Source organism: Typha latifolia, chromosome 4 (assembly GCF_019914945.1).
Source record: "Typha latifolia isolate L0001 chromosome 4, TyphaL0001v2, whole genome shotgun sequence".
Lineage (NCBI taxonomy): Eukaryota > Viridiplantae > Streptophyta > Magnoliopsida > Poales > Typhaceae > Typha > Typha latifolia.
In genome coordinates, this window is record NC_133089.1 from 11,456,920 (window position 1) to 11,528,074 (window position 71,155).

Sequence of the window (71,155 nt, forward strand, 5' to 3'; positions counted from 1 at the left end):
TTATTATTTTCTTCTTAAACCTTGTGTTCTTTGCGTAAGACAGTGAATCACTTAATCCACAATATATATCATATTATGTTGATAGTATGTCATAATTTATATAACGTATTCAGTTCATACTTTTCGTAGATGAGAGAGTTTTGTGTAATAGCGGTATTGATATTGAATAAGCCAAGGAATTCTAGGAAAATTTTCTTTTGTAGGCTCTTAAAAAATAGGGGGGATGAATAAGAAATGGGGGAGAAGAAAGGAGAATGATGGAGGAGGCTAACCAATTAAGCAAGACATAGAAAGAGAGAGAGAGAGAGAGAGAGAATAGAAAGAGGAAGGAAGAAGAAGATGCTAAGTAAGAATAGAGTTTTTGGGTGGAGTCCACATCATGAAAATGTGACCTACTCTAATTTGGAATGCGTATAGCCATCATGGCTATTGAATTGAATAGATTGGATTTGGACACCCGGAGAACAGATGCTTGTATTTTGTATGAGATTTGCAATTCAAGATTTGATCATTTATTTGTAAAAGATTTTCTTTCTTCTTTTTATTTTATTTTATTTTTTTATGACACCGACTGTAGTATAGTAGCTCTTTTAGGGTTCGGTCATCCCCTTCCTCTTTTACCTAAGACAGTTTCATTATTGCCGGCATCTTTATCTCCTCCATTCTCCTAACCTAGTGGGGGTTAGGGGAGGAGGGCAGGATTTCCCCTCCCCTCTCCTCTCCTCTCTCCTTTTATCTCTCTCATCTTCATCTCTTTTCCCGCTTTCCCTTGCTCTCTAATTATAGCCTGAGCTTACCGTGGTGGTCCGCGACTCATTGTATGTATAGTTCTCTTAGTATTCCACTTCCTTTAGGCCTTTGCTCATCCTCTTTCTCTTGCACCGTTGCCTTCTCCATTTAGCTCTTACTCTTTTCTTCTGATGGTTCACCTCGTTGTTCTGTTGTCTATCGTCACTTCGCCACGCTCTGCATCGCTCTACCTCCTCCCGCATCACCTGTCTGTCATGTTGTCCCGCTCTAAGCCATCACCTACTACACCGTTGCCCTACGCCACTCCTCTGCCCTCTCAGCTCCAGCCATTGTAATCTCTTCATGGTTGTGTTGCTAGATTTTTGTGCAGTGGTTTTTAGCTTCATTTGCTGTGCCACCTGTGTGCTTTGATCCGATGCCTCTCCACTTAGATCCTAGGCATTGTGCATTAGTGTGCCATTTTGTCATTTTTTGTTTTCTTTTTTAGCCTTATTATAGCGTAGGGCTAGTGTGTCTGTGGGTTTCTTTGCCCTTTTCGTTGGAGTTTGTGTCTTGGATTGTTGACTTGATAAAACCTACATGATGATTAAGACTATCTTCTTGTATTTCTTTCTTTATATGCCAGTAGTAGGCTTGACACTTTGTCTCATCTATAATGCTGCCTAATATAGTCTAAGTGAAAGACGCTTGTGTCAAAAAGCTATCACTCTGGCCCCCTCTCTTCTATATATCAGACTACGTTACCGCTTTATTAAAGTTAATGAAGTATTCTAACTTAGCGACTTTTCCTAAAAAGCCAGTTTTTTGTGTGAATATATATATATATATATATATATTTGAAGAAATTTGGTGAGAAGTTATTCAGGTACTATTCTTTAATCCATATCCTTGCCGAGCTAACTCAATTACAGATCAATTTCGAATGCCAAAATGGATAGGAATCTCAACTTGTATCCCACTAACCTCGGATATGAAACCAATCCAATCCAACTCGGTTCCACCCCTAATCTCAATCTTTAGTTCTTGGAGGTTCTTTGCTGTCACTTGATCTCTTCGCTATATTGGAGAGGAACAATTATTTGGGTTATAAAATTATGTGCTACGTGTATATCTTATATGCGTGACTAGAAAAACACTATCTGCATGGTTGTCTTAATAAAAGGATAACTTAATTATCATGGACATATTTCAACAACACAACTTTAATTCTGATATAAACCCCAATATATATATATATATATATCTCTCGAAGGGAAATTAAAGGCATTCGCATGAGACTGCATGAGACTGTCTACATAAAGGTCACATGCAGCAAACAAATATGCAGTAGAATTGGCAACTAAAGTATGATCAAATAATTACGTTACTGCAATGCACATTAGGAAGGTTCTCCTGCACACTAACCAGCAAAAGCTGTGAAAGATTTGAAACTCAGAATGTAGCCTATTGATACAATCAAGAGAAACAAGTATGAAACAATCTACGGGCATATCTTAACCCACGACCATGGGCAAGAAAACTCCTAAATATTTTGCCTCTGATAAGTTACAGTACATGCTTGCCTGATAGTATAAACCAATTTCAGCTCTCGCAAAGGAATGGGCTCCATGATCGACTCGCTTTCTCCAATCAGTATTCCTCTCAGGATGATATATCATGACCATTAGAAGCTGTTGGAACAGGGTGCTGCTCGACCAGGTCTCCAGCATTTCCATTCTGCAGGAAAAATGAAATGCTGATAGTATTAGATAAAGAAGTGTAAAAATTAATATGGAGTCAAGAATACACGTCTGCGAAATGAAAGAAATGTCAATAATAACACACTGTTCTCAGAACCAATTTTCCATCACATAGGTCTCTGTGGTTTTCTACTTTGTAGAATTATGCAATTAGAGCCTACAGTGTTATTTTATTCTTATACAAATAGATCCTAGATCCCAGTAGTTTCCAACTTTATAAGAAGGGTCCTTGTGGTTTTATTTCTCTTCAAGGGGTCCCATGTGTTTCCATACGATTTAAAACAAGGCCTGGTTTACAATCTTCTCAAAATTACTCCCTATGACTCTAAGCTATAGGGAGTAATCTTGTGATGAAGTAGGATACATGAACTAACGAACAGATTTCTTTCGTAAACCTAAAACCAGAACGACAAAATATATAAAGTTGAAAATCACACAATCTATTATATTAAATTAAAACAATGTAAAAAGGATGTAAAGCATAAATGGACAGATTTAGTACTTCTTTTCCCCCAAATATTACTCAGCCAATGTTGCTCAATGGTTGTCAATTTCACAAGCAGCTATAGTATGACCCAAAGAATCAAAGTGGTAGTGCAAAATTCGATGAACTAATTAATGTACAGCAAGACATCTAAAAGAGAACAGCTTTTCAGGCTGACGGGTTGAAAACTTACTCCATCCTTTGGTTCCGAAGGAGCAATCTGAATGGGCACTGGTGGAGTTTTTGAAAGGTCCCTCAATGTACCCTGCAGAACCATATGGGTAAGGAGAAACATACATAAAATTACGTTCCAATTCAGTTAAGACAATAAAATGCAACTTCATTTTCCGAAACATTTAACAAGAATACCACCATAAACTAAACAACAAATTTATGATATCATTTGAGTTTAGTTAGCTGACCAATTAGATGGCTGGAGACTTTCCAAAAATGCCAATGACTGAGAGAGCAAGTACTGGTGGGCCTACCTAAGCTTGAGCCTAGGCCCACCATAGAAGGTTTTGACCAAGCCAAGCAAAAGTAAATTGAAGTCCTACAGATAAACCCAAGAACAAAAGCCCAAATACCTCAATTTTTTTCATCCTCTATGTCGCCTTCCTTTATGCAAAATAGCTCATCAACTGGAAAGATAGCTAATAGGTATGATAGTTGGGACATGCTTAAAGCAATCATAGCTATAACAACAAGACAGCAGCAGCTACTCACGGAGTGCTGATCAGTGGAGGGAATTGACGGTGTGGCAGGAGAATGCCAGAGTGATCAGAAGTAATGGAGCTAGTGCTGGAGAGAAAGGATCAGCAATGCATGTTCTTGAAGCAGTCAGGCAGTGGACAGGTCTGGTGGTAAGGAAAAGGACAAGCAATGAAAGTTCAAGCCTAGCTTCCAAGTGCTGTTTCTCTTGAGATGCTGCTAACCTACTAAACACGTCAAAAAGAAGGGCAGGATGATGGTCTTCAGAGAAAAGAGCTAGATCAAATGCTTTATAGAATAAGATAACTTGAAGAGATTTCGATATTCTTCCAATTATACAAGATTACAAAGTTTCCTCCAAGTTGAGAGGAGTGATGTCTAAAGAGGCAGATGGGTGGATCCGGAAGCTAGATCAGATGATGTGAGGAGACAATTTTGGTGTCTGGGTGTTGAAATCTCTAGTCGTGCATTTATTTGGATTGATGGTTAAGATATCAAAGTATGCATTGTTATTAAAGCCTTCATCTGTTCACGTTCTGACTTCTTAACCAGGAACCAGGATCAGGCTATGGCATTGAAGCACAATCCTGGCCCAAAACTTATTCAGTCTTGATTTTCTAAATACAGGCCCTACCATATGTTTGAAAATTAATCTTCCCCAAGCCAGATCAAGATGTGACCCAACCAGAGAAGATTTGGCTTCCCATCCTCACTAAAAGGTGTATAAAGTCAATAACATAAATTGGCAACCAATTTTTACTACTATACATGATATATAACATGTGGTATATTTCTATGGGCTTAAAATAGAGTAAGAAGAAGATTAAAAGAAAGGATAGAAGATGAAAGAGAGAAGATAACCGCTGGAAACTAATCTTTACTACACTAGTAGCTCTAACTACACTAGTAGCCAAATTAATGTAGGCCCACCAAGTCACTCCGCTAGTCATCTTTGGTTTGTACTCGAGCCCAAAGTCATACTCATGGGTCCAAAAAGTCACACGAGGTGATCGAACCGATTTGAGAAAATTTAACCTGTCTTGAAATTTGTGCACATCATCTCTTTTATCCATTTGCCCATAACCCTAACCCTATAGACATCTATGAGGGCACCGTCACAAGCTGCTGTAAGTTTTCAAGTTTTTACCCTCTATCTCTCACACACACTCTTCTCCAACTTCACCGAACTCATCCGATGGCCGATCCGATGAGTCCTGGCGACTCTGCACGCATTTTTTAGCTTTTCTTTTCTTATTGCTATAGAACAACAATGAAGAGAACTCTTTCTTTACTATTGTTCTGTAGTAATAATTTACAAGTATAAATTTGACAAATTTAAATCAAAATTTTTTAGTAAGATTTTTCTTTAGATTTTAGATTTCATCTGTGACTAATTTTTATTTTCTTATTTTTTTTCATTATTTTTTCTACATTTTAGAACTTTTCTAAATTTTTCAAATTTTTTATGTATTTTTAAATAAAATTTAGAATTTTTGGTAATTAAAAGTAGTCCGATCCAATACGGACGGTCAATACGACTGCTACAGCCGTTACTAACAGCCAATCCCAATCCATATATCGAGTTTTGAAACCTTGTAGTGATACAGTGAATATGGCTCAATTATGCTTTCGAGAGATCTACCATCTCATAGGTTGCCTCTCTCCATCATATCTAACAGAGATAGTCATTTTCTCAGCCACTTCTGGAGAAACTTATAGAGACTATCTAATATTAAGCTTGATTTTAACAGCGGTTGTCTCGGACAAATAGGCAAACAGAGTTCATTAATTATTCTTTGGGTGATCTTCTTAGAAGCATGGTGAGTGATCATTTAAAGACTTGGGACCAGAAGTTATATCAAGCTGAGTTCGCATTCAATCACTTTGTCAAACGTAGCACTAACTTTAGTCTTTTTCACATTGTGTATGGTTTGATGTTGTCACCCTCGGACTGATAGGCAAAGAAAGTTCATTAATCATTCTTTGGGTGATCTTAGAAGCATGGTGAGTGATCATTTAAAGACTTGGGACCAAAAGTTATATCAAGCCAAGTTTGCCTTCTATTGCTTTGTCAATCGTAGCACTAACTTTAGTCTTTTTCACATTGTGTATGGTTTGATGTTGCGTAATCCACGTGACTTAGCACCCCTACTTGATATTTGGCATACTCATAGCAAGGTCAAGGATTTTGTCGTGCAACTTCACAATGTTCATAAGATGATAGAATCTCCTAGTAGCGATGACCAGATACAAGCAAGCTGCTGATAACAAGTGTCGACATGTGGAATTTGATGTTGCAATTTGGTGTGGGTTGTGTTAAATAATGCTTGATTATTTGTTGGGGAGTACAATAGACTCGTTGCACATATAATTGGTCCACTGGAGGCCCTTGAGAAAATTAATCCTAATGCCTATAGACTGAAGCTTCCCAGTCATATTCGCATGTCAGATGTCTTCAATGTCAAACATCTTATACCCTTTCATGGGTGAATTTTCTACAACCTAGGGAAGATGATGCAGCAGCATAAGGAGGGGTGTATGATGATTTAGGATTGTCATCCAAGCTGAATCAAAGGGTCTCTGGATAACATCACCAAATTGGGCAAAATTATAGATTATTTTCAGTGGAAACGCTGTTCTGAGCAAAACTTGAGACCACACTTTAAGCGCAATCATATTTTGGTCAATTCCATCATTTAGGCCTCCAAAATCACATTTTTACTAGTTTAGAAGATATTTGTTTGTTTAATATCTTTTTCTAGAAACCCTGAATTTGACTGATTCTTTCAAATTTTGGACATTTAGAATTAGCTCTATCTGTATTTATCTCGTTTTTACTATTTTTAGCAAAATTATGATTTTGCTTTTTAGGTCATTTATTTCCTATATGTTGTTGAAGATTCAAATAAAAAGGGGATATTTGGTCGATGGAATAAAATTAGTAGAGTTTTCCAATGTTCTTGGTGTTTTCTAGAATCAACAAGGCTTTGATGCCCTAGTTCATGGTATTTTCTTAGGAAAATCAACAAGACCAAGGAAGGTGCTATCGCTCAAACTCATCGGCATTCATTTTCTTACATGAGGTGCATCAAGATTGCTAAGGTTTTATGGTTACTCAGCCTTTTGGAACCCCGCGAATCAGTGGAGACCCAGTGTGCCACTTTTAGGCATGCCAGAGATGCCCACAGCCTGCTATGATGAGCTTATAGCCTTTCACCCTTGAGGAAAGTCGACTGACTCTTTTGGTCTACACTGCTCAGCAAAGTGCTTGACTCGGATGGTTTTCAAGTGGAGTTCTACTAGAAGTGCTGGGATACCCTAGGACCATTTGGCTAGGTGTTCTGTCATTTTCAAGTGAGTGGCACCCTTCTGGTCCGTTGGAGCTAAACCTACATTATTTTAATTCGCAAGGTGGCTCATCCATCGCGAGTAGGTAACTACCATGATGAAGGCACTATTGCTAGCCCTAGTTAGCACTGAGCAAACAACCTTCATGGTTGGGCAGCATATCTCTCATAATACTTTAGTTGCTCAAGAAATGGCTCATTCTTTAGAGCATTCTAAAATAGGTCATCTTGACATGATTAAATTAGACATGGCAAAGACCTACGATCGGCTTAGCTAGAAGGCTATTGAGTTTATTTGACTTGCATAATTTTCCCCTGATTTGGATGTGTTGGTTTTGTGCTTGTGTTAAAACTTTGAGCCATGCTTCTCTCATTAATGGCTCTCCTACTTGGGTACTGCTTGTGGATTGGCCTTCCGTGACCTTAGAATCAATTAGGCTGCTCTTATGAGAACTCGAGCATTTAGCCTTATTTCTCATGCTAGCCCATTTGGTATTAAGATCATGCGTTGCGAATATGGGCAATTGCACTCGTGGAAGGATCATATGCATCCTAAGAAAGCCTTGCCTATCCTTCAAACATATTTGCCCTGCCTTTCAGTGTTGAAATGGTGCTTTGCCAAATCCATAGGGAATGGCAAAGATACTTCCATTATGTTTGATCCCTGGACTTCTAACCTTCCTCTACCTAAGTGCCCACATTTGTTAACATAGAGATCTCTTTTTGGGCAAAATCTATGGTTGTCTGATAAATCATAGAGAGTGGAACCTTGGCCTCGTAAATTTTTGGTCCAGTCATATTCTTGCTCAACAAATACAATCTATTTCATTGCCTCATTTCCCTTTACGGATGACTAGATCTGCAAATATGTTTGGTCTAATCTCCCCTAAGTTTGCCTATGATTTTATGGTCGGCCAAACTCCGCATGAGCCTGAAATCTGGGATGGCTTTGAGTGGGCTTGGAATTTAGGATGTCTAGTGGATGTCTAGTGGTCATCTGTACCCTTCCGGTCACTCCCCACATTAATTTTTTTTTTTTTGTATAAGGTGGCGTGGGGTTGGTTGCCTTCCAAGGCCTGGTTTTGTGCTTTAAATCTCACTATCTCTCCTCTTTGCCCATGGTGTAATGCAGATAAGGATCTTGATCATATCTTTCTAATATGTTCTTTTTGCCTAAGGCATTTTGGGATGTTTGCATGACCTCTTTCGAGGCGGCATTCACTTTCTCTAAAGACCGGCTCCGCTCCTCATGGATTAGTGGAAGGCAAGGCAAGTCCAAGGACCAACATCTTTTTCTCTCTTTTTCAAAGGTCACAATGCTAGATATTTGGCTAATGAAAATGCCTTCTACTTCCTCTCTCTTCTCCACAAGGTTGTCCACAAAAACTAACTATTTCTTTGATTCCTACTCAGTGAGCATGGACCAATTGAGGATATTGGAATTTGTGGTTTCTCCCAAGGTTCAAAAAATTGGGGACGAGATCAATCTCCCGAAAAAAAGGATATGTATCGGGCATATCGATCAGATTAGCCGTATCGACTACTAAGATCAAATCATATCAAACTATTTTTTAATTACATAAAATTCTAAATTTTATTTAAAAATGCTACAAAATTTCTAAAATTTAAATAAATGACAAAAATAAAAAATAATAATTACTCACATATGAAGCCTAGAAAACTAAAGAAATACTTACTTAAAATTGTTGCAACAAAAGAGAGTGCGAAAGAAATGAAAAGAAAAAACAAGAAAAAAATTCCACCACAATAAAGGAGAAGAAAAAAACCGTAATAAAGAAATAAGAGAAGAGAGAAATAAATAAATAAAATTAAAAAAATCACATACACAAGGTCACTGGAGTTAGATCTGCATCGCTGGAGTTTACCATAGCTGAATTTCTACATCGGAGAAACAATACCTATGGTAGGGAAAGAGAAATAAAGAGAGAAACAACGTGAGAGGAGAAATCTTGATCAGGATCGGCCGATCTTTCGAACCATGGTCTCTCCCTCCAATTGGATATTTAAACTTACCTTTAATAGATCTTTTTAACCTACCTCAGATCGTGGCATTGGAGTATATATTGTCGATAACTTTAAGGAGCTTGGTGTAGGTGCTATTGTGAATCTGCTTAAGTGTGGGGGCCCTCTACATGTGGAGGTTTGGGCATTAATGGAGGACCTCACTTGTGCAAACCGCCTTCACCTTTGGCCCCTGCATGTGAGGTTGACTAACTCCCCTTGCTGCAGCTGGTTCGCAATAGCAAGCATGCTCCATTAACCATACGACACCTTATTAAAGAAATTTGTCATGTGCTTCGCACCTATCCACCTCAATCCTTTCGCCACATTAACCGTGAAGGAAATCGGGAGGCTAATTGGCTCGTTGTTGTTGGTCAGGATAGCGCTATTGTTTTGTTTTGGACTTCAAATGTGCCGAGTCCTTTATTGTGCATTCTAATAGAGCGCCTCCTCCCTTTGCTTATTGCATAGAAGAGTCCACAATGATGTAAATTCTGAGGCTTAGGCGTGGTTAATATAAATTACTATTTTTACTCTAATAGAAGAGTTCACAATAATCATACACAAAATACAAACCTTATAATTGAAATCCTTATATTGTGTTAGCACCCGTTAGTAATAGATATTTGCTTCATATAAGCCCTAGGCTCAATTCTCACATCCCTAATATTATTTCTGATTTTTCTTGCATTATAAGCTGTAGTCCAATGCTTTAAAAATATAACAGCAAAAAGGAGAAGTTGTTATATATCCTATTGTTTGGTGTCATGAAAGTCAAAGCTATAAGCTGAGGTCCTCCAAATCATTTATAAGTGTAATAGAAAAAATTGGTTTTCTAGAACCGAGCCAAGCTCGAGCCAACTCTACATTAGCTCCTTGCATGAGCTCAAAATTGGTTACCAATCATTTTGATTTTTTAGCAATTAGTACTCTAACCATAATAAAGGAATCCATTTTAGGGACAATTTTGGGCTCACCAATACCCATTTGATGAAAATCTAGTATCAATGCTATTTTTAGAACTTTTACTCTTAGGTTCAAGCTTGCTTGAGCTCAGCTCCATTACCCATTTACACTGCTATATATGAATGTCATCACTCTATCCTTTGGCTATTGAAATCTAGAGGACTCTAGTCCAAAAAATAAATCTATATGGCTAGATCTATCAGAAATACATACTTGGAGAAGAGGACAAATCACATCATTAAATATCTTTTGGCCCTTCATCCTAAACATATAACTCTGACCTTATAGAATTTACTAAAGCATCCAATATACATAATTCAATCTTACTTTGCGTGCTTCCAAGTTCCAAGGATCCAAGAACTCCCCATCAACAAATCTAAGCTAGACTCAGGGTTTTTTTTTCCCAACCAACATAGAGATCAAAGATACCGTCATAGAATCATGAAAATCTAAAAAAAAGACTAAATAAAAGCAATGTAAAGTCACCATGAAATAAATAAGGTACAAATATAATATGGCTAACCTTATTTGCCCACATTAATCCACAAGCATTGCACAAAGTCCTCGGTCCATCAGGTCCACGACGCATCATTGGTGTAGACTTTGCACTAATGCCACAATGATGGCACCTAAATCATATTCATAGAGAAATGACACATCAAACATTGGAAAGAGACACCCTATTATGCATTTAAGGTTGACGCTATAGTAAAACATTCACCAATGAAAAAAACTAAAATATTAAATGAAAGTGTTAGCAATTTCAAACATCTACGGTCACATAAAAAGGAAGAAATTATATGCACTCAAAATAATAGTGGATATGATATTCCAACATTCTAATGCCTTATTAGTTGGTTGACCTAACTTACTCAGATGCAGATGAGGGCCGACCTTCCACTGAACCCCATTTTTGTGTACCATCCCAACTTAATACATCTGATGTTGCATCTTCGGGTTTTGATTTTGACGATGTGAATTGACCTCTATTACGTTGCATCCTGAGGAGAAACAATATTAATATCTTGTATGTCAAGAACCACCAAATGTTTATGAAATGGTTGATAATTTGAGGAACAAGAAAGAATAAACAAAATGAACAGAAATTCTATCAGCATGGAATCAAATAGCCTATTATGCAAACAGAAGACAAGTAACAACAAGGCAACCTATCAAAAAGTTATAAGCAGATGAATAGTACAAGTTATTGAATAGAAAATAGAACATACGAAGCACCATTTCCTAATGAACAATATCAAATCAAACATTAGCCATCAGCATTCAGACTAGCGGTAACTTCACATATTCCAAAAAATAAATAATAAAGCATAAAAGTACATTTTTAAAACCATATCACGAGAGGTTACCTATCAAAGAATGGGTTATTGATTGAAACTCCAGAGTAAAAGCATAAAACTACAATGCTAAATTTGAATTGTTGGAGAAGAGAGTATTATTCAAGACAATGACTTTCTATTGATAGAAGCCATGAGAAAATATTTTCTCTAAATATTTCTTTCATTCACAATCTAAACTATGCTTCACATACAGGCTCCCACGCCCAACATGAAACAGCTTGAACATTTCAAAGCATCCACTTCTCACCTGAGTGCAACCTCCTTCCGAACAGTGTATCTTATCTTCTTGTCAAAGTTCCTCTCTTTTCTCTTCTCCCGAAACCTCATCAAAGAAGCCACTCTATGGGGAAAATTCACTCTCTGTAGAACATCAAAAGTAGTATCATTTCAAGCCCAACAGCTCCCATTTCTATCATTACCAACAAACAAAAACAAAGGTAGACAGTACTCTATTGTACGAGCTGGAAGAAGACGGAAGTGAACCCATAGCAGGAGTAATCTCCCGCCCTCCCAGCAACAGGAGCACTGCTTGAACCTACAACAACATAATCCAAATGACTCCATGACCATTCTAAAGCCAGTATTAAAAAAAATATAAAAATAAAAAGTTCTCACCTTTTCGGGGGAAACGGAATCGAACACGTAGACCTCCCCCTGGAACGAGAGAGTGAGCTGATTGCCCCCGATCGGAGCTGCGACGATCCCGTGCGGATCCGACGGCCCATCTCCGTCCATCCCATCGCCTTCCACGGCCACGTCGTGGTCCTCCTCCATCCGATCCCCGCCGCCACCATTGTTCGCCTCGTACCTCTGCATCGCCTCCGCCGCAGCGACCATTTGCGCTTCTCCGCCGCCTCCGGCGGCCTGGTGAGCGAGATGGCTAGGATTTTCGCTCATCTCCGAATCAAGAGATCAGCCGAAATTCCTCGACGAGAAATCGAGATAGGAGATCAAACTGTCGGGGCCAGGGGAGGATACGTAGGAGACATTCGGTCGAAGAATCCTAGGATTTCGATCGAGAAGAAATGAAGTGAGAAGGAGAGGAAACCCTAGAGAAATTGGGGGAACGAAGACGAGGACAGGGGAGAGCAGGCAGGAGCTGAAGAGAGCAAAGTGGGTCTGGTCTGTTGGCGAACAAATACGAACCGTCGGATGGGATTTGCGGGAATCACGAGGCATGGAGCGTAAAGCATGAGCGTCCACCGCGACGATCACGGGATCGCCGTACTGTACGTCTGCGGTTACCGCGGGCTCTGGGCTGTCAAAATGGGCCAAACGGTAGGTTTGGTACCTTCACGACGGGTGGAAAAAGAAAACTACCATTTCCATCTTCATGCAAATAAAAACTATGTATGTAAAATAATAATAATAATAAATATCACATATTATTATTATATGATTTACTTTTAATATATATATTTTAATCCTACTATATTATTATTATTATTATTATTATTATTATTATTATTATTATTATTATTATTATTATGTGCGTCAAATTTAAATGACTAAGAAAAATTATTAGATCTTTGATTAAAATTTTAATACTGACAAGCGTCGTACCATCGTACCTCATGAATTATTACGTATGCTAGGAAAGGCCCGTGAGACTAACAAAGTCTTCATTCAATAATGAGGTTATCTCGTATTAGAGTTATTTTGAACTATTTTAAATTTTGATAGCCTCTAAATATATAGAAGGTGGCTATACAAGAATATTAAAATTTCTATCTTCTACCTCATCTTTCTCAACCATCTCCTTCGATCCAAGACTGGTGTTATCAAGTCGACTTCATCCACTTCCTTCTCGACTATCACCCTCTTAGTTCAGTAAAGCCAACCATCTTCTTCCACCATCAATCTCTAGCCGCCAGCTAGCTCCTCCATTTTTATTCGTCGATTCTCCTTCTTATTTAGGGCCGACCATCTTCTCTCCCTTCTTCCTTTTTAAATCACAAATCTACATCATGCTATCATCATCTCTATCATCCATTTTATTCTTATCCTAGACATCTCACAATCTCTGTTAATTCCATCACTAAATCATCCCCACCATCACATCAAATAAGCCACCTTAGTTTGTTTGTAGCCGTTCAAATGCCAAAACCTGAGAGCATTTATTCTTTAATGAGGTTATGGCATTCGAACGCTGATTTATGACCGTTCGAGCACAGAATCCGATTGTTTTTTTGATAGGATTTTGACGTTCGAATGTCATCTAGTATCGTTCAAACGCCATAGCCCGAGAAATCTTGATGATAACCTGAATCGTCCTAGCAAACCCAATATCTCTTATAAAATAACGTGATCGAGTCTCAATCACATCATGCAAATCCTAAATTATTTCATCAATAAAATATAGGTTAATACATTCACTCAAAATTTATAATCCTTCTAAAAAATTTTACTTATCAATTATCATTCAGATTAATCAAATTCTCCTAAGACTACTTCAATTTGTTTTTATTTTGAATTAGGTGTCACAAGTCTTACCTGTGGATAACTATCTATGTCCCTATAGATGTTGCACCTACAAACATCCAAGCAGAAATATAATTATGAATCATATATAGCCATGCCCGTTCATCTATATAGATTTGAAGAATATTTTTATCCTAGCTTTCGAGTGCAGTAATTAAATCCATCCGAAGAGTGATGGTCTAATGATCGATTTTCCTTCTTTTAGGCATGTCCATAGCTAATGATTTCACTAAAATAAAAGAAACCCACTATACCAATTAAATATAGTTCTAAGATGATGACTTAATAACTCCTATAGGCCCTCTATACATAGAATAATGCAAGTAATCATAAAGGCTAGTGGTTTTTAATTTATGTGAAAAATTTGTTCTCTACGAAAAAATAAATAAATTATGAATCTAATTACATTTGGATCAACATATTCCACTATAAATATAGTTACTTACATAATTTTACACCACTAGATGCCAACAACTAAGGTTGAGATATTATTGCTCACCAAATCTCGCGATGCACTATTTTTATGCAAATAGACTAACTCTAGTTGACGTCCTCCAACTTGTACCGCCCACATCTCACTAAGATTTAGTGATGATGATCTCCTCAGTCTATATGTAATAGGTACTAGCTAGGGTTTCTTCACGTTATGAAGATCTAAAATAATACTCGTCAAACTCTTAAATAATTGGAAAAACCTAATTTCAATCCGGACCAAACATTCAAATTTGGAATTTCTATTTGAAACTAAATTATACTTATATAAAAGATTAATTTTTCGATGTTTTAATAGTACTCTTCAAACACTTATATACCACCTTCTAGAAAATCTATTCAAAGTGCATTTAAACGATCTTCAAGCACTACTCTACGGTGAAAAGAACAAACAATAAAAATAACACTTAAATTCTACTTTATTATCAATTAATCTAGTCATATAAGTAAAAAATCTTATAGATCCTTTACTTTGTTAATAGATAAAAAATAATTTTAATAACTAATTGATTAGAAATGGAACCATTGCTATGGAAGTATATGTCCTTAATGCAGTGCAACTGTGCAGCATCTTGTGATACCATTCCAACTTCCCAAGTCCACACTCCAAAATATTCTCAGCTTTGTAGAGTCAATTCGCCTTCCAAGTCATTGTCTAAAAGAAGTGGAGTTCACTGGCATTTCATCTTTTTGAATACCAAACATTAAGTAGACAGCAAATGGAAGGATATTAAGATGCTGCAGACCTCAGCATGCATATGTCAGCATTAATGCATCATCTTTGTTGTCGTAAGCAATGCCGACCTCTCTCTCTTTCTCTTGTATTCTTTCTTGGGCATCAGCAGTTTTGACTGAAGACTCCAATGGAGGTCTCAAAGGTACTTTATCGTCGAATTTAATTCAGCCAAATGTGCAGAATAATTCACTTTTTATCAGTTTATTGGTAAAGGATGCCTTTATGATCGATCATCTCGCCGTAATTAATTTGTCGCCAGAAATAACTTTTCACGTACAATAAATGGCATCATGACTTTGTCTTGCTGTAAGTCAGGAAGAGAGACAAAAAGGGAGAGTTTTTGAACAAACTAAAACTCCTTTTTATTGAAATAATTATCTCTTAAATTTATTATTAAATGAGCTCTAATTTATTATAGTCGTAATGTTAAATTAATTAATATTTTTAAAAATATTAATCAGTTTAATATTTTTATTATTGGGTAATTTTTTTAACCGTTGAAAGATTAAGTTATAGAGATTTATATATATATATATATATATAACGCTAAACTAATCAGTATTTTAGAACTAAATAAAAAATGCTAAACTAATTAGTATTTTTACTTAGAGATAAAACGTAGTAAATCGTACTCTATTTGGTAATAAGTTTGAGGAGTAATTTATTTTGATAAAAATAAATTAAAATATGGCTAGTTTGGTTAAAAACTCGACAAAAGAATACCCTAGCAACGAGGAAGGAAGGTTAATTAGGGAGGTAGGAGAAAATTATCCTTAAAATTTAAGAATAAATAAAGAAGAAGTCAGATAACTTTCTTGAGATTCACACACACACACACACACTTGCTTGGAATTTCTCATGACTGACTTAATTATACTTTGATGTTATGAACTGTTGCTCATCATTTATTTTTATAGTGACGTAGTGACCTCTTAAGAATATTTCTTTCCTTAGTTATCGATTATTTTTTTATGTTTAAAAAAAAAGTGTTGTTGTTCATGAGCAACTCAAGATATATCTCAGGGGAAAAAAAACCTATCAAGCTTAAGATTAGGCTTGAGACAAGCTTAAACATCCAAAGAGGGTTAATGTTTAAATCTTGACCACTGTATCTAAGTAAAGACTCTTAACCTAATTGACTAAGAAAGTCGACCAACGCACTAAGAAAAGTAACTGCTTTAAGGGTACTTTAATTATTCGATAATTTTGTGAAATACCCAGAAATATATTGAGTTTTAGAATCATTAGGGGGCATCTGGCAGCCAAAGTCAAGTAATTTCCCATCACAATTAGCAAAGAATGGCATATATAAGGGGGACAGAACCTATTATTAATCTTTATAACATATAAATTGATTGACCACCAGAGCCTATTATACATTCTCTTCATAAATATAAGAAAAAAAAAAAAAAAAACTAGAGGCATACACATTAAGCTTCTTTGGATCCTCCAAACTGCTAATAGCTTATGGAACTAACTGGACTTCTTGATCCACCAAGCTCAGCAATGGCAGTCTCAATCTTTTCCTTCATTTGAGAACTACTCATTTCCTCAGCCTGAAAGGAAATAAATTAATTCATCAAGCCATGGCAAAAGAAGTATCTTTCAAGTCAATTTGGCATTAATTTTCAATGCTATATATATAGTTTTTTTTTTTTTCCTGTCAGTTAGAACATCTTATCACGTCGCATTAAGGACAAAAACAAAAGAAAAAAGAAAAGTCGATTTCAATCATGTGAATTCTGTGGGTTCTGAAGCACAACGTGGTTACGGTCAGTTTTGGCAATCTTTAAACAATTCTTTTATCCAATTCTACATGTGCAAGTGCTTGAAAATGTTTTAAAGACTGTGTGGAATCGAAGGGTATTAGCATTAATTTACTTGATTTCCTTGCATTTGCCATGCCAAAGCCGTGCGTTTTGTGAAGAAAGTACAAGAAAAGGTTAAGGTTAAATCACCTCAACAAACAGAGTGTGCGAGAGACTCCCAGAAACAGAGGTGATGTTTGCTGTGATGATTTTGATGTCCAGAGATTCAAAAACTTGACAAATCGTGACCATGGCGTCCCTCTTCTTGTTGCAAGTGATGCTGACCACCAGTACCTTGTCATCAACCTCAGACACCTTCAGCTGCACAAAGGTTAAGATCCCAACACCATTAATTTCAAACTAATAATTCCTTACCGCCATTAATTTCAAAGAAAGAAAGAAAGAAAGAATGAGAGGATTACGTCTATGACTTCGATTGATGGCGGGGTGGGAGAACCCATCGACCTCCTCCTCTTGTTCCTCTGCGGGAAGCAGCTCAGATCATCCAATTGCTCCAAATCGCCAAACGATCCCTTCTCCTCTTTCAGCGACTCGACCTCCGAGACCTCAGCTAGGATTCGCCTCTCTTGATCTTGGAGTTGTTGAATGTAGTCGATCGCGTCCTTGAGTATCGACGCCTTGTCCATCTACAACAACGAATCGAGCGTCCATCAATTAGTCTACAATACTAGACCGTGGATTAGATTTTGGGTAAGACGAACAGAGACTTCAATTACCTTGGTTATGTTAGGGACTACGCTCCGCAGAGTGTACAGCTTCTCATTGAGCTTCTTTCTCCGGTTCCTCTCCATGGCGATGTTCTTCGCGGCGGGGGTGCAGGAGTTGGAACCGGAGCCGTCCGGGGAGCTCGAGTCGTAGTAGTTTGACACGGCCTCCTCGAACATCAACAAGCTGCAGAGAGGAAATTAAGGAGACATCCAAAAGTTTCAGCAAACTCGGACAAGAACAAATCTCAATCCAAATTAAGGGTAAGAAGAAGAAGAAGAAGAAGAACCTGCCAAGCTCTTCGCTTTCCAGGAATTGCCTCGTCTCCCAGTAGCAGCGGTACTCCGCCTCCATAGCATCCATGTTTGCTCGTTTTTTGATTTGGTTGTGGGAGATGGAGAATTCAAGGATAATGCCCAGATTGGAGTCCACTCCTTCCTCTTTCTCTATGTATATATATATATATATAGTGGTGTGTGTGTGTGTGTGTGTGTGTGTGTGTGTGTGTGTGTGTGTGTGTGAACTGTGAAAGGTTGGGGGGGAGAGTGGAATAGTCTACAAGTCCGCCGCGTTGGAGAGCAGAAAACACGTGGGGAAAAAAGGGAGAAGAGACCACTTCTTCGAAGGAGACAGCAGCGTGAAATGTCGCATAAATAGATTGGGAGTTGGGAGCCCTGCCAGATAGATTAACCCTAATATTCTGTCATTCTATATTTAAATCAAGTGGATTTAAATATATACTAATTTTCATAAATAAAAGTGTTCTTGGTCCAAAGTACAAGCAATAAAGTATATTAATAACTGTAACATATATGTGAATTAAACTAATATTTGACTTTAAATAACAGGATTGTACTACCATATACCAATTCGGCCCCATCCAAATTGCAGATGGAAGCCAACAGAACATGTCTCGGATAAAGCTAAAGTTTCTGGATTCCGAATTAGTTTAAGCCTTAATTATATCTTGATAATCCAGTATATTTTTATTTAATATTATTTTACCCCCTTAACAATAAAAGTGTATAAATTGTTGTTTAGATTTTTGGAAACCTATAATCCTTCGTTAAAGGATAGAGTAATTAATGAATAGTATTATGTTTAGTTTTTCTTTGTGTTTACTTGCGATATTAGAGTAAAGGGTGTCATGGATAAAGAGGTAATTAATTGTTAAAGTATAAAATGAGGAGGAGGATTAAGGACTAATATCAAAAATATCTCTGACGCTTTTAAAATAGTATAGATTTTTTTTTTGTTTATAGGAGTATTTTGATAAATACTAATATTAATTTTTAAATATAGTTAAGTCTCCTCTCTCATTCCGATTTTAAATTAGAATAAAAAAAGAGATAAGTGGTTCGGTATTTATGATCTTAGTAATATTATGGGAATGTCTACTATAATATTAATCATACTAGATTTAGGTGGTGTTTAGGTATAAATTATGAGCAAGAGATTCTTAATTCTTGGATTATTCTTCAACTAGATGGGCACTTAGATTTTTAATGTTTTTAAACGTATATATATTATTCAAAAAGTGTTAGGAAATTGTGATTAATATATCTAAATACTGTATGTATTAAAAAAAAAGATAATTATACTTATTAAACCTAATATTTTCATATAAATTATAATATTTATTTTTTGCAGCACATTGACCTCCTCAATTGTGAAGAGCTCAAATGCTTTTTACATGGTTGTTGGTTTGATATTTTTTTTTAACCTTTGAAGACTATTTTACTTTTTAAGATAAAAACTAAGATAAAAGGTGAAAAGGATAAATAATTTTAGAATAGTTATTCTTATTTATTATTCTTAAAATGAGATATTTATTCTAGAAATTAATTATTCCTATGTTAACTAATTAATTTATTTTAATTGTGATATAAAGTGAAGGAAAATATTAATAAAAATATTATTTCATTTTATATTAAATTATTTATATTCTAAAATAGAGATGTTACACGATGTTTAGTTATTATTTTAAAATAAAATATTATTTTTCAAAAAAAATTCCTAAAAATGAGCGTGGGGCTATAAGAAAGAAGTCGTTAGCGTTACACGTATAACCCCGTTAGAAAAGAATTAATATATATATATATATAATATAATTAATTTGTCTTCTTTCTGGTAGAATAAATAAATTTCGTTTGAGAACTTACAGAGTTACAGAGCCACCTACAAAGGCTCCAAAGGATGAACCCCATGAACCACGTGTTCTTTCTATTCCTCCACGCGTCGTCACGTGCGGAATAAAGGACAAAACGACGCCATATCACGTGGCCCACATGTATAACCACGTGCTAGAGAGGAAGAGATTACAATGTCACGGTGGACGGAAGACGAAAAAGGAATCAGCTGAGCCACGCAAACACAGATATACATGCGATCAGGGACTCCTGCAAATAGAAGACGAACACGTGTCCTTGTGGCCAATTAAAAACAGTCTCATTTAATTTTTAGGAAAATTTGTATATAACTATAGTTTGCACCTATATTTTTAGTATTTACAAATGAAACTCCTTTGATTTATCGAATACGTACAGAAAATATTTTGGGTTAGATTTAAACTAACACCGTAAGAATATTTTATTAAATAGAGAGATTTTATTTTTAAAATAACTAAAATGCCCTTATTTTTAAAATGACTAAAATATTATTAGTATAACTTGGTGAAGAATATTTTTATAATTTTTTAATTTAGTTAACTTAACTCAGAGATTTGATCAAGTTTAACTAACTGACAGCGGTAGGATATTTTCTACACATATTCGTTAAATCATTGGACTCGATTTGTAAATAATAAAAATATAGCATGTAAACTATAATTTTATTAAAAGACCGAGTGTTATATACAAATTTCCCTAACTTTAATATAAAAAACATCTAAAATATAAATTAGTTTTTGTGCATATGATTTCTATCCAAATAAAAAGGACTAAAATTCTCTCTAGGTATCTTGTGCTTATGATTTTAGCTTGGTACGACGTTAAAAAGGGTTAGACAACTTATCTATCTAAAATAGTTTATCCTTTTTATCTAACCCATAATTAGCATATATGATTATGATCTATAAAATAAATGACATCACACATTATTAAAGAAAGCTAAAATTTACTTTTCTTATATATTAAAAATAAGAAAGTAAATTTTTTTGACACAAACTATTAATTATTTTATCTAAACTAACAAAGAAAGTAAAAATTACTGTAATACTTCTAGTAAATTTAACTAAGATTTTAAACTTGTAATATTAAATTGGAGAAGTAGAAGATGTTAAGTGTATTATATTTTAGAATTAAAAAATAGAAACCTGGTGAGTAATTTTAATTGAAGGTTAAGGACAATTTAAACATTTTAGTATATATTATGGTGAGAAAATTCTCAATATAACTTTCTTGGAAAAAAATAATTTTATTATTAGTCTAAATCACAAAGGAGCAAAATGGTACTAAAATATATCGGAGATCATTCATCATTCCCTTCTACAAGATAAAAAGAAAGTTAAAATCTTTTAAAAATTCCAACTAAATTGTGCAGACTATGTGGGCATGCGAGGTTATAACTTTGCACTTAGGTATGCGGGGTAATAATCTCACATTCAAGTGTGTGGGGGTAATACCCCTCGCTGTGCGGATATGTGGGGCTGCCTTTAGAAATGAGAGAACAATTGTAGTTAATATGACCAGTAATTATGTGTTGTTATCTCAAAACGTAAAATATCATTCTTAGGTTATTAATAAATTAGTTTTTAGAAAGTTGTATGGAATAAGATGAGAGAGAATGTTGAATTAATATACTAGAATAAAATAAGATGTTGTTTAGTTAATACACAAGAATAAGAAAGCTTATTTTAAAATAAATCTATTCTTATTCCACAAGTGAACGGTGACTTAGTCATCGAGTTGATAGAATGCAATAAAAGAGTCGATTTAACTATTTGGAAAAGTTGACTTTCGTGATATGAATTAATCGAAACCCAATATGGAATCATCATATTTTTATAGAATATATTAAAATTAATTAAAATATCATCATTTAATAGTTCCAAACAATAGATTTAGAGAAGTTAGAATTCTAAATCAATTTAATTCTATTGGTTTGGGTTTAGGGTTTCCAAACAGGGATGATGGAGGAGGAAAACCAGTAATTTTGATCTATTCAAAGGGTCTAAGATTACAATTTGATCTACCAATCTATTCAAGAGATAATGATCTAAGAATCAAGTTATGGTGATATTTATATTCTAAAGGGAAAAAGATTTACTTGAAATAGAAAGAGCAAGATGTGGTGAGTTTGGATTTGAATGTGATTGATACTCTAATTGTAAGACATGTTTCATTGAAGCACATCACAACCAAAAGTAGTTTTGGTCCAAAGTGGATGTCAATTAAATTCCATTTAAGCTTTTGAAGTAAGTGGTTTTGCTATTTTAGGAAAGTTTTGTTTTGATTATATATTTTCGTCGGACTAATTTTATTTTTTTTATCTTTTGTTAGTCTATAAAAAGTTTTGTAGGTTTGTGGCTAAATGTTGTTCAGTTTAATTTATTTTTTTAATAAAAAATTGAGATTTTTATTAATTTTTTTTTTTAACTTTGGTGTTTCACCAAAAGTTGATGCATTTGATTTGATATTCCTTAGAACTAAAGTGATTAGTAAAGAGCTTCTAGGTGGTCTTAGTGCGATATCTCCTCTCATGCTTCCTTAAAAACATCAAGGGTTAAGCTTCCTTCTTCCTTATGTTTGAATTAAAATCTTAAACCAGCTTGGTTAGGACTTGAATTGAACTTTATATAAACCATCTCATTTAAGGCCAGAGCTAAGCTCGAATTCAAATTAGCTCATATTTGGCTTTGTTAGGGTTCCAATTTTTTTCCCTTCTCCCAAAGATCTTCCTCATCATTGTTGCTTGTCTCCTTTACCTCCTCTCCCTTCTCTTAGCCAAGTGGCTTTCTCCTTCTTTAGGAGATTCACCCCATCGTTTCCTCTAATCTTTCTTTCCATTCCCTCCTTTTTTTCTTTCCTTCTATTTCTCATCTCCTCATTTCTTCTCTACCATCCTCTCGCCATCGCTTCCTCATCGTTCTTTCACAGCTACCCACCCCGCCATTCCTTCACAGCTTCCCACTCCACTATTCCCTATTTACTCCCAGGCAAATCAACCCAACGCTCCTCCATTGCTCCCTACTGTTCCTTTGCTCCCTTGCCAAATCTATGCCTTGGCATAAGATCCGAGCCATTTAGTTTATTTCTTCTCCCCTCCCCTCGCCGCTCTCTTATCACCCGTCTCACTAGATCTGCGTCTTACTATCAAATCTAAGTAGTTTCTCTTCCTCCGGCTTAAACATTCACAAAGCCGTGTCTTCAAAGCTTATTATTTTAAAATTCTTCAAAGGCTACCCTAATATGTCTTCTTTTACTTGCCCCCTAGGACTTATTACTTTATTTTTATTATTTATGCTGCTGTCAAATGTAACTATAAAAGAACCTTGTTCTCAAAAAGTGGAACAAAAAAAGATTTTTAGTGAGCTTATTAAGATGGACACAAATTTCTTACTATTTGGGGACCCCTATCTAAACAAGTCCAACTTAGATATTTAGGGATCCAAGAGGCCTTGGGCGTATTATATTGTGTTACATGCAATCAACCATAGGCAATATATGTTGGTGAATATCCAACAAACAAAGGCATCCATTACTTACTCAAAAGATAGTAAGCATCCGCCGTCCAAACCATAATGTTATGCTTTAGGTGTTTGATTCCTTCTTCTTACTTAATTAACTTGTTGAACAGAGTAACTAATAATGCATCATTGTGAAAGAAAAAAAACACAACAAAAAGATGGACGGTGGTGAAGATTTAGTCTTCTAAAAAGATGTGAGAAATTCTAAACAATGACTTGGGATGTGGGATGTGCATTGACTGCATAAAGCCTAGAATGTAAACATAACTCCAGACCTTAGGAATATTAGACTCGGAATGATGAAAGAGATTGCCAAAGACTTGACTCGGATTGAGATTCCAACCAAAAGACCCCAAAAAAAAAGAAGAAGAAGAAGAAGAAGAAGTTTAAAATGAAACACATTAGGAACTCTAGTTAATTTTCAATGTGGGTGCAAGTGGACTTGATTCTTTTAATTGCCCACAATCTATTAACTTGGGTAGGAAAATTTATGATGTAGTCGTATCTTTTGGGTGAAAATAATTTAGGAGAACATACCTTAGGATAGATATTCAACAAACATTTAATTCAGGTGATTTCAACCTACAGTAGTACCGTATTCTTTAAGCCCAGTTCGATTTAGACTTTGACTAGAAGTTAATTTAGGTTCGTCATTAGAAATGGAGCTTAAAATAGATATTCAACTTATTCCTTTTGATTTTATCTAAATTAAACCGCATAACTTAAGATAGTTACACCACCGATCCCTATCTTAGTATCTACAGTATCAATTTTGTCGTCCAAAATCTTCTACTTTGTAAACCGAGATAATAATTAGATAAATACTTTAATACCCTCTTTGAGTTATAATAGTCAATTTTTATACCCGACTTTAAAGTCACACTACGTAAAGAAAAAGAGGATATATTAGTTAAAAAGATTTAATTTTATGTGTCTACTTCTATTTAGATTTCTTTTTTAGATATAATTATGTCTTAATTATATGATATGTCATTTAATGCTAAATAATTTAAATTTAAATCAATAAAGATATATATAAATAATAAAAAATAATCAAAGAGATAAAATTTAATTATAAAAGGACATCAATACCCTTAGTTTGATATATATATATATATATATATATATATATATTGATAAAATATTAAGATAATTTAATTGTTAAAAAATAATGTAATAAATCGGTAATATCTATTAAATTTTTTGCATTCCTATTATATCCTTAAGAATCTTAACCGTTAGATGTTTATCAAACTGATTGATAAACAATTAAGCCTACTGTACAAGCAAACCACTAAATTAGATATTATGTTAGTATCTACAGTATCAACTGTCAGGTGCATACAAGATTTGATGGTGTTCATGGAAACCTTGACGTGGACTCAGCAACTTACTTGGAAAGTGCAATTACTCTAGTGTTACACGTGGTTCTTTTTTTTCTTTTTTTTGGTTTTGTTTGTTTGGTCTAACGCGGATCCGAAGACCATTCGTTGCCTTCTATTCTCATTTAAGTACAGTCTCTCTACTCTCTCCTTTATATAAACAACGACAACTCCAGCAACTGGCCTTTGTCCTCTTCTCTCCTCTTCCATTCCATTCCCCGAAAGGAGGAGAAGAAAAAAAATGGATGACATGGACCCTGAGTACAGCTTTTACTGGGAAACCAAGATGTTCCTCGAGTCTGAAGATCTGAGGTGCTGCTTTGTCTTCTGAATTGTTGATTAAAATTTTGTTGGGTCCTTTTGGTTTTTCTAATTTTGTTTAGTTGTTGTTGTTTTTAATCTTGTATATATGAAGTACGTGGGGTTTGGAGGAGGCCATGTCAAGCTACTACGACTCGAGCTCGCCGGAAGGGCCTGCTTCGACGTCCTCCGCCGCGGTGAGGAACATCGTAATGGAGAGGAACCGGCGGAGGAAGCTGAACGAGAAGCTGTACTTGCTACGGAGTGTCGTCCCTAACATTACAAAGGTAATGAAGAAATGGTTTAATTACGTCGTCTCGTGGTAAGCAGGCGTTAGTAGCTCGTCTTATGTCGTATTTCTTGTAGACAGATGGACAAGGCGTCGATAATCAAAGACGCGATCGAGTACATTGAGCAACTCCAAGATCAAGAGAGACGAATGGTAGCAGAGATATCCGAGCTCGAGTTGCGGAAAGAGGAGAAGGCATCGTTTGTCGACGTGGAGCAGCGCCAAGATATGGTCTTCCCGCAGAGGAAGAAGAAGAGGCCAATCAGTTCTACTACCTCATCACCCATACAACTCATAGAAGTAGAGCTCTCTTTCTTTCACTCTCTCTCTTTCTCTCTCTCTGTCTCTCTTAGTTTAATGAGGGAATAATAAAGCAAGGAGCGAGCTAGCAGTTTGAAATTAATGGTGGGTGTGTTGTGATCTTGCCTTTGTGCAGCTTGAGGTGTCTGAGATTGGTGATAAGATACTGATAGTAAGCATCACTTGCAACAAGAAGAGGGACACCATGGTTAAGATTTGCCAACTTTTTGAGTTTCTCCACCTCAAAGTTATCACAGCAAACATCACCTCTGTTTCTGATAGACTTCTACATACTCTGTTTGTTGAGGTATCATCTCTCTCTCTCTCTCTCTCTCTCTCTCTTTCTCTATATCACAGACATTAAAAAAACATGCAGGTAAAGGAGTTGACAAATTGGAAAATAAAAATTTAACCATGTGATGCTTTGTTAAAAGGAGGCAAAAGTGTGGTTCAGATGTCATTCTGCAGCCTTTTTATTTTCCTTCACAAAGAAGCATGTGATAGAAATGCACTATAAAAAGAGCCAAATAGTCTCTGACAGACAAGCAGCCATTTGCATGACTTCCATTTGCCACTTGACAAATTTAGAATTTTCTATCCATCAATCATTCCCACACCCAAAACATTCACAACGTGCTTAAATTATCAGAGCAAATAGAAGGCTTAGAAACGGAAGCTATCTATCTTATATATCTTAGGATTTTTTTTTTTCGTATATATGTTCTTTAAACTCTCTTACTTGCTTGTATGCACCTCTAAAATTTATATTTGCTTGTATTCCTCTGAATTAATTAACTGTTTAAGATTTACAAATATTTTTCTTAAGTTATTTAGACTTAATTTGAAAGTCACTAGTATGATATCACAAATAAGAGGTTTTTTTTTTAATGGTATACATACATAGAAAAACCTATATCATATATTTTCTCGAATATTGCATCTTAAATGGTTGACTAACTTAACCAAATTTATATCTCTGCAGAGTGATGAGATGGATGGTGCTCAAATGAAGGAGAAGATTGAGATTGCCATTGCTGAACTTAACATCACAAGAAGCCCACTGAGTGCTTCAAGTTTTTAGCACCTAATAAAGAGAGTTCATAGAATCTATCCATGGATTGAAATTATAAAAAAAAATTCCAGCTCTCCTGCTGTAGATTGAAGCTGTTGTACTATTTCACAGAGGGGCGAATCAATTACTTCAAATGTAGTAAAATTGATATGAAGTTTCCTCCAAGAACCCTCACAAGTCACAAGTGGAGAAGAGATGGTTCACCAATTCTTCATTATTGTCACAAAAAAACATAATATAACATCCACATGCATACCCATCCGTAGAAGAGAATCTAAATGTGTAATTTGTTGTTCATCGCAAGCCAAACAAAGATCCTAACTTTCGATGGAACTTTCGGAACAGAAAGTTTCCATAATATCATGGCGGTATTAGATCTCATCCCTTGGTTGATTACCGAATACATAGATTCGGAACTATACATTCCATTAGAAGAAAATCTCCTAGTTGCATAATCAAATGAAGAAGAATGCTGAAGAAGTTGGACTATGTAGCATAGGTGCAATTATCCCCCACAAAGAGACTTTTTTTCCGAAAAAAGAGAGAGAATAAGTATACATTGGATAAGTCTAGAGATCAATATGTTTGGAAAAATGACTTGGTTGGTTGATAGATCCTAGATTGCTATTCCTTTGTCTCTGATAGCACTCTATTCCTCATCCAACAGAGTAAGATTATCTAGATTATTTTGAACAGCAAAAGGACAGTGCTTCAGTACCAGGGATTTGAAACATTTGAAGGCCAAGTAACTCTTCTTTGCTTTCTCAAGACACAAGAAAGTTTGCCATATCAAAACCCATCCTTGATACAAAAGCTTCTAGGATTTCCACACAAAAAGATGGGATTCCAAAGAACAGAAGAACAAAAAGCTATACACCCCTTTCAAAGAAACAAACACCTCCAACTTAACTTAATGTAGATCTACTATCATTTCAGGCATTTACTACCGCCAACAGCCAACAAACAAACCCTGGAAGTGGTATGCGCCTGACTACGGCTGGCCAAAAGTTATATCTTCTACACAGGAATAACATCGATCTTTGAAGTGTCTTCGCACCTCAAAACTATCCCTTCGAGGCTTGCAGGGAGAATACACTTGGCCCACTGACATCCTGTGGAGAATGGCTCCGAAGGAGGCACTATCATCAGTACATTGTCATTTCTTTGGACTACTCCCATTACACTTACAGTGCTACCCTCCTTGATGTACCTGCAGGAGTATATAATGCAGTCACATTAGGGTCACAGCATTTGGTACGACTTACCTAATTCACTAAGCAACTTATTGTTTTTCCTTAATTCTCAGATGAATTATAGTCTTTTTTTTCATTGAGAAATTGGAGGCAGATATTGCATCTTTGATGTAACATTAGATTAATACATCAAATGAAAGGAAAGGAAAGGAAATATATAAGCCAAACATTTGATGAAAACTAGGATGGAATTAGGTACCCTTCTTTCATGCGCATAACACGGTCATCGCTTGAAAGGTTCCTCTTCGTTAACCACCTAAGGAACCCAGGAGACAAGTCCTTGTTGTTTGGATTTATGTCAACCACAACAGATTCATCAACATATGGAGTCACTTTGGCACCATAACCTGTCTTGACCAATGCTCTCAACCCGGATTGAAAATCAGAAATATAAAAGTCAACGACATGCCTCTGCCAAAAGACAGAAAAGAAAAGAAAGAATTAACAAACCAAAATCAGGAAAATGATGCAAAGCCAAACTTCACTAGTACGTAAATAAAGGTACCTTGACAAATTCCTTAAAAGATTCCAACACAGATTAAACTCAAAGTTTAGGAGAGAGATCATAAAATTAATATAGCCTGCTTACCTCCAACGACCGTAGACCCCATGTGAAACGGCGATGCTGGGCATTAGCAGCCTTGGAGTCCCAACCCCTGTATTCATATAAACTGGTTGATGTGTACACACATCTAGGAACCTTCTGGAAAGATGACTCTAGGGGAACATTTCCACAAGTAACAACCTGCAATATATATATATAAGGACATAAGTCTTTTCATGAATAGGATTGATCAAAAAGATGAGTAGCCAATACAGGATCTCTCCTGCTTTGCACCATCCTTCCCAAAACTTACAGTTCCGGTCAATGTATGTTGGCATTGAATGGCACAGATTCTGAAACAGTCAGTGGAAGAAATACTAATTCTGCCACCCTATACGTTTGGCAGCACAATGGTCATACAGTAAGCCAGCACATCCCTTGGATGGCAAGGGCCACGCAGCAGATACTTATATCCTCGGTAGTAAGTAATATCCACATTCAACATATTTGGATATAAAGTGAAGCCAGAAAATCAAGATTATTGGCCAAGGATCCTAATGATGGAGTAATCTTATTACCTAAACATCATAATCACATCTTAAATTTAAAGTTGTGACGCTAAAATAATTTTGAGGGAAAAAGGATTGTTCAAGAGGAGATATAAACCAAGGAAATTCAAAACACTGAAATAATAACGTAGTAATGTTCATATTCCATTCAGGTTGAATATTTAAACTAAGAAAGTCATAAGGACATCCATGTTCTAAAATTGGAATTAATTAGGAAAAGTCAAGAAGACAAATAGGACATCCAGTCATGTTTCAAGCTTCCTTAAACTTCTGAGAAACATAGTGCAGATACCACCCAGCTCCAAAAAGGGATTAGCTTTATACATGATTAACTGTCAGTAGGTGCCACAAAAACTTTTATGTTATTAGTCATTATAAAGGTGAATACCCTCAACTAAAGCCAAGGTATTTTGACCGGGTTTTCCTTATGCTGGTCTAAAGAAAAGGCACAGATTAGACAAATCCAAACAGGCAGTTCCACTTCTTGGGTTCTCTTCTATAACAAGTTAACAACTGACAAATAACCTTACTAACATTTCCTTTTGTCTGAAACAAGTCATAAAAGAATGTTTGATTAGAGGAGCATTCTACAAAAAAGAATTCCTATATTTACTTTTTGAAAAGAAGTTATTGTAATAGTAATTCCAGACAACAGCTGTAACAAGAAAAGTTTCTTCAGCTATAACAAGAAAAGTTTGTGAAAAGTGAGGAGAGAACACCGAGACTATAGGAGGTCACTTTGGTGCTAATCAGAATTCTCTGTACTCAAATAGGCACATCGTCACCTTAGTCAAATACATACATTGTTTTGGATGCTAAAAGGAAGAGAAAGATTTGATAGCTGAAGATATGATAACAATATATGGAAGGAAACACTTAATCAGGGAGACATAGTTAAATGTTTAAAGTGCAAGTGTGATCAAAAGTTGAACTAAGAAGAGTAAATTCCCAAGTAACTTACCCCAGAAACCTTGACGTATTGACCATCCTTTGCAGTTCTTAGTTCTGCGTCAGGATAATGAGCAATATATCCCATCACAGATTTCCTTCCCCAACAAATATTCCAAACAAAAATCGCAGCAACAATACCAAAGGAAATCACAACAACGATAAGAAGAATGGGATTGTGAACAGCTCCGAGAATGAATCCACCAGCAATGAATCCCATCACAAACAGAAGAACTATTGCCCATAATATTGGTTTGGGGAAACTATTCTTGAAAGAAAAGTCTTCTTCCTGGCTGAGATTAGTGACAGCTTGGTTATGTATGACAGAAGTGCTATGTATCTTGGCTGGTCCAGTAGAATCGAAGGGACCAGATATTTTTCTAGGGGCACCAGATGAATTTAAAGGTCCTGAAGAAATAGGCCCAGATGTAATTAGCCCTGTGGCTGGGAGTACTGGAGGGAGGGGTCCAGAATTTTGACGAGCCATTGGAACTCCAGATTGAGGACCTGATGATTTCTTAATCGGATCGCCATGCTTGTTAAGGGGTCCTGAATTGGATTTCTGTCGATTTGAGCCCCCAGTAACTAGTGATGATCCAGAACCTGGAATTCCTGTAGATGAGACAGGACCTGAAGAATAGCTAGACCGACCAGTGGAGTTAGGCATGATGGGTCCTGAATGAGAGGCAATGCCTCCAAATGATGCAGTTCTTGAAGGTGCATTACTAATAGGACCAGATTTTCGTGACTTTGAGTTTTCCATGGGAATGTCAAACATTTTACCAAGCTCCCCAGATTTTTTAATATCTCCACCAGTGTATGGCATGGCTATAGAACTCATCACAGGGGGTTTCTCCTTTGCCTGCTCAGGTCGGCCTGAAACATACAGGCCATTGCTGAGCTGATGTGATGGAAATCTGGAACCCATCAGCTTACTTAACTGTTTAATAAAAATTTAGCAAGCGAAGCACCGATCTCTCAACTCAAAGATGATGAATCTGAATCAGTCCAGAAAATATTGAACCATGGGAATCATTAATGATGGATCTGAGTAAGCATTCAAATCCCCCTTTCGTGATAACACTTTTACCAGCGGCTTGGGAGAAGACTAACCAATTTATTAACTGCAAGGAAAACAAATTACAAATAATTAAATTATAAAGAAAAGTATATCAGGGAAAAGAATATAAGAAATATAAATAGGTAATACAAGATTTCATCTGTGGTTGTCATTTTAATTATTTTGTACCATATAGATTAAGGTCCATCAAATTATTGTAACTTGATGAGTACATATTAAAGAACAATAAACATCTAAAGAGCAAAGAGCACAACTGCCTAACATACTACCCATTAAGCATCCTAAAAAGTGTTACTAATAAACTACCAATAGACAACATAAAACCAATTTCTCCCTGCCATCCAATAAGGTCATAAATGATATCCACTTTTAAAAGGTGAAAAGAAGAAATCTCAAACAATCGGAAGATGTTAAGAAAAATCTTTTAGGTTCAAAATATTTGCATCTTATAAAGAAAAAGAGTTGCATGCATACCTATATCGGATATATTAATTGGTAGAATTAAATAACCACATAATTTGCAACCAGAAATTGGAACCAAGAATTCTGTTCTATACAATAGTATGCTTTGAAACCAAATTATATTGAAAATTTAGATTAGGGTCTTGCTCCATTTTCCGTACAAATGTCTAAATCAAGTAAGCAACATGTTAGTGATCAAAATATGTGCCACATATTCTCTTAAAATTGCCAAACTGGTTCCCAGTTTTCAAATTATACTGTCCTGGTTGAGAATACATGACAGCTTGCACTCAATTTACTTTAGTTTATACCAAGCTTGATTTAGTTACAAATGAACCAAACTTGATCACTGTAATTAACTCAAAATCAACTTCCAGCTGATGCTGAGCAGACCTCACAATAAGCCTCAGAGTACAATATGTATTTACAAACAATAATGGTTACTGCAGTTTAGGTGTGATAAGTACATATAACAATATAATAGTGGTCATTTTTAAATTAGGTAAGTCTTATCATGAATTAGTTCTGTCAACAGGCGTATTTCATACTTTCCCAAGTAGTTATTCTTCCAAGCTGGATTATGATTCAATTTATGCATGATTATGAAATGCATGCAACTTGCCAAACAAATCTAGAACTTTGATCCTTCAGTGTAAGTCTTACGATGAAAATAAATGTGTCAAACTTGATCACACAAGTCTCAAAATTGAATTGAAGGTCACCATGATAGAATTGTCCTCGATCAAGCTCACTTACACCCTTAGTGGTCAAATAACCTCCTTATTCCCATATATTATAATCCTAGTCATTAGATGCCCACTTTATTCAATAAATCCATCCAAAGAAGCACTTTTTTCATACAAGACAGCCACTCTCTCTCTCTCTATCCCATGATGGATTAAAATATTAAATTGTTCCTTACAATTGTTCAAAAAAGGAAAGAAGAAGCTGATCAGACAAAGTAACTAGATTACTTGGACATCTTCACTGCCCAATTACCTTAGTCCTCATGCACCCATTGAGCTCATCATTATCAGCAATTAAACTCGACGTACAAAAACTAAAGCATATAACTGGAGAGATGGTATGGAATGAACTGAGTTGTTAACGGATAGATAACATGGTTTTATTTCCAACACCAAGTTAAGTATATGAAGCTACCAGATTAAATCTGCTGACTTAATTAGTCCTATCATCCTATGGAATTTCATGGGCATCACAATCTAGATTCCAAGATTTCCAAAACCCAAAGTGAATTGTGGAAAATTTTGCAGACTAAGGCAGGCATACTGTTTTTCCTCAAAATAAGAGAAATGAGCATTAAGTCCAAACACGACAAAGTTCGTACACTTTCTAAGTTTCCATAGACCAGACTTAGAAAGCAACCTCCATAACAAGATAGGAAAGAGAATGATAAATGTAAACAAAGTCCAGCGATGCATTCACAAGTGAAATAGATGCCAAATTTTCCTATTTACTTAATTCAATATAAATTAGAAAAAATAATTGGAAGCAGAATACAGCATCATGGGTAACAAGATCAAATCAGTCCAATATCAAGATCAACAAAAGATGACGCAACTAAAATTCAGGGCTCAAATCCTAAAAAATTGCATCAAATAAGAACATGTCACAAAAAGCATCTTACAAGTGATAAAATTATTAAACGATAGCTAAAGTTCCAAAGGGGAACCCAAGATCACAACATTCCTCCCATTTCAACAAATGCTCAGTACAGTAAAAACTCCACGAAATCCAACCATTGGCATCACATTCTCTCCAAAGACATAGATCTACAAGTGGAATCGTCCCAGAACCAGAAATGTCACTAATCTAATTGATCCAAACATTTACAATCATATCGCCCCAGTTCAAAGAACCCAGATCTACTGAGACTAAGCCAAGCACATAGAAGCACAATCGAGCAGAAAGTTCCCACTTTGGAAACCATGCAGAATCACACAAAAAATCAACAGTATTTCAGAGCTTATCAGATCTCGAATCATCGAACATTTCACCATATTATCATGCTAAAACCACATTGCGGAGAACGATCCACAAAATGGAAATCAAACCCCTAAAATCCCAACTCAAGTCGAGAAAAAAGTCACCTTTCCTATACCCAGATCCCAAACCGTCAGTACAAGCAACTCCCACATTCTCATTTTCATCAAAAACTAACTCCCAAGAATAGATCAAGAGATCAAACTCTAAGATCCAAAACCCACATGACAGAAGTACGAAATAAAGCAAAGAGAGGCAATGAAAAGAGAAGAAGGAAAAAAAAATATATGAATTAGTATACAAAATTTCTCCATACCTCGCGATGTAAACAGAAAAATTACTGGTTCTACGATCAGGGCCGATCAAAGAACGTAAGAAATCGCTTAAAAGCGCCGCCTTTCACCATTGCCGCAACACAGAGGAGAGAGAAAAGTGTGACCGAGAGCGTGAGCGTGAGCGTGAGCGAGAGAGAGAGAGAAGAAAAGATTAAAACACTATCCTCCCACCTCCCTCGCAGCCCATTTTCTACTGTCGGGGTACCCGAAAAGACCAAACTACCCCTAAGTATCCAATGGTTCTACAAACTACCCACTTGCTTCTTTTGTCTGGCATGAAATGATGGGAAAATTGGGAACTAACAACCAAATCTTAAATTCAATTTCTTCTGGCTTGCTTTATAAATCCCTTTTCTTTATATATATCTTTGAGTGTTATGCACTCTTTCTTCAATGGTAGGCAATCCAAATCATGTTGGTTAGTGATGGATGAAGTGAGAAATGATTAAAATCCCAACAAATGTTGTCAAATCCAAGATTTTTTATTTCATTGGCTAATGCTTGCAATAAGTAATACTTGATTTTGAAAGCGACTTTAGGAATTTATGGAATGATTTTTTTAGGTGAAAAAATATTTTACCCCCTCTGCCTTAAATTTGAAGTACTACTGAACTCATACTTTGTGACATTTAACTTTCTTATTATTTTGACCTTTTTTATATAATAATTTATTGGGAAAAAAATGATTTTCTATTAAAATCTGAGTTTTTAACCCCCAAATCCCACTAATTTTTAAATTTTAAAAATTGAAACATTTTTTTTATAAAAAAGGACGAAAATATCAAAATCTTTATCTTGATGGTCTTGCTAGAAAATCACTCTTATTATTATTTTTGGATGAAAAAAAATTAATGCTTTATAAGGATGTTAATTTGTATATACTGGAAACGCAAATGATACGGATATTTTAAATGCTAGAAAAAGAGATAATATAAAGGATAAAATAATTGACATTAATTTTGGAAGCGAAAACTAATTTGCTATAAGCATTGTAAATAAAAATAAAATGGTTTTTGATTTTTTTTTTCCTTTCTTAGGTTTGTGTGTGTTTTCACAAATATTATACTTTTTTAATTTGAATTCGCTTATAGTCACATAAGTTACGTTTAAATAATTAGAAAAAAAAATTCTCTTTTTACCTTTTAAACTATCACTCTTTTCTACAACGATTACATAATGACTTCTTACACTTTTCTGGATACATAATGAATTCCTAACGAAAAGAGCCAAGGTATTTTCGACAGTTAGAATCATTATGAGAAAAAAAAAAAAGAAAGATAATAAATTATCGAAGGTTAAAAGAGAATAATCTCTAGTTAAAATTTCTAATTTGAATCAAGACTTTGTTGTTATCCTCCCAGGAGAATCTAGAATTAAAATTAGGTTAATAGAAAGCTTTTGCCTCTTGCTTAGTTGCATTCCAATAACGCCAAACAGCAGCGGCTAAAGTCACCTCTAAGCATCCTCCTACTACTCATACATCTCACCCTCTTTGAACCTCCATACAAATGGAAGAAATCTCATGCCAAACTATAGACAAGTTTGAAGCAAACAATGGGTCTTTAAATCTCACACAACTGGGAATCTCGAGCAGTCTACCAATTCTTCTTTTGTTTTGGGAAAATATTATATATTAATTAGTTAACAGTTTTCCAATTACTACCCATTCTGGATGGTTTTATAAGCAGAGAAAAAAGAAATAAAGGCAATAGAATATTAAAAAATTAGCGTGTAACAAGAAAGAATTAGAAGAATTCATCTACATAATTACTACCCCTTCTCCTTTCGACAATATTTTTGAGTATTTTTTGATATGAAATATATCGTTATAAATATAACAACTAGAACTACTTAGGATATTTTTTTAAACAAGAATCTTTTAAGTCTTATACTTATTTAGTTTCAAATCTCTCTCGGTTGTGAATTATTTATGTTGTACATTTCTCAAAAAGAGAGAAGATATAGGGCAAAAAAAAGAACAAAAAACTAATAATTACACGCATATTAGAACTATAAAAAAAGTTGAGGGAGAAGACATTGAATTTTTTGCCTCACTATGAGAGTGTCACCCATAAAACTCTATTATTTATGAAATTTTACCATCTTATTCTTTTAGTAGAAACCAAGGTGCAATTTTATGTGCTTATAAAATTTTCTTTAGTAAGAGATAAATTAAATTTCGATCACAATAGTATAAAGAATAGAAATTGGCCTACCATTTCTTATATTTTTTTTCTCTAAAAAAGCATACAATATTACCTCAAAAAATGGCACAAAAATTACCTTACATATCGCAGCAAATACACAAGATATCTCTATTTAATATATCTACTAAAGCAAAGAGGACCGACTGTCTTAGCGTAACATATTTGGTGGCCGACTAGTTATTACCTATTAAAATTTATTGTTGTCTTTATCTTTCTCCTTTTATTTTATTTTTTTGAGAAGAAAATATTTTGGTAATATTTTTATCTCCTAAAAGTAAGAAATTTATCGCTATATATTCTCTATCCGAACTCTACTATTTGGAAAGTGTTGTGTTTACAAAGTTTTTATTTATATAAGAGAAGTGGGCTCAATCTTGTTAAATTTATTAAAAATATCAAAGAGGACAAGTGGTGTGAGAAAGAGAATAGGGAAAAAGAAAATTACAGGCTAAGCATTAAGGAAAAATCATAGAAGAGGACGCAAAGTGAACTTCAACTATCTTCAAATCTTAGGAAGGGAAATACGGAGACCCATAGATTTAAAAGGCAACTAAATCTTCTATAAATAAGTTGCTCAGCTCGGACAAGTAAAGCAACACAGAGTTAAGCAAGATAGGGGAGAAGGTTTTATTAGAGGAAAAGTTTCAAAACATAATGTTAGTGGTAAATGTTGCAAGACCAACAGATCGGAGAGAGCCTTGATCTAGTTCACTTTGACAATTTTCTTATCAATCCTCATTGGCTATATAAGACTGGTCGCATCCCTGGTAAGAGTCGAGCAGAGCATTGCAAAGACACAACAACTCCTCTTCCGAGAAGGGGGGAATCAATTGAATCTAAGCCAAGGACTGCATCCTATGGCATGTAAATAGAGCTCCAATCTACCCCAACAGGAGGAGAGGAGGGTGGCCTTGAAAGAGTTTCCTCTTATAAAAGAATATCAGCAAGCTAGCTTTTCAGTTAAAATATGTGATCAACTATGGGGCTAGAGGAGAGAGTCTCCCTTCTTCTAGGCTATCAATAGCAAGAATGCCCTCAAGCAAAGAGGCCTTCCTCGCCTTGATGTTATAGAAATTTGAGACACACTAGAGGTACAGGTTACGCTTCAAAAGAGTAACTTAAGAATGAAAGACATTGTCAGGTTAGAAGGGGAGTAGTAGAGTGCCCACCGGCCTTAAACCAATTGCCTAAACCTGGGGACATCCAACCACATCTCAAACCTAAACAATTTTGGCAGCTAGGGTAGACTCTCAGAATCCATGCAGATTGTGGCGTGATTCGGAACAACACTATGGTGAGCAAAGTGGGTGGCATCAAGCAATGAAGAGAGAAGAGAGAAAAACAGGATCAAGCTTAGAGAAGGTTGGAGGAGTTTGGTGGTTCGAACAGGTTAACTTGTGATCACATTGAAGACAAGCCTGCTTGATAAAAGTTGTTGAGGCCCCAACTCCCGTTCAAGGCCAACCCACCTGATCAAGCTTATTCTTACAAAATTATATTGACTTAGTTTTAATTAGAGTTGGTCAGATGTAGAGAGAGAAACCAAACTTAGATGCAACCATGCCAACCTGATCATAAAATTATTCTTTGCTTTTATATTTGGAGATCTAAATAGATTACAATCTAAGCAATTAATTCAACTAAAATATATATATATATATATAAATCTTAATGGGCAATCGATTGTGATACTTTGAACTTTGCAATTTAAGTTCTATATATACCGGCAATAATTTGGCTTCTTTATAGATTATAAGTTTATAGGCTAAACATAGATTAAACAATGGGATTAGCTCTTTTTGATATGTTAGTTGGATAACTGAGCTAGTCGTCTATTGGACATAGATCTGACCATTATTTTATTTATTTATTTATTTTTTTTGACAAGGTTTCCTACAATGCTACTTATGGGAGTCAAGGCATTGTAAGATTATAATTTCTTCTTGTAAGACAATTAGGGGTGGTAATTTTTAAATCAATAGGATAATCCGATATGAATGTGAAGATTTTAAATATATTTATATTTTAACATAATTAGATGGAGGCCCTAAATAAGTGGGTGTGGGTATATAATACATTAAGAGTTACTATATTTAACCTACATAACTGATTATGATATTTCTAAAGTGAAATTTAATTGATCCAAAAAAAAAATAGACAAAATTTAGGAGAAGTGGATTAAAAAGAATTACTCTACATGTTGCCTAATTCACACATCACCATATAAATATTTATCATTCAACTTATATATTTTATTTAAAATATCTAAAATATGCACAGTTATTAATTTTCTAAATTATTAATTATTCTTAACGGTCAATTACGATATAGATGATTTAAAATAAAAATAGATACAGAATAAACTTAATACCAATAATTTTTTGGATTAATATAAAAATAAATGAAACTATATTTTAAAATCTAATGGGGGTTATTTTAGGTATGTTCTTTACTTTGTTAGTTGTTGTTAGGGTAAAATTTAAATAAAATTATTCAATAATAAATATGTTTACAATGGAAGGTTATTATTAATAGAAGCAAAATGGAGGAAATTTTTGATAAATTTCTCAAAATTTTTAGGTTGATCAAAGTATTCAAGACTTTTATTTATTTATTTATTTATTTTGGCTACAGTGGTTTTTCGGCAATTGAGTGAAAACTATATGGGCAATTTGGGGAATCTAAATAAGTATCTTGGGACCTGCCGACAAGGACTGAGAACAAAATTTTGGTTGCTTTTGTTTGACAACTAAGCAAAAAGTATAGGGGCTGACTTGGATATTACGTTAACTCGGTAAGGGTATTTATGACAATTAAATAGACGCGCATCTTGCTCTGTCCCCATCGCTGGCTTTGTGATGCCAAGAAAACGATGCGTTAACGGAAGGGTGTCGGGTAACGGTAACCGCCACGCAGTTACTTGCTAAACTATATATATATATATATCATAGAATCATACGTATCTTCTCTATGACCACGGAGGTAATAAGTTCAACTCCAATCTTAAATAATATTATGAAGAAATTATTTAGTGGTTTGATAACTTGGCTTGATTCGGTTAATGACTCAGCATTACGGTTAGCTTAGAGGAGCAGGTCGGCAACGCGGCAGCTTGGAGTAAGTCTCGACGGCGTTTGGTTCGGAACAATTATTCGGCGACGCATATGGCTTAAAGTCTAGACTATAGGCTAAAAGCTTGGTAGGATATAAGTATCTTTGTATTTTGGAATGATTGGCTATTTGCTAGCTCATATCTAACCTTCGGGCTCATGAATGATAAAAAAAAAAAAACTTCTCACATAAACTATTTTTTATGACATATAGATCTCCTGAACTATTAAAAGTATTTTAATCTTGCGCCGTAAATGGAAAAGCTAAAATTACCAAAATACCTCCCACGAAGGTAAGGGTATTTTGGTAAACTAAAATTTTTCTTTCTTCTTTTCTCTAATATATAAGGGTAAATATGTTATTTGCATGTGATAATTTATGAATAAAAAGTTAATGAAAACCTAATGAAGGGGTATTTGAGATTTGTTTTTTGGTAGTTCAAGAAATTATATGTCATAAAAATATTCAAAAGAGTTATTCGAGTGAAAGTTTAGGAGATCCAAGTGTCATTAATTTTTTTTATATCTAAACTTTTATCAATTCTGGGAACTAGGAGTGGCAAAGTAATCAAATTGTATTGAGTTCGCATCTTATTAGATTTGGTGGGTTATAAGTAGATTATATATATATATATATTTAATATCTTATGACATTAAAAAAAATCAATTTACCTGTAGAATAATGGTTGAGTTAATATTACTATACAGGATCGTAGAAACATATCAAATGATTTTAGAACATTACCTAATCACTTATTAAGTTTTTTGGATTAGTTAGTTATCTAACAATTATTGGATTTGGTGGGTTATAAGTAGATATATATATATATATTTCTAATATCTTATGACATTAAAAAAATTAATTTACTTGTAGAATAATGGCTGAGTTAACATTAATATACAGGATTGTAGAAACATATCAAATGATTTTAGAACATTACCTAATCGCTTATTAAGTTTTTGGATTAGTTAGTTATCTAAAGCTAAAGTTTGTTTAGTCTAGGCTTAAAAGCTCATACTAATTATTTTTACCTCAGTTCTCTTTTATTGTAACACTAAATTGCACTTGTGATTCTCAATAGAAGTGTTCATAACTCAGAAAGAAAGAGAGAATTATAATTTTGAAATGCTTATATTTTAATATTATAATGTACCATGTATATACCACCGTATGTTATACGTATGAACTATAGCCCATTTTCAGATAGATCCACTTTTTTTGTAACATTTTAAACCCCTTCAACTATCTAACTTCTCACCTCTTAATGATGTTAATGAAAACATTAAATGACTATCATACTTATAACTTGTCTCTTTCTTTTTTCTAAAATAAAAGTGAAATGATTCATAGAGGATCTAAGATTAATCATATTAACAATAAGAGCCCTTTAATAAGATGAAGATTATATTGTTTTAAATAGTTCAAACCTCAAAGTATATGATTTTATTTTTAAGGGATGTAATGTGATACTGAGTTATGGTTCATGGGTTGAATATGGAACTAAACCAATCATCTACTATGCCCCATTTCAATGCTATGGATATGTTTGTGTCTCGGCTATTTTTTCTTAAAGGCTAAAGTCTTTTTGGAGTAGTACTTGGTGATATAATATCGTCATAATATCAGCGAGGAGAAACTTAGTTCACCACGAAAAAAAAGGAAGAGAAATTTACATATAACATCCCGTCTTTTAACGAAATTATGATTTACATTCAATATTTTTACTATTTATAAATTGAATTTTATAATATAATAAATATGTGCAGAAAATATCATGATGTTAGATTTGTTAATTAAAATAATTACAAGAATACAATTAACCACAAGTCATACTAAGGTTATTTTAGTTATTTTATATATAAAATATATCTGCTTAATAGAATATTCTCATAGTATTAGTTTAAATTTAACCTATGATATTTTCTCATATATTCACTAAATTATAAATCTCGATTTACAAATAGTGAAAATATATTGTGTAAACTGTAATTTCATTAAAAATAAGGTGCTATATACAAATTTTCTAAAAAAAATTATTATATCACAGTTCATGAGGTATCTTCAAAGATCTCTTTGAAAGAAAGAGTTTGGGTTGTATGTACATGAGATCAGTTTAAGGCCTTATATTCTAAGCACATTGCTTCTAAAACAATGAGGAGAAATTTTGCTAGAAACTTTCCCATGAATTGGGTATTCGGTAGCCTTGATTTGCTCCTAAATCATTCAACTTTGGAAAAGTGGAAGTTAGAAACCTTTTATGTTATAACCTTGTTATTCTATCCTACCTCTCTCTTTTCTAACTAGGTCCTTCAAAATATTACATCTCTTATATATGCCTATACTTAATTTATCCGTTGAATTACTACATTTAGAATATAAAATATAAAAACATTATTCTTTAGAGAATGTACGTGATAATTTAGAGGATCTAAGTAGAATTGACCTTAAAAAAGAAAACTCTGTCCACTTAAATCAAATCAACTTTTTTGGTAAAATATATCTCAAGATTATAGTTTAAGGAAAGTGTTAGAATATAAATGATGAAACCATTGTTCTCTATTAGCTAAAACTGTTATTGAAGTTGGTGAGTTGTTAACACCCGCTTCTATTAATTCACCCTGTTCTCTTCGTTTTGTTTGCTATTCATCAAATTTGCACTATGGATGTTTCTTTCTTGCTCATAATTTTGTAATTTTCTATAGATAGTAAATATGTGATTCATATTTTTGATGTCCCTATGTTCTTCCCAACATTCTTTACATTTGAGATAGGTGAAACAATTAAGTCTTTGGAGGATATGTTACAAGCTTCGGTAACTGATCTTAGACTAAGTTGGGATCAACATCTTCGATTGAGTGAGTTTGCATATAATAACAAATATCACTTTAACATTGTAATTCCCCCTTATGAGGCGTTGTTTGGTCGAAGGTGTCAGACACCTAATAGCTAGGATAAAGTGGGGGAAAGAAAGATAGAGAATTCAAGTTCTTATTCAAGACATCATTAGGAAAATACAAAGAATTCGGGAACACTTAAAGGCTACTCACCTCAGAGTCGACAAAAGAGTTATGCTTATCGCAGGTGTTAAGATCTAGAATTTTAGGTTGGGCACAAGGTCTTTCACAACGGATCACCATGGAATGAAGTAATCATGTATGGGAGGAAGGGAAATTGAAGCACTCATTAACTCGGTTCATATGAGATTTTGGATCAAATTGAGTAAGTAGGTGTTGCGAAAATCCTTGCATGACCCATCACACATGCTTTGGGATGAGCCTATTCAATTAAAGAAATATTGGTCTTAAGAGATGCAATCCATTGAGTTATTGATAGATGCATCAAGGCACTCTGGAGATGAAGTATACCCCTTGTTAAGATTCTTTGGTGAAATCATGGTATAAACTAATAAGCTACTTGGGAACAGGAAGAATAGAAAAAAATCTAAATATCATTATTTATTTAATAATGCTGGTACATAACTTCAAGAGCAAACTTTTCAAAATAATTTTATTTCTTTTTATTAGACGCAAATGATTGAACTTATTAGAATTTCAATTTAGTTATTCTTTTCTTAATGGCCTAGAAATATAATTTCGTCCAAAAATATAATTTTGGAGACAAAATTTTCTTCTTGTTGGTAGTAGTTGTAACATTATAAAATAAAAGAAAGAATTTTTTTTATAAAACACCATACTCTTTAACAAAATTACGGTATAACCCTATCTTTTTACTATTTACAAATTAAGCTTTATAATTTAGCAAATATGTGCAGAAAATACTATATATTAAATTTGAACTAATTTCGTTAAGTAGAGATATTTTATTTTTAAAATCACTAAAATACCCTTAGTATAACTTGGTTGTGGGTGTTTCCATTATTTTGTTAGTATAGTTAACTTAACTTAAAGATTTAGTTAAGTTTAACTTACAGATCTAACATTAGGGTATTTCTACACATATTTACTAAATTATAGGGCTTGATTTGTAAATAGTAAAACTGTAGGATGTAAACCAAATTTCGTTAAAAGACTAGATGTTATATGCATTTAAAAAAAAAAAATAGAGGCGCGTGCAAGGCACATGCATGACTATTCTTTATTCTTTTTTTTAATCAAAGGAGCTGTGACCAAATTAGTGTTAAAGTTCTACTATCGCAATCAAAACGTCACTAGTAATCAAGTTACAGAAGTTTGGGGGGAAGATCCTAGCCGCCTAGAAGAATATGGACCGGAGGACACCTTAGCCTTAGCTGCTGTCCACTCAGCCACTAAGTTTCCTTCTCTATGCATGTGTGCATATTTGGTCAAGCTACACATATCAACCGGGTGTTGGCATTCCAAAGCCACATTTATTATGCGCCACAGGCTCTGGACGTTCTTCCTCAAGCTCTAGATAGCTTCCAAGCAATCATACTCAACCACCACCTTGCGCACCCTCTCAACCAGTTTGAGTACTAGTTAGATCGCTGACAATTATGTGAGCAATGCTGCCTGAATCATCTCACCCTTATTATCTCTCAAAACTGTTGCTGCACCCCCTTTGCATACACCCTCCGATAAAGCCCTATAAATGTTAATTTTGATCCAACCTTTCTCTGGTGGCTGCCACCTTACCTTGCTTCACGTGGTCGTTAGGCCTGTAAACTTTTTTTGTCCAAGTACCCTTGCAAGTGCTAAAGCCTAGCGCACAACCGCTAGAGGGTTCTCAGCTTTGCCACTAAAGACTACCACATTTCTTTGCTTCTAGATATACCAAACCATGGTAGCAATCACCCCTTTGGTCTCCAAGCTTCCTACTTGAGTTATACCTTTTTCTATAATGATCCAGTCTGCGTAGTCTGGGATGTCCCATAGGCCCTCCATCGTCCTTAGCTTCTCCCATATCGCCATGCTATACTCGTAGGTGTAGAATAAGTTCTCCACCGTTTCTCTATGAAGAATTCAAGGCACACTAGTCCTCTAGACCTATGTGCACTCGATAGAGCTGATCAAATGACCCAGCCTGCCCATGCCCTGCCCGACTCAGCTTGGTTTGGACTGGGCTAAGCTTGGCCTAGACCTGGCTTGGCCCAAGCCTGAATTACCAATGGGCAGTATGAGCCAACCCTTTGCCTGCACTGCCTGGCTTAGAAGCCCATGCATTGCCGGTTTGGCCTAGCCAAATAATTGCTCAATTTGGGAGATAGAGTTCTTTAGGTTCATCATGGAGGATGTGGCGCTCGTGGCTTCGGTGGATCACTACTTGTCACCGAAGCACACCAAGACAAGTGTCTCGCGCTTGGATCCTTCCTTGAGGACCACATCAGTACCTTATTGCCATGAACACACCTCAGTCTAGGTACTCAAACATGACCTCGCTAATGAGTTGCGACTCAAGGAGGAGCTGGGTTCGGCCGCCCAGAAGACCAACTTGATTACTGTGTCATATGACGTTGTGTCGAGGCATGGAATTGGAGGGAGACCAATCGTATTTCTCATGAATATATCAAATTGATTAGAAGGAGGAGGAGAAGTAGTTCAAATAGGTTTATTTCAATCAATTGGGTTGTATAAATAAAGAAGAGGAGGAAGGGTTTGACTTCGACGAGACAGGGATATTTAGATGGGTGTCGTCGGTGGTCAAAGCCTGTTGGTCGTTGTTGTGGAGCTAGTCAACCACATCAATACCTCATTACTAGGTGGTAGAAGAAGTTGGAGCGGGAAAGGAAGAAGGCAGAACCCCGCCCGACCCGGCCAGCCCGCTCTCTCACAAGTCGACGAGCGATAATAGGCTAGACCATTCTAGCCCGGCCCGACCCACTTGCAGGCTAGCTGGCAAACTTAGTGCCTAGATCAGGTGGCTCGATAAGCCCGACCCGAACTTAGCCCGCTTAATAATCACCTCTAGCACCCGATATAAGTAATCTCTTATGGGTAGTCTACTCAGAGCAGTTTCCATACGAAAATCTTAATACAAGGCGCCACATGTAGCCTCCAAAGGACCCTCCATCTGCTCCATCATTCCTTTTTCTTAGGCAACAAAATGGTATAGATGGCCTTAATCGAAGCGTCTCCCCTTGGGTGCAGCCACCAAATCTATGAATCGTCTGTAGTGGCGGCACCCATAGGGATGGAGGAGATCTCAAAAGAGATTCATTCCAGCTTCCATACTTAGCTTTTAGGATCTTTCCCCGGTTACAAGCTCGTTATTAGATACTTGAAGACCAGTTGCCTAGGTGAGTAGTTCTAGCCTCCCTGAGTCTCTGGACCACAAGCCCTCCTTGTTTTGCCCTAATGACAACGTCCTAGTTGATGAGATGAAGTCCTCGACCTGCACTGTTGACCCACAAAAAAGCTTAGGAATTTTTAGACATCGCTTTGAGCATGAAATCCAACAACCATGTGCTGCTAAGCCAGTAGGATGGGATCACTATCAAGGTTACATTAACTAGCGTCAGTCACCCAGCCTATGAGAGAAGGCTCTACTTCCATCCAGTAAGCCTTTTATCCATGCGTTCCACCATGCGATAATGCTCTTGCACTTTCACTCTTTTGCCCGAGATGAGAACGCCAAGGTACCTAAATGGCAAGCCCGCCACCTTCAAGCCAAGCACCTTGCTTAGCTGCTCGCTAACTGCTATCCTAATCCTAGTGGGCAGGTAAAGTTCTAATTTGTCGAAGTTCACCTTTCGATTGGTAAGTTCCCCTCACTGATTTAGTCAGTCCAAAATACATATTGCATTAGCTTGAGCAACCTAAGCCACGATTAGCAAATCGTTCATGTAGAGTAAGCGAGATAGGTGGATGTCACCAGTGCAAAAATCTCTTAGTTCTCCCTTTCCATCCTATCGTTCAGTATCCTAGAGAGAACTTAGGACACTATGATGAACAAGTAGGGAGAGAATGGATCTCCTTGACGAAGGCCATGCTCGAAGGCAAGCTACTCAGTAGGGATGCCATTGATGAGGAGGCCAAACCTGGGGGACAAGATGCAAGCTTGCACCCAGGCACACCATCTATTGGGAATCTCATACGATGGAGCGTACCCATCACTATAGTCCAATTGGCCCGATCATAGGCCTTTTTCCCCATCCATCTTCACTATATGATCGATGACCCATCCTTGTCAGTGAGCATGGAGTGAGCCACCTCCTGAGCACCGTGGGTGTTGTCAGTCATGCATGACTATTCTTCTTCTCCGTCTTGTTTACCTAATATGAGAGGGGTGTGATGGTGTTATTCTCATCACAACTTAGGGAGATGGATCCTCGATCCATCTAGTCTAAGCCTTCACCTCTTTAATAACTGCTCAAAACTCTTCTTCTCTTCCTTTCTTATTGCCATTTTTTTTTTCTAAAACATCATTTATTTTGTTTTGTTTTCAACTCCATCGAAGTGTTTGTCGTGCTGTGTTCATTGTTGGAATATCATTAGAGAAATTCAACCAACTCATCCTAACCATCAATGAGTCTTCTATCTCCCCCCATTAAGTAAATTTCATTCTAGTTATTTATTAGTCAAAATTCCTTGATTTTGTGTTTTATCTTCATCGGAAAAATTTCTCGGCCAACAACCTTAGTAAGGATGTGAAGCTTGACCCATTAGTGTCATTCACAAGGGTCCTCGTGGTCTAGTGACCCATATAGGCTCTCACAATGGCCGTTGGCCAAGGTGAGTGGCTCGACTAGTCCTTTGCATCAATGAGTTTCCCTCCAACTCCTCTATTCATTAAAAAATATTCCAAGCATTTTCCTATTCTGATGAATGGATTAGAACATCCTGTACTCGTGAAGTTTTTTTTTCTTTCTTTTATTGTGTTATCTTTATGCTTTCTTATTCTATGGAAAGAAGATGAAAGGGAATGGATTTGTGTCAATTATTCATCCTTTGTTGTAGGCTATCTTTTCTTCATAATAAGCCAGTTGGGCTGCGAGTCTACTTGCCATTTTGATATCCACAGCCCACTTGACCATCTTTTTTATGATCAAAGCTTTTTTTTCATTATTTGTTCATTTTCTTAATTATATATATATATACAAATAAATCAAGGCAGTAGACCTTAACTATTAAATCATATGACAGTTATCGTTACTAGTTGTCATAAATTTACCTTAACTAATTTGTAATATTTTTTTTTTGACGCAACTTTTATCCTTATAATCCAACTGCGAAATAAATAGTACATAAATCAAACTACAGCAAAATTCAATCATTAACCATTGAAAAGTCTCTCCTTTCTCATTCCAATGTCTTCAAAGAAGTAGCAAAATTAGACTAACCAACAAAGAAGCCCTACTTGAGGGTCAAGGAAAGCAACCTACTGATACATTCTCAAAACCCTAATTTGGTGCGGCGCCAGTGTCTGCGCTTAGCATTGTACCTGATGGTGTTGTCGGTCCTCATGCGGATCCAATGGGGGATGGGGCGGTTCTGCCGCATCTTCTTCGCGAGCTTCTTCTTAATCATGAAGGTCTTGTGCGACGGCATTTTCGCGGGTCTTCCTCGGAGCTCGACGGCTGCGGCGACCAAAACCCTAACAAGACGAAGGAGTAGATATAGAAAATTTTTATATCCATCATAGTTTTTGTATTTGATTAAGTTAACTAAATTAAATTAATAGAATAGCGATATATTAAGTGCACCAATATTTAATAATACTTTAGAATAACATAGATACTAACAATATTAGTTGGGCAGTTAAATTTTGAAATCTAAACCTACCCAAATTTACAGCGGCAGTGTGTAGTCTAAACAATTAGTTGGGTCTAAGTAGTTATATTTATTTATGTCTGATTATTTCATTATTTGGTAGATCTGTCACTATACATGGAGGATCTCGATGTACATAAGGATATCCACATTTGAGAAGAGTTTATCTCAATCTAGATATATTTTCGAAGCAAGTGAATCTTCCATAGTTTATAAATAATATAGATTTTAACATGATGTGTGATTATTATAATAATGAAGTAGATATATTATGGCATGCATATGCAAGGTTAGGGCTTTTTTTTTAGCTGTGTACTCCTTATTCCACCATGTGATGATTTGGGCTACATGCTCCTTATTTTGCTATGCCTAATGATTTGGGCTACATGCTCCTTATTTCGCTATGCCTGATGATTGGAATTGCTACATGCGATGATATTAGAGATATGGTTTATAGGCTTACAATCGGGGTCTTTAGTCTTGTTGGTCCTACATGGGTTAGAGACTTTGAATTTTAGAGATATGTAGTTTTGGAGGCTTGTATAGCCTGTGTTTTGAGTTATTTTTTCTTGTGAACTTATATTTTCTGTAAGTAAAATCAATTTTCACTTTAATACTATATGGAAATATTGATCATCGGATCATGTGAGCATCATATGTTTACTTCCCATATGAGAAGCATATGTATTTGTTGGTGAATGGCTTATGCAGAGGGACAACTAATAATATAAAAGAACGAGGAATAATTATTGTGATAGTTAACCTCAGTTTAATTTTTGCAATATTGAAGTCATAAAGGTGTATGAACCTTATACCTATGCAATACTGCACAACTTATACCTATGAATGCTTAAATAAGTAACTTTTGCATTGTGATTAAGTTTATTATTTTACCAACCCCACAAAATTCAATAGTTGTAGCCTTGTAGGTCTACCGACTATTAATTAAAAGTTGATGGGATATGCATGCCTAGCTATTAGTCAAGTTGTTATGTCTACATCTTACTATAAGGTTTCTTGTATAGCTCTACTTAATAACAACCTAATCTTATTACAAGAGAAAAGAACTCCTTGTTTTGATGAACTTGGAGATGACTACTCATTTTCTCTTTTCAGTTATATTTTAAAGGATAAATTTTTTTTATAAATTATGAGTAGGCAGACTAATAATTGGCTAAGTACTCTTTGATATAGAAGTTGGATAGCTGGGTTAACTATTCTACAAAGATGAGTCATAGTAGATAGATAGCACACTTATGTGCATATAATGTTTTAGTAAAAAAATTTATGAAATTTCAGCTCCAATGTCTACTAGCAATTTGAATATATGATTTTTGTTGTAGGCTAGTATGCCCCTACTACCTGCCTAGCTATATAAGTAAGCCAGTAAGAAGGTTTTCCTTTGCTAATGTGTTACAAATTAAAGCTCATATTTTAGTAAGACTTTACACCCCTTATATATTCAAACTAAAATTGCTATTTTTCATCGCATTTAACAAATTTATAGAATTTAAAAATACTTATTAAAAATAAAGTTATAGATAATTGAGTAAGGTTTCTAACATATATAAAATAATATTGAGCAAATTTTAGATAAAGATATGACAAAAACATACGATTCCCCCGCAAAAAAAAAAAAAAACTTTAACTCATTGGATAGCTTATTAGGGGATTCCAAATATCCTACTGAAAGAAATTATTTCAGCTGCTCATTATTGCTTAATTACTCGATCTGTAACTGTAGAATGGTTAAACTAAAGTGCTATACAAAGATCACTATTTTTACGCCACTTGATTATATAATCCAGTAAATTCTGGTTACTGGTGGAGTTCAAAACATACAAAACTACAGAAATTAATAATATTCTTGTATTGATATCAGTTTTACAAAATTGGAGTGGTCAATTTTAGGCCAACTGATTATTTATCATATTAAGGGAGTGTTTGGCAACCTAAGAATTACTAGAGTTACTGTTAAATCCATAGAATTTTATAATTTTGAGTTTCGGAGCTTCTAATTTCTAGCATTTGTTTGGATGTCAAAACACAGTAACAAATTACTCCATTTTTACTGCAAAAGTTCCAGAATTTTGGGCCAAAAAAGTAATCTACTCTAACATATGTAATTATTTTACAAAGATTCTCTAGATAAATCCCCTCCTCTTAAAACAGATGCTAGAAATTGTTGTAGTGGTTGTTAACTCAGTAGGGGTCGTGGTGAGGGAGAGGTAAGAACGAGGAAAGAGAAAGATGAAGCAATCTTACAGACTTACTGTAGTGGTTATTAACTCAGAATGCCAAACGACAAACTTGAGGTGATTATCATATGAAAAGTTACTAGAGTAATCACTTAGATGACCATCTAAATTCTCTAGTTTTAGATACTCTAGATTCTAAAATTAGAGAATCCAAAGAGGCAGCCAGTCTACTTTCTTATAGTTGGCAATTTGTGAACAACATGCATATATCTTGTAGTATCTGACGATCGAAAAAGAGTTATCAAACAAGACATAAGTCATCTTAACATTAGGTGAAAATTGAAAGTAAAAAATGTTTCAGATATTCCTGAAAGTGTTCCAAAGTCTCTAATTAACCCTACACACAATCTGTAGTACTGTAGGGAATCCGTTCATTGGATGAACATGAAGCCATTGAAATGTTTATTGAATGGATTTCAACAAAGAGCAAAGTTGTTGACCGTTCGAAGGACCTTGGAGATTCAAACGTGTTTTAATCTGTTAGGTGTTTAAATGTCTGACAGCCGTTTGGAACACCTTAGAGCCGTTTATGTAAATATTTGAAAATTTGTCTTTGGAAAGCTTTGAAGGAGATTTTGGTAAGAGGAAGTTCTATTGGTAGAAATGTTCAGCACCTCTATAGGCATGATGAAAATATCGTGTTTAACAAGCCTTTCATATCAAAATCCTAGGAATTTTGCTGAAAAAGAAGACGAAGAAGAAGAAGAAGAAGAAGAAGAAGAAGAAGAAGAAGAGAGATGATCTTTTGTTCAAGATCTAACTTTGGCAGAGCTATAATGTGAATATCTTATTCATCTACATCATCAATATCTCGAGGGAGTATAGAAGCACAAGTTTTTCGATTCCATGGGTTCTGGCATAATAAGTGATATAGTACTCAAGGAATAGGTCATTGCAAGTGTCTAACGAGTAACAACAACTTTGATAATTAGTCATGGGTGTGGAGAAATGGGGAATGTCATAACTATATTATGTGTTTACATTTGATACTGTATTAATTTTTATTCGTTGAGTTGAGAGTATCCGTCGTTTGTCTTCAATTGAAAGAGGTTTCTTTCACATTAAAAATCTTCTACATCTTTCAACGATTGCTTTGGTTTTTCAATCTGGTTTAGTATTCAATATATATATATATTTCTTTATTTCTTAGGAAGATTCTATGAATGTTCCGTCAAAAAAAGAAAATTAAACATAAGTGCAATTAAGATGTTTTAAAACATTGTACAGCCGGAATTATGTAAAATAGCCATTACTTTATACTAAGAATATTAGATGAGTTACCTTTGGGTTTTCGTTCACGATTAGCCTAAAAAAAAGGATAGCTTTCTAGAGATACAAGAGGAAATAATACTATAAAATTTCAAAAATAAAAAGTGTAGACAGATAATAAATTGATAACTTTGCTTTTCTTATAATTCACTCTCTTTTTATTTTGCTTCTAATGCATCAAATTTCGAAAACACTGTCTGGTAATCTTCTTTATTTGTTCGATTTCTTGTAACATAAACTTTTCTTAAATTAATCTTAGATTAAAACATCATAGTTTGAAATATAATTAATAGAGAGATAGATAGATAGATAGATAGATCTAAGGCTATGTAAACCCCAATACTGGCAGAGACCCATTGCAGTAGGAGATGCACTTTTATATACTTTTACTCGTAGTCAGCCTAACGTCTCCCTGCACCTACTGATTAGCTGATGACATGTAGCACAAAAGAATAATAATAATAATATTATTATTATTAGGTTATGAGATAAGGGTTGGTTGACTCCTCTTCTGAGGACTGATACTGAGAAACTTGGTCAGTTCATAGTTTCCTACGTCCCAGAGGACGGTGGGCCTGATCATTCGATCATGCTCTCAAAATCATCCGAAACGAACGGCGGAGGAAGAAGCAGTGATGTGTCCATTCTCAAGACCTCAAGATGCCTGCCCCTATGCATGCATGCATGCATGCATGGAGATAAGGATTAAGAAAGAAGAAAAGAAAAAGAAAAGAAAAGAAAAGAAAAGAGTACAAGACATTATCAGCACACCAGCAGCATCAGCATCTGAAGCCATTTAAGTACTGTATATAAGTTCGTACTCTGAGGATGGAGTACTTAGTGGTATTAGGCTAATTTTTAAGTTAGATGCATCATCTATAAGATTAGTATTGTGAATTAAAAAATATGCCGATTTGAGATGTGGTCCATGATACAGCGTGATGGGTCGAGCTAGACTTTGGACTTTGGCTAAATACTATTTTACTCGTAACAATTAAGATAAAATCAGCCTAATTTACAATTAAGCACTATTATTATCTTTAGTTTAATTTAGCTAAGATATAAGACCAATTAGTTACTCGAACCAAATGAAGCCTAGAGGATGAACTACTATTAATCACTGGAGAAACTTGAAGATAGTATATTCAATAACCCTTATTGGCCATATATAACCTCCAATTTTTTTTTCATCTTTTCTAGTACTAGGAATAGAAATCCTAGGAGGAAAAAACTACTATAACCTAGCTGGGGTAAAACTTCTCAAAAGAAAAGATTATACAAATCTTAGATGGATCCCACCCAACAGTCCATCCTTAGGAAGTCTCTGAGAGGCAAATGGGCACCTTTGGATTTTTGATGGTCCTGTTGTATTATAGCTCAAACTTCATCATCATCATCATCATATCTCTCTCTCTCTCTCTCTCTCTCTCTCTCTCTCTCTCTCTCTCTCTCTCTCTCTCTCTATATATATATATCATGGTTGTATATGTGGGTCTATCCGTATCAGGAGGGAGGCCATGAAACCTCCAAATCTTCCAATGAAGGGATAAGGGACACCAGGTCAGAGAGATTTGTACTGTACTGGTAAAATGTAATTAAACTAAAAGGGCCATCTGAGCAAAGGTCAACATTTCAAATTTCCTTACTTTCACTCTGAAAAGTTACATATTTTTCACTGTAAATAGTTATAATAACCTAGTTGCATATATAAATTATTGCAACAACTAGTCTTCTTTGTTTTGAGATTAAGAAAAAATTTAGATAGCTATTATAGATTCTTACGGCTCCTATTATACTTCTAACCTAAAGTAAGATATTTTAATATTTAATTATAATCTAGAATAGTGATGTAATAATTATCTTTAATGTGATCCTAAAGTTGAGATAAAGTATAAATAATAAGTGAAAATTAACTCAAATACTCTTGATTCGATATAAAAATTTTAATTAAATTTTTATCATTTTAGTTTGTGGAATGAGAAAAGAGAGAGAAATTTTAAAATAATTTTAATTAAATTAAAGGTAAAATTGTTAATTGGGCTTATGCAGGTAATACTTTGAATATAATATTTTGTTTTTCTTTTAATTTAGAATAGGAGAAAAAGAAAATTTTGAAACAAAACGGAGGCTTTAAAAGAAATAGTATGCAACCATATAAAACTATTGATGAACAAACAGCTAGTGGGATTGCATTAATTAGAAGGCCAACAAGAGTGCAGGCTTTTGGATTGCACTCCTTGGCTCTTTGCCTGTTCTTCCCTACTACCAAAAATATCTCAATTTGAGTAAAATTCCAACATATCTCTATTTCTGAATGCAAAAAAAAAAAAAAGGATTTATAAATCTTCATTTAAACATGAAACTATATTAGTAAAAATATTGCTATTGTCTATAATCTTTAGCGTTTCTCAACTAATGGGATCTCAATATTATAAACACTATCCTTCCATATGATAGATTTGTTTGTTTATGGGGACATCTACCGACTTAGTTCTCTCTCTCTCTCTCTCTCTCTCTCTCTGAACCACCACCTAGAAGAATAGAGACGAGAAGAAGGGCATGTCCCCATTTCAAATGCTAACATTCTCTTGGATAGACCCCATTTTCATACAAAATTATATAAACAAATCACCTCTTCTACCTCATGTAACATATTGCAAAATTGTTGATGAAAACAAGTAAAAAAAGATATGTTTTGTATTGTAACTAAAAGAAAAGAAAAAAAAAATCTAAAGTGTACTAATATCTTCCTCAATAGGTACAAAAGAAATGATCTTAAGAAGTAAGAACCAATGGGGTTGGTTGATTGACTGAGGCTGGGAAATTAACAAATGTGGAGGTGAAAAGGGTTGTCATCGTTAGTGATTGAACCTAAGAGACACAACGTAGGAGCAAAGGCCACCACATAAGAAATGCCAAAACAAAGCCAAATTGCTCAAATCATTGAGATCTACTGCTGAGATCCGAGAAGAGAGAGAGAACGAGAGAGAGAGAGATGCCTACGTCCCGCACCTCCAGCCACGTGAAATCTGCGATCCAACAAAAGTGATGACACGTAGGCCCTAGAATCCAGTACAGCAAATGAGGGGCTGCCACGTCATGGGATAAGCAATGGCTTCCCATGATGGTGTGAGATATGGTTGAGTAAATCCAAATGTGGAGTTTGCTAAATTGCCCCTTGATTTCGAGCGATCTACTCCTCCTTTGAAAATTATTGGATGGGAAGTCCCAAGTACATATGCAACAACTTCGTTTTTCTCCACCCCCCCCTTACCCCCCCCCCTAGAAGAGAGAGAGGAAAAAGTACATATGCAATTGATATGAGTATAACCAAAATTCTCTACCTACGGCCAATCACAACCCAACACATATCCTGGCTGTACCAAAACTCTACAATTTGGGCTGTAGAAAATCCACGATCAACAATGAACTGAGGTTATTAAATATTCAACATTAAATTTAAGAAGAGTTTAAGGATCCAAATGTTTCATTGCATTTATTGGCTACTCTAATAATCTGTTTTTAAAAAAAAAATTGGAAATTTAATGGCATCACTGTTAAATTGTGTTGTGAAAAACTAGGTACATGAACCAGGTTCACTGTGAGCTCGGCTACTCTAAAAATCTTATAATTAATGAACCAAAACAATCACTTTGGCATTCACTTCCCATTCACATCAACATCAAGTTAAAATGATCTATTTACAGCTAAACAACCTTATAGTAATTTATCCTAATCTTAGTTTGGCATTGAAGTTTAGAAAGAGAGGGAGATTTGTTAGGGGTATTTGGGTCCTTATCTTAGCAGAGAAAGGCTTGTGCAAAGACACAATTCTAGAGAGAGAAAGCCCTGCGGTGGTCCACCGCACACAGAGGAGAGAGAAAGAGAGAGATGCCAAGACACGGCTGGTGAAAGCGAGGATTGTCGCATTCCTCCGCTCTCTTCTCTCTAAAATGCTTCCTTCTCCTTCTTCTTGAACTCCTCGTCTCTCCCTCTCTCTCCTCTCTCTTCTCCTTCTCTTGCCGTCTCGTGATTGCTGTCTATTTCTTCCTCTTACTCTCATCTTTGCCACATTCTCCCAACCCTCTCTACTTCTACTGCCAGAACAAGTCCGTACCTTTTCTCTGCTAACGGAGCTCTACATCCCATTCTGAGCTCTCCTCCATCGATTCCAAGCAACGCCAACTTCGTGGGTTTCGATTTCTCCTGCTCTGCTGCAATCCGCTGTTCCAGTTTGTTCTACTGGAATGTTGGTTACTACTGTTCGATTGGTTTCTGCCTGCTCCAAGTTGGGTTTTTGAGAGGTTTTAGCATTGCGGAGTTTCTTCTCCTCTTTACCCTATACTAGTTTCCATACTAAAGTTTCAATTTTGAAGTCTTCTAAGGCCTTGCCTCAGTAAAATTTGAGTTGGGTCTTCGGAATTTTGAAGATTTTCTTATACTAATTTTTGTATCTCCTTCTTCCCTCAACAACTTGAGGTTTAGGGTTTTAGCTCCTTTGGAGTTCTTTTTTCTCTTTGCTCCATCTCTTCCAGGGGATAAAAAAGACCATCTGGGTTATAATTCCATCTCCTTTTAGCCTGCAATGTCGTCGTGTATAAGCGGCGGCGGCGGCCGGACATACCGGCTCGACCTCGACATCATAAAATCCTCTTCTTCTTCTCCGCCTTGGTCTTCGCACTCTTCCTCGCCTTCCTCCACTCTCTCGGAATCTAGCAATTCTCCGGTCGCAATCTATCTCAAAAAGCCACGAACGCCGCGGAAGAGACCGAACCAGACCTACAACGAAGCTGCCGCCCTGCTCTCCACCATATACCCGAACATCTTCTCCTCCACCAAGAGCCTCAACAAAATCTCCAAGCAAACGCAACCTTTTAATCCCTTCCCCGAGCCCTCGGATCTCCTCCCGGCCTTCCCGGTCCTCAGTGACGCCGCCTTCCTAATCCACAAGCCGTCCCCTGAACCCGAGAACCCGGTGAGCAGCGAATTCCTTGACCACAATTCCTTGTCTCCGAGTCCGGTGAGCAGTGAGCTCAGGGATGCCAGCTCTGCTCCGCAGAGCCCGGCGAACAACGAGTTCCTCGAGCCCACCTCGCCGGTCACTTTCGAGGACGACTTCGACGCGGAGTCCATCCTCGACGAGGAAGTGGAAGGCGGCATAGACAGCATCATGGGCAGCAGTAACAACACTACTAGCAACCATGAAGATGCTCTTCTCCACAATTTCGATGTCAATCCGTATCTCCAGAGCCTAATGGGATTTGGTTTAGGTAGTGAATTCGAGCTCGGTCTCGGGTTTCAATTCGGGATAAACGTGCGTCGAGCATTAAGGCATCGAGACGGTGGATACCGGTGGACGCCGACGGTGCCTGTGAAGGACATACTACCCAAATTTAAGATGCCAACGCCGCCGTCCGACAAGAGGAAAAAGAAGAAGAAGAAGAAGGTTGACAAGGAAGAAGTGGTGGAAGTCCAGAGCCCTGTACCTACCGAGGCTAATACACAAAAACAAACGAATAAAACCGGTCTGGGCCTCAAATTGAATCACGACGAAATCTTGACGGCGTGGTCGGATCACGGGTCGATGTTCTCCGACGGTTCCGAGTCGCCCAATTCCGCCGCAGATGCTCTCGTAAGTATAACAATTTTCACAATCTCGAGAAGCAAATTATTGAGCTCACTCTATACAATATCTTTGCAAGTATAAATCTTGTTGACCGTTCTTTTGAAAGTGATGAAATCTCTACTATACCCTCAGTTGTTGATCAATGCTTTGGGCCTATTAATTGCAGGCTAAGTTGACAGACATGGATCTGATCCCAGAGAATTGGGTTGGAGGTGGAGTGAGAGAGGCAAGCGTAATGAGGTACAAAGAGAAGAGGAGGAGTAGGCTGTTCTCGAAGAAGATCCGGTACCAAGTCCGCAAGACGAACGCCGACCAACGCCCTAGGATGAAGGCAAGTGTAAGATTTTGTATCTCTTTGTATTTACGAACCTTTGTATCTTCTTGACTTAAATGTGATATCTATTATTACCATTTTAGTGAGCTGAGCAATCCCTCCCTCCCTCTCTGTCTCTCTCTCTCTTTCTCTCTCTCTCTCTTCTTGCAGGGCCGTTTTGTTAGGAGGCCATCTTTGCTCCAACAAGCCATAGAGGAGGGAAACCAATAGAAGAGGATACCCTTTTTTCTTTTCTTTTCTTTTTTCTTTTTGTTGAAGAGTTTGCAAATTTTGATTTTGGAGTGCTGGTATGGAAGGAATAGAGAAAGTTTTGAATTTTTAAGAGGTTTTTTTTATTTTTATTTTGCATATTACCATATAATTCCACATTCACCCGCAAAGAGAGAGGCCTCCTCCTTTGACTTTTTTTTTGCAAATAAGTTCCTCTTTTTTCAACTATATAAGCAGAAAAGTACTTCATGTTATTGCATGAGGAACATGCTCAGTATGTTTTATTCTTCTTCCTCTTTTTTAATAGCTAAAAGGTTCTTCTTTTTCTCTTACCATTTATTCAATAAAACCACCTGTAGGAGAACTTAATAAAAAGGATATAGAAGGAAAGGATGTTCTTTGAAGAGAGAGAGAGAGAGAGAGAGAGGAGGTTTTTCCACAATAAGCTTGAAATATAGATGGTTATATGCAAAAATCCCTTCATTTGAATGACCAAAACTTAATTTAAATAGCTACACTTTTGAATTTGAATTTTAATGTCTTTTCTTCCCATGTTCTACTGTAGCTTTTCCTTGAATGATATTACAAGTAGGGCAAAGTTTGTGTAACGCCCCCACAGGGCACACGCGCTCACACGGCATGCGCAACGCACGCGACAGGACGAGCAGGGCTTGTCACGCATAGATACACATATTCTCAATGTAATCAATCTCAAAGATAAATTATATTATCAACTAATTATTAACATATGAATATTCAAGTCCACAACAATCATACTAGATAACTACATAATCTAGTAGGGTCTACACAGGCCACGACAAACCATCGAGATACAACTAAAATTACTAATACATAAGTACATTATAGTCTAATCTGTATTATATAAATCATCATCTATACAATGAAATACAAATATCAAATAATTATACAACTCAATATCTAAATACACTATCTTATATACCATCTCACGTCTATAAATAGCTCTGTTGAGCTTAAGAGATCTTGGCACAACTTCTGCTTTGATTAGCTTTGTTGAGCTTTGCTTTTCAAGACTTTTACTATTTTGATTTGTTATACTGCCAAAGTTGACTAAGTGGGAGATTTACTTCTAAGGCCATTACCATACTCACTCCATCTCTTTTCATGTATAAGTTCTTGTATTTGATATTTTATTTTTTTGTCATTTAATCTATTTGTCAGCCAAGTGTAAAATTTGTGTTTAAGGTCGTTGCCCTATTTTCTCTTCTTCTTTTTTTCAATTAAGTTATATTTGATTATTGAAGCTAATAAAATGATGAATCTATGAATTTTCTTTAAAAACAAATTTGACTTGCAAATACAGGGAATGAATTTTGTGGAAAAATAGAATTTCTTTATATGATTGCCATTTGAAATTTTTTTCAAATATCATGTCACTATATATTTTACTTAAAATACTATAATTATATGCTTAATTTGAGGAAACTTTTTTATTAGAGAACATTCAGGAGACTAATAATACTTAAAAAGTTGAGATATCAAGTGAGAGAATGACAATTTGAGAATATGTGATGAATTTAAAGAGAATTATCTTCCATTGGTAGGAATGAGTTTGAAAGGAAAATAACAAAATTAACCCTCCAAAATGGCCGAGTAGGGATGAAACTAGGCCATATTGAATTTGATCTGATCCAATTCTATACTTGAATTTTGCTTGATGTAGGTTAGATTTTTCTATCCATCTTGAATTTTGAATTCGGATCCATATCTGAATAGTCTATATAAATACGAATAAGGATTAAAGAACAACATCTAATCAATATTTACATATTAATTAGTTTCAAAACACTATGTAAAAAGTGATATTAAAAACTTACTATTATTTTATATATATCTCTAATCTTTTTTTCTCCTATATTTATTAATTATCTATAGATTTTAGTAATTATATTACAAGTTCTTATACATTAAAAAAAGGGGGGGAATAGATACATCCATAATAATACTTAGTGGATATAGTAAATAAGGTCATTATCCATGAAGAAACAAAAAATGAACACAGATATGATTTTTATCAGTTTCAATCCCTAATGTTTAGACTTTAGAGGAATAAAATTAATAATTATAGGTCTAATTTCATCAATGCCCCTCCAAACCAGCCATTTTGACTATTTGCAAAGTTTATTTTTGGGGAAAAATAATGTTTTAGAATTATTATTATTTTTTTCAGAAAAGAAAGAAGAAGAAGGAGAAGAAATCTTGGATCGAGTTGGGCCGAAACAGAGCTTAGGAGATCTTGGCCCAATTGCCAGACTTGAGTGGGCCAAATGGTTGATATTTGAAAAGTTCTTAAATAAAATTATGTCAAAAGAACCAAAAGAAAATATTAATGGTGATGCTCTCTTTAAGCTGCATAATTTTTATGTGATAATTACACTTATATCACCTGAAAAACTGAGAAGAAATATCCCTTGTATTTTGCTAATTAAAAGTTGTCTCTTCTTCCTCTAAAATATTTGTTTAAACGCGTTATATAATTACTTATGTGGTTTGCACGTGATAATTTATGGATAAAAAAATAATAAAAATGTTACAAAATGGGTATTTTGAGATATTTTTAGTAGTAGTGGGTCTGTATGTTGCCAAAAAATTACTCAGAGGAACTATGTGAAAAATAATAATATTTCAGAGTGTCTAAATATAATTCATCCTAATTTTATTCCTTGATGATGTAGGTATCATAAATCTAAACAATAGAATGCATTATAGATGAGGCATATTGACAAGCATAATTACTAATTAGATCTAAAGACATTTGATGTACTAGTGGAACTAAGTGTAGGTGGTTATAATGAAAGTTTGGATCAAAATCTTTTAAACTTTGAACATTAATAATTGATTTATAAGAGCATCTTCAACTGGGCTCTAAAACACCAATTTCGAGCAAACACCAAATTTAGAGCCTAATGGAACTCCAACCGGGCTTCAAATAGGGCTCCAAATTTGGAGCCCAACACTAATACTATTCAAAACTTTTAAAATGTTAATTTTGCCCTACAAAAGTTTAATAAAAATTTTAAATTTTATCTGTATTCTTTATTAAATAATCTAGTTGGTTAAACTAAATATATAATTAGTTTTACTATTTAATTTTTAATAATAAATAGTATAGTCGGAAAGCTCTCATCAAGATATTTAAAATGAGTCTAATATTAAATTCTTTATATTTTATATTTTATATTTCGTGTAGTATAATTTTATGTGTTTAATTAAAAATAGTAATTTAAAATTATTTTTGAAATCGTTAAAAATTAGTCTTATTATAAATATGTCTATCAGAATTTTCTAACCATAATTTTTATTAAAAAAATCATAAAAAAGCCTTACCTAAAGATGCTCTAGCTACTTCCAATATCAACTTAGAGCATATCTAAGGGAGGCTCCAAATATAGAGCCAAGAGTCCGGTGCACTCCAATGCACCAGTCTCTATTTTTATTATTTAATTAATATAATATATATTATATTTTAAATTACTTAATAAGTCCTCTTAATATTATTATTTTTAATAAAGAATATATGGTTAGAAAACTATCATCGATATTTTTATAATAAGACTAATATTCAATAGTTTCATAAATAATTTTAAACTACTATTTTTTAAATTAAAAATATCAAGATTATATTACACAAAATAAAAATAAAATATTTAAAATAACTTCAATAATTTAATATTAGACTCATTTTAAAGATCTCGATGAGAGCATTCTAATAGTACTATTTTTGTTAAAAATTGATTAGTAAAACTAATTATATATTCAGTTTAATTAATGAGATTATTTAATAAATGATACAGATAGAATTTAAATTTTCGGATTAAGCTTTTGTAAGGCAAAATTGGTATTTCTAAAAATTAAATAGTATTGGAGCTGGGCCCCAAATTTTTAGATGGGGCTCCAAATATGAAGCTCTATTCTAGTTGGCTCTAAATTAGAGCCCAATTTGGAGCTCTACCCAGCTCCAAATTTAGCGATTGGAGATGTTTTTAATTACTACCCTCAGTAATTCCATTTTCTATTAAATAAATATCTATTGAGAAAGTTTTTTTTTTTAATAGCAAGCTATATTAAGCCTATCCACGTGACAGTATAAAGGCCTCCTCCAAAATAAAGTTACATAGTTCCAGGGGTATGGGGTCCGTCAGCTCTAGCCTGCCCCCAAACTCCGCTTCCCACATTTGGCCACCCAGTCAGCCACTTTGTTCCCCTCTCGCCTCACATGACTCAGACGACAGTTTACAAAAGAACTGAGAAAACCATTACACTCAGTAACTAAACCCTTCATTTCCCATGGACAACTGACCATATTCTTCATGATTCGGACTAACTCCATTGAGTCGGACTCCACTTCCATATTAGTGTGGCTCGTAGCAAGTCGCAGTCCCAACTGGAGGGCGTGCCCCTCGGTTCGTAGCGCCGACTTGCCGACGGACGGTTCCCACGCTGCTGCTACCAATGAACCGTTCGTGGCCCTTATTACTGCCCCTGCCCCTCCAAGGCAATCCCCACCCGAGAAGGCTCCATCCACATTGACCTTGATCCATCCTTCAGTTGGGTGCGCCCACCTCATCGCCTACGGCCTAGCCGGATTATTCCTTGGCTTGCGTTGTTTTGCATAATCCTTAGCTAGTTGCACCGCTCGCCGGACTAGCATGTCAGCTTGAATCACAGTGCCTCCAAACACCTTTGCGTTGCGCTGCTTCCAAAGCATCCACAGGGTGGTCGCCATAATTGCCTTGCAAGCCAAGTTCTTCTCCAGGTCTTCATTCCATGACGTAGTGATCCAGTCCTCCGACAACCTGGATTGCCACTCTTCACTCCCCATACCTCCTTCGCAACTCGGTACGTGAAGAATAGGTGCACCAAACTCTCTCTATGGAGCCCACACTGGGCGCAACTCTCGTCCGGCCCGACCCGGATTGCATGGAGGTAAGCACGAGTTTGCAACCTCCCCTAGAGTAGTTTCCATGCAAACAAACATACTCTCGAGGCCACCGACAGGCGCCAAAGAGTGCTCCATCCTTCCCAACCATCTTGGCGACCTGGGTGGATGAAGGCGTATATTGATTTGGCCTTGGGTTCGCCAGCTCGGCTGGCCACCAGATCCACCTATCCGGCCGGGCCACCTCCGTCAACTCCGTGGTGCTAATCTGGAAAGCAAGGTCAAGCCCAGCTTCCTCCACAAGCCCAGCAAGGTCAAGCTCTGTGGTGCTAATCTGGAGATGCTTTTAATTACTACCCAGGGTAATTCCATTTTCTGTTAAACAAATATCTATTGAGAAAGTTACTAACATATATGCATTTGTAATATCCAACTCATATTGCCTATTTGGTACAAGTTCAATTTATTGCTGCAGAGACCCTCTCAATTATTTCTTTTTTCTGTACCTTAAGAAGTACATGTTGTCTCCTATGCTATCAAATATGTTTGATTGCTAATTTAAAAGTTTTTCTTTTACCATACTAGATATTTTTTTTACCAAATTAGATTATCTTTCAAACTTATTATCAAACATACATTGTCTAATTTACTATAGCCTAATAAAATTGTTAAACTAATCAGCTTTTTTTAAAAAATGCTAATCAGTTTAGTATTTACATTAGGTAATTTTTTTCTTAACTGCTAAAAGTTTAAGTTAAATGGATTTATATACATAAAACACTGAATTGATCTACGTTTTAGGACCAGACAAAAACTCTGAACTAACTAGCATTTTTTGCTTAGAGATAAAACGCTGAGACGTTCAACGTTTTTATTAGAACTACAGTAAATTAGACTTTATTTGCTAATAAATTTAAAAAGTCTATTTTGATAAATATAAATTGGAGCATAGCTAGTTTGGTCAAAAACTTGCTAATTTAATGTCTTAGTCTTTTTTTTCCGAAGGAGGATTCACCCCAGCAGGAAAAGTGTTCCTAACAAACGTAGTGTTCCATATTAAAAAAAATTTTCTCCTGCAAGAGTTTTTCTCCATTGTGATCCATCTCTCCCTATGATCATCTTTCTCAAATTCTCTCCTTTCCATATCCAAAAGAGTTATTTCCCAGTTGCAAACCTTTTTCTTTCTCTTTCTTGCTATATGTTTTATATGTTTGCTCATTTTCCTTCCAAACAGTCTTCTCCCCTACCTCCTCCCTCATCTTCCTCATTGAGCTAGCCTCATGAGGTAGGGTTCTAATGGCTCTAGTTTCACCTAAATCGTAGGTCAGGATGAAAAGATAAAAATAAAATAGTGGAGATAGGTCATGGAGGGCAGAACGGTAGTTTTTGATGTTGTGGTGGTCGTCAGAGGGTGGTGGACGACCAAGGGTGATGCTGGATGACCGTGTAGTAGCGTGACTGCTGGAGGTAGAAGGTGGCTAGGATTTGGATGCTTGAAAGAGATCTACGGTTATAATTTACTCGTATGAAGATAAAGACAATCTAATGACTAATATAAAAAGATAAGGACGAAAATAATAAGTGGCTAAACTCAGATTTCTCTCAATAATTCTTATCAACACATTTTCACCCATATTTATAGGAGTAAAATCCCTAACGAATCGGATCCACATGTGAATTATCCAATTTATTTGAAATTCAAAACAGAAAGATAAAGTTAACTAATTTGACTCGACTTAACCCATGTGATCGGATTGTAACAATCCACAACGCTTCCAACACCTTGTCCCCAAGGTGACTAGTCTCTCACGTCCTTATACTCATACAACTTGTTGTGCCAATTAGTGGATTTATGTTCGTCTTCCTCAAGTCCGTCTAGGAACATGACGTGGGCTGGTTAACGCTTACATTTATGATCGGGGGTAAATCGGTCATCACAGTTAAAACACAAGCTTTTTTCTTCCGTGTTCTTCCAAGTCGTTGGGTACAAAGTGGCGCATTATCATCTGTTGGTTAGGTTGAGCCGTTGGTGCAGGCTGAGTCGGGTTAGTCAACATGGCCTAAAAATTCTCGTACTAGGTCGGACCGAACCGAGGACAAATCGCATCGGCAAAGTCCTACCAAGACTTGAATGGTCGAGTCTGCTCAGCCGACTGGTTCCACCTAATCACCATGCCCTCCAAGTGGAATGAGGCTAGTTGAACCTTCTGGTAGTTGGGCGTGCCATGTTACATGAAAAATTACCCTACTAGATAGGTCTAATCTAGCGGGTCTTCCTAGATAATTTTGGGAAATCAAGCTTGACGATCCGAGCTTGGATCCCAAAATGTGGTCTGTCATCACGGGCGAAGTGACCTCAGAGTTAAGGCTGGTCTCATGGGTCATAGGCCCACAGGTTCGGCTCATGTCGCACTCGGGCTGCATGCGAGTTCGGCCTAGTCTAGCGACGTAGGTCCACCGATTCATTCCACTATTCTTCGTCGAGCTCGTACTCATGCTCGGGATCTTATTCAAAGGTTCCAAACTAGTTTGGAATTCGGCCTGTCTCGAAAATTGTGCACTTCATCTCCTTTATTCTAATAATCTAACCCTAAGGCTAAATTTGGAATTTGGCCTAGGGGCGCCACCATAGGGTGGATGGGGGCGATGGCGGCTGGGTTCGGTCGAGGGTCGTCGGCAATCAACCCTTGGCCGGTCCTTGCGGTGGTGGAACAGTGGCAAGCGGTGGTGGAGGGCCAAACTCGAGCTCCGGCTCGAGCTGGTGTAGTAGTGGTCCTGGTGTGTCGCTAGCTAATCCACCGGCCCCTGGCGGCTATGGAAGTGACCAGTGGCCCCACAGTAGGGGAGTAATGGCGGTAGGAAGCTGCGATGGAGCCACCCCGACATAAGGGTAGCTTCCCACGATTGTGGCTGTCGGGTTCGGCCACACGACGATCGTCGGCGGCTGCGGCGGCCATCACTGGCCAGCAGTCGGCCCAAGGAAGCCAGCCATGGCCACCGATGGGCATGGGAGCGTCAAACTTGTGGCCACTAGCCACGGGTTTGCTATAGCACGAATCATCGCGGGTAGCGGTCTTCCAGCTGGTGCCGACGTGAAAGGTGGCCTGGGCTTAGGTGCGGGAGTACTGTGGAAGGGATCAGTTATGGTGGCAGGGGCCATGAGCATCTGGATGGCCGACGGCGGGAATCTAGGGTTTTTGGCCCTAGCTCCCACCGTGGGTGGGGAAGATGATCTTGCGGTCACTATTACGGGTGGTTCTAGCATGACAACGGCGTCTACGAAGGTTTGCAGGGCCGGAGGGGTCCCTACCACTGTCGGAGGAGAGGTTGAGGGTGTGGTTTGGGCCGGCTTGTGACACCCAACTCTAAACACGTGCATGACACGAGCCCACACGGCACGTGCGTAGCACCTGACCATTTGGTTAGATACCAACAATCAAATAAACCTGTAGCAACATCATAATTTTATCCACAACCTCTAAATTAAGAATAACTCAAGTCTAACTGTCAACAGCATACAAATAACCCTACATGGGCCCTACACAGGCCACAACACATCATCAAGAGCTTTTCACAACTATACATCCACAACAGTAGTTTATACAGAATTATACAAGTACAATGTCATATGCTAAAATATAAGACAAGGATACATTTACACTTTGGAGGATGTCCACTAGTACATTGGATAAGATAACTCATCTAGCAGAAAACAATAACCACCCTCTACTCCTCACTCACCGGCAAAACCTCTAAGGGAGTATCCTGCTCCTCTCGTTCACCTGGGTTTTTGGAAGAGGAAAAACAAGAGAGTCATGAGCAAAAGGCTCAGTGAATAGATCTTACCCCGAATCAGTGAAACCAAACAGAGAGTAAATCAAGTACTGGATAATATGAATCAGAAAGAGTATCATGTTATGAATGAGTAAATGAATGTGTCATCAATACTACATAAATGAAATATAGATAACATGTCATGTCATAATTGATGAAAATACATAATCCTCGACAATGAATAAATAGATCACCACGTCATATGATCATCAATCTCTCTATCAAATATGACACATGATGCATGCCGACTATGACAATGCTATGATATCAGATACAATCATATATGATGTATATTGACCACTCAATAATCAGGTATGTCAGCTAATAATGACATCATATGCATTTCTTAACATCACGATCATCACCGACATCTCGGTATAATACCATCATACTAGACCACTGTGCACAGTCAACACCCGGTACCCGATCTCAACATCATGCGCGAAGGCTCAGAGCATACTCTGCCATCCGCAAGGAGTATCTCAAATATATACCCTGCCATCCGCTAGGGTATCAACATCCATCCAGACCGGGCACCCTTCTAACTGATAGAAATCTCGTGAGGATAACTCGCCACATATGCCCTGGCGAACGGCATGTGTCCGAATGCTCGCTGCGCACACGGACTAACGACCTCGGACGTAAGGCCAACGGGATCGCGACCATGTCGAGCGATCAATCATCCACCAAGCGCGCCCTAACCCTCGCGCCCACTCGGGTATCCTCACGCTTTCTATCAACTATCCTATCAATCACATTTCATGCTTTCCTTCTAAATGACAAGATCATATGCATATATCCAAGACGATAACAAGTCAATGCCTAACAGAATTTAGGTGGAATAGGAATCAAGAGAAAATGATGCAAGGTAGTCTCCAACCGTATCGTCAACACATGCATACTCATGCTAATCTATTACATGCATACTCATGCTACGGATCAACTCGGTAAACAATCATAACAAAGTAGAATCATCTCGATTATCTCTATATATATCACCAATGTACTCTTATTCTAAATCAGCGTAATCGAATGCATGATAAAATATGCTCGACTATAATCATCTCTAGATAAAATCATATAATCATGCTGGAGGTCAAAACATGCATATACACAAATATATAATGTAACCTAATTTGAGAAAGACGTCTAAGGGATAAGACTACTCACTCCACTGCAATTATCAAACCACAACTCGTTCACGCTGCTACGATAACGATCAAGCCTCGATAGCTAAGTCCACAGGGTCTTGAACAGGGGGGTCGGGATCTGAAATTATTTGTAACAAATATGTCAATCTTTTTATTAATTAAAATTAACCCGACAAAAAGACAGTTTCTTGTTGTAAGTATGTACTCTTCATTTCTATATTTGGTTCGTTATTTATTAATCATAATTATATTATTTAATAGTGTATTTAAAATATATTTTATCTGTCTATTATTCTCTTTGATAATTAAGAAAATAAGAATTAAGTTACTGCAAATAATTACGTAAGAATATACGTATATAACCCTAATAATTACTATTACCTACTTAGGATTAAAATAATAATTTATATTGCAGGTATTTTACTAAACATGATATAATTAGAATGATATACTAACTATGATATGATTTTATATAATTTGTACAACTTAAATACATTAAATTAACCAAGCTAAACTAATTGTGCACATATATATATATATATATATATATATATATATATATATATAGTGCTGGGCTGAGCCCAGCGCCTGGCGCCGCAAGGGCGCCGGGCCGAGCCTGGCGCTCGGGCGCTACAAGGGCGGCGGGCCGAGCCCAGCACCACTTGCGGGTGCAGCCAGAGGAGAGAAGGGAAGAAGGAGGAGGAGGAGAGGAAGAAGAAAGAGAAGAAGAAGAAGAAGAAGAAAGAAAGAAAATGGAAGAAGAGGGTTGGGCCATGGGGGAGGGGTGCGGCCGCTGGTGGCCACTCAGCGGCCGGCCTCTCGCCGACGGCTCAATCCTTCAGCGGTTCCGAAAGGAAGCCGACAAGGAGGAAAAGAGAAATAGAGAGAGAGAGGTGGAGAGAGAGAGGGAGAGAGAGAGAGAGGGAGGCTCACCGGAGTTAGGGGAGGTGGTGGCGGCAGTGGGTAGAGAGGGAGAGTGTTTGAGAGAGAGAGAGAGAGAGAAAGGTCAAAGATAGCTCGAAAGAGAAAAAGAGAGAGAGAGGAAGAAAAGGGAGAGAGAGGCGGTGGGGAGGAAGGCTGCGGCGGCGGCGAGGGCCCACCGCGCCAGCTGGCTCGGCCAGGTTGGCCGGGCCAGCGCTTGGGGCGCGTGGCGCCCATCTCCGTTGCCACTGCATGGCACGACAGCTCGTGCCATGCAGTGCAGAATTTTTTATTTTTATTTTTTAACCTTGGGTTATTACACGGCTCATCCCCTCCCTCACGGGTTGGTAATGGTGATTGCAGCTGACCTAGTCTTGCCGTGGTCGGTGGTGCTGGCGGCGCAAGGTGGCCGTGGTAAGTTAGGAGGGTTGTCGCCAAGGGTTGAATAGCCTTGTCCATCCTCTTGGCGCTCTCCACAATGGATCTAGTGATCTCGTTAGAAAAATCTTTAAAAATTGCCTTCGCCCACGCCGGTGGCTCGTTGTGAACTATTGGTGGTGGTGGCAAGGGCACCAGATCAACTCCCAATGGAACGGAGATGAGATCCTGCTCCTTTATGGTCGATCCCTCCTCGTGGGTCTTGGATCGCGTGTTTACTATATTTCGAGGAACGTTAGCTCTGATACCAATGTTATGAACTAGATCTAGAACGATCCATCCATAGGATGATTATGAAAATTTAGTTAGAGGTAGCCTCTTGAGGTAGGGTTCTAATGACTCTAGTTCATCTAAATCAGAGGTCGGGATGAAAATATAAAAATAAAACAGTGGAGATATGTCAAGGAGGTTAGAACAATAATTTTTGATGTTGTGACGGTCGTCGGAGGGTAGTGGACGGCCGTGTAGTAGGGTGGTTGCTGGAGGTAGGAGGTGGCTAGGGTTTAGATGCTTGAAAGGGATCTACGGTTATGATCTACTATAAAGATAATTTAACAGCTAATGTAAAAAGATAATGATAGAAATAATAACCGGCTAAACTCAAATTTCTCTCAATGATTCTTATCAACACATGTCCACCCCTATTTATAGGATTAAAATCTCTAGCGGATCGAATCCACATGCGGATTATCTGATTTATTTGAAATTTAAAATAGAAAGATAAAACTAAGTAACTAATTTGACTCGACTTGACTTGACTTGACTTGACTTAACCTATGTAGTCGGATTGTAAGAGAATATTACTCCTCCAACTTGATTAAAAGAATATATAAGAAAAAAATTTGGGACAGTAGTCAATTCTTTTGTATTTGACTTAAAATTTTGCGATATAGTTTATAATAAAAAGGGAGTATTTATAGGTGTTTGAGTGTTTGAGGCTTTTAAATTTCTTCAAACTTGTAATTTCTAAATAAATTTAGATAATTGATCATTTTAAAATAACCAATATGGCCATTAATTTTTCTTTTTTAAATTCTTATAACATTTAAGTTCTTAAATTTATTTAATTAATAATTTCAAATTTAAATAAATTATAAAATTAATAACATGAGGTAGAACAGTTAGGTAGAACCCAAGACAGAGCTCTTAGATTTCTAAAGAGGAATTTATTATATTAAATAAATATAATACTTTGTTGCCCTAACGAGAGAAAATCATAAGAATAGGTCAGGACAAAAGTAGGAAAGCCAAATTACCAAAGTGCCATTGATAATATTAGAATTTTAGCAGTTATGTTTTAAAACTAAAAAATTACTACAATATCATGCCCCCTTAATATGATGTTTTTTTTTTAAAAATATTTACAACAAGATGATTATGTTTCTCGTGCTATAACTATTAAAAGTTACCACTAAAGAGTCATTTCTTACCCGGCTTAAAAGGAAGAGTTTTCTTCGTTAGTATCGAGGGAATCATCGAGCTTCAAGTATATTATAATCATTTTATAAGTGGGGATAAAATAAATATTTTAGCATGGTGGAAAGCAAATGAGACGAGATTTTCAATTGTTGACTCCATGGCATGTGATATATTAATTATTCCTATGTCTATTGTACCTTTAGAATCTATTTTTGTACAAGCGGGTGGTTGATTGCTGAATGTAGATCATGTTTGGAGAAAGAAAATAATTGAAGCGCTGATGTGCCTCCAAGAAAGCATAAATTATAAAAAGATGACCAGTTTGAAATAGAAAATATAGGATTTAAATTTTGAGATCTTAATGACTAATATAATTTTATTTTATTTTTCACAATTAATAATGAATTATGCAAATGATAGATAGATGGGTTAATAGATAGATGGGTTAGGTGCCAAAGCAGTGGGGATGTGCAAAAAAAAATCATCGTATTTTTTTATATAACTATTTATTTAGTTACGAAAATATCTTTCCATTTACTCTTTTGTTTAACTATTTGTTTTTTTTATAACTAATTTATTTCCACCTACTTAATTTAGTTTTTGCAAACCACTAGTCACTCAGATCAGTGATTCTAGACTGTTAGATCACACTAGTGGTTTCCATCAAAGATCTGACGGTCTAGAATCAATGAATTACTGATCTGAGTATATGCTTATATATAAAAATATATTCTACTAACTAGAGTCTGGAGAGTAGAGACTAGAAAACACATTAAATTTGGGGTTAGCCGGTAACTAGGTGAGGAGGTCCTCTCATCGCGCGGCCGCGGCGACGCCGGCGCCGACGCGGCCATCTTTCTAATTTCGCCGAGCCGCGTGGCGTGGAGCCATGGAGGGCGCGCTGCAAGCCGGCATCTTTCTATATTC

The 71,155-nt window shown here is 36.1% G+C and overlaps 6 protein-coding genes and 1 long non-coding RNA gene across 8 annotated transcripts in view; 3 read left to right on the top strand and 4 right to left on the bottom strand.

Annotated features, from left to right (window-relative positions):
- Positions 1-2,082: 2,082 nt before the first annotated feature.
- LOC140785817 (GATA transcription factor 20-like) lies at positions 2,083-12,677 on the bottom strand. Its single transcript, XM_073133847.1, has 7 exons — positions 11,993-12,677; positions 11,826-11,912; positions 11,625-11,737; positions 10,892-11,020; positions 10,543-10,648; positions 3,167-3,238; positions 2,083-2,466 (listed from the first exon to the last, which is right to left on the bottom strand). Exons 1-7 carry the CDS (start codon positions 12,272-12,274, stop codon positions 2,392-2,394), a joined length of 864 nt encoding a protein of 287 aa, XP_072989948.1. The 5' UTR covers positions 12,275-12,677; the 3' UTR covers positions 2,083-2,391.
- A 3,716-nt stretch (positions 12,678-16,393) lies between these two features.
- LOC140786915 (transcription factor bHLH35-like) lies at positions 16,394-18,287 on the bottom strand. The gene is made up of 5 exons (XM_073135630.1): positions 17,910-18,287; positions 17,632-17,806; positions 17,317-17,541; positions 17,045-17,215; positions 16,394-16,642 (listed from the first exon to the last, which is right to left on the bottom strand). The coding sequence occupies exons 1-5, from the start codon at positions 17,981-17,983 to the stop codon at positions 16,544-16,546; spliced, it is 744 nt and encodes a 247-aa protein (XP_072991731.1). The 5' UTR covers positions 17,984-18,287; the 3' UTR covers positions 16,394-16,543.
- Positions 18,288-24,848: 6,561 nt separating this feature from the next.
- Positions 24,849-26,817, top strand: LOC140786565 (transcription factor bHLH35-like). Its single transcript, XM_073135073.1, has 5 exons — positions 24,849-25,000; positions 25,104-25,275; positions 25,359-25,577; positions 25,714-25,884; positions 26,560-26,817. Exons 1-5 carry the CDS (start codon positions 24,930-24,932, stop codon positions 26,656-26,658), a joined length of 732 nt encoding a protein of 243 aa, XP_072991174.1. The 5' UTR covers positions 24,849-24,929; the 3' UTR covers positions 26,659-26,817.
- A 556-nt stretch (positions 26,818-27,373) lies between these two features.
- Positions 27,374-34,176, bottom strand: LOC140786564 (uncharacterized membrane protein At1g16860-like). Its single transcript, XM_073135071.1, has 5 exons — positions 33,827-34,176; positions 29,977-31,087; positions 28,492-28,647; positions 28,098-28,313; positions 27,374-27,855 (listed from the first exon to the last, which is right to left on the bottom strand). Exons 2-5 carry the CDS (start codon positions 30,889-30,891, stop codon positions 27,667-27,669), a joined length of 1,476 nt encoding a protein of 491 aa, XP_072991172.1. The 5' UTR covers positions 30,892-31,087; positions 33,827-34,176; the 3' UTR covers positions 27,374-27,666.
- A 13,177-nt stretch (positions 34,177-47,353) lies between these two features.
- On the bottom strand, positions 47,354-47,685 carry LOC140786901 (large ribosomal subunit protein eL39x). The gene has a single exon (XM_073135611.1). The coding sequence runs from the start codon at positions 47,626-47,628 to the stop codon at positions 47,473-47,475; it is 156 nt and encodes a 51-aa protein (XP_072991712.1). The 5' UTR covers positions 47,629-47,685; the 3' UTR covers positions 47,354-47,472.
- A 7,561-nt stretch (positions 47,686-55,246) lies between these two features.
- On the top strand, positions 55,247-57,659 carry LOC140785704 (protein CHLOROPLAST IMPORT APPARATUS 2-like). 2 transcript variants are annotated; one of them, XM_073133666.1, is made up of 3 exons: positions 55,247-57,009; positions 57,170-57,340; positions 57,488-57,659. In XM_073133666.1, the coding sequence occupies exons 1-3, from the start codon at positions 55,963-55,965 to the stop codon at positions 57,545-57,547; spliced, it is 1,278 nt and encodes a 425-aa protein (XP_072989767.1). In that variant the 5' UTR covers positions 55,247-55,962; the 3' UTR covers positions 57,548-57,659. The 2 variants fall into 2 exon arrangements, with proteins under 2 accessions (XP_072989767.1, XP_072989768.1); XM_073133667.1 differs by having other exon boundaries at positions 57,170-57,334.
- Positions 57,660-70,986: 13,327 nt separating this feature from the next.
- The window catches only part of LOC140786978 (uncharacterized), a 1,366-nt gene continuing 1,197 nt past the window's right edge, over positions 70,987-71,155 (top strand). Inside the window, exon 1 of the long non-coding RNA XR_012108722.1 lies at positions 70,987-71,155. This exon is cut by the window's right edge and continues 97 nt beyond it. This is a non-coding gene — a long non-coding RNA (uncharacterized lncRNA).

What these genes read in the sequence shown, in the direction of transcription:
- LOC140786564 (XM_073135071.1), bottom strand. Translation starts at nt 30,891, where the DNA reads ATGGGTTCCAGATTTCCATCACATCAGCTCAGCAATGGCCTGTATGTT. An exon ending in GGGGTCTACGGTCGTTGGAG is followed by an intron (nt 28,314 to 28,491) that starts GTAAGCAGGCTA and finishes GTCTTTTGGCAG; the next exon opens with AGGCATGTCGTTGACTTTTA. An exon ending in TGCGCATGAAAGAAGGGTAC is followed by an intron (nt 27,856 to 28,097) that starts CTAATTCCATCC and finishes TCCTGCAGGTAC; the next exon opens with ATCAAGGAGGGTAGCACTGT.
- LOC140786901 (XM_073135611.1), bottom strand. Translation starts at nt 47,628, where the DNA reads ATGCCGTCGCACAAGACCTTCATGATTAAGAAGAAGCTCGCGAAGAAG.
- LOC140786565 (XM_073135073.1), top strand. Translation starts at nt 24,930, where the DNA reads ATGGATGACATGGACCCTGAGTACAGCTTTTACTGGGAAACCAAGATG. An exon ending in TCGTCCCTAACATTACAAAG is followed by an intron (nt 25,276 to 25,358) that starts GTAATGAAGAAA and finishes TCTTGTAGACAG; the next exon opens with ATGGACAAGGCGTCGATAAT. An exon ending in CACCCATACAACTCATAGAA is followed by an intron (nt 25,578 to 25,713) that starts GTAGAGCTCTCT and finishes GCCTTTGTGCAG; the next exon opens with CTTGAGGTGTCTGAGATTGG.
- LOC140786915 (XM_073135630.1), bottom strand. Translation starts at nt 17,983, where the DNA reads ATGGATGCTATGGAGGCGGAGTACCGCTGCTACTGGGAGACGAGGCAA. An exon ending in TAGTCCCTAACATAACCAAG is followed by an intron (nt 17,542 to 17,631) that starts GTAATTGAAGTC and finishes TCGTTGTTGTAG; the next exon opens with ATGGACAAGGCGTCGATACT. An exon ending in CGCACACTCTGTTTGTTGAG is followed by an intron (nt 16,643 to 17,044) that starts GTGATTTAACCT and finishes ATTTCCTTTCAG; the next exon opens with GCTGAGGAAATGAGTAGTTC.
- LOC140785704 (XM_073133666.1), top strand. Translation starts at nt 55,963, where the DNA reads ATGTCGTCGTGTATAAGCGGCGGCGGCGGCCGGACATACCGGCTCGAC. An exon ending in ATTCCGCCGCAGATGCTCTC is followed by an intron (nt 57,010 to 57,169) that starts GTAAGTATAACA and finishes TATTAATTGCAG; the next exon opens with GCTAAGTTGACAGACATGGA. An exon ending in GCCCTAGGATGAAGGCAAGT is followed by an intron (nt 57,341 to 57,487) that starts GTAAGATTTTGT and finishes CTCTTCTTGCAG; the next exon opens with GGCCGTTTTGTTAGGAGGCC.
- LOC140785817 (XM_073133847.1), bottom strand. Translation starts at nt 12,274, where the DNA reads ATGAGCGAAAATCCTAGCCATCTCGCTCACCAGGCCGCCGGAGGCGGC. An exon ending in ATTCCGTTTCCCCCGAAAAG is followed by an intron (nt 11,913 to 11,992) that starts GTGAGAACTTTT and finishes ATGTTGTTGTAG; the next exon opens with GTTCAAGCAGTGCTCCTGTT. An exon ending in CGGAAGGAGGTTGCACTCAG is followed by an intron (nt 11,021 to 11,624) that starts GTGAGAAGTGGA and finishes GTTTCTCCTCAG; the next exon opens with GATGCAACGTAATAGAGGTC.